This window comes from Lytechinus pictus, chromosome 3 (assembly GCF_037042905.1).
Source record: "Lytechinus pictus isolate F3 Inbred chromosome 3, Lp3.0, whole genome shotgun sequence".
Lineage (NCBI taxonomy): Eukaryota > Metazoa > Echinodermata > Echinoidea > Temnopleuroida > Toxopneustidae > Lytechinus > Lytechinus pictus.
This window is the reverse complement of record NC_087247.1, coordinates 37,146,537-37,218,625: the sequence shown is the minus strand read 5'-3', so window position 1 is coordinate 37,218,625 and position 72,089 is coordinate 37,146,537. Positions and strand designations below refer to the sequence as shown.

The 72,089-nt window shown below is 36.0% G+C and overlaps 1 protein-coding gene across 1 annotated transcript; it reads left to right on the top strand.

Moving 5' to 3' along the window:
• Positions 1-37,405: 37,405 nt before the first annotated feature.
• Positions 37,406-63,033, top strand: LOC129257322 (A disintegrin and metalloproteinase with thrombospondin motifs 1-like). Its single transcript, XM_054895621.2, has 5 exons — positions 37,406-37,415; positions 39,038-39,128; positions 52,538-52,715; positions 56,812-56,895; positions 58,497-63,033. Exons 1-5 carry the CDS (start codon positions 37,406-37,408, stop codon positions 58,656-58,658), a joined length of 525 nt encoding a protein of 174 aa, XP_054751596.2. The 3' UTR covers positions 58,659-63,033.
• The last annotated feature ends 9,056 nt before the right edge of the window (positions 63,034-72,089 follow it).

The following is a 72,089-nucleotide window of genomic DNA, read 5'->3' as shown; positions in this document are numbered from 1 at the left end:
TACCAATCTTTGGTTGATATGGCATGCTGATGTGAAGACAAATCTAGATAGAGAAGCACACGCACCTATGATCAGGCTAATTCTTTATTTGCTCTTCAAATGTTGACAAGGAAGGAGACATTTAAAGCCTTCCTGGTTAAGAATTAAAGCTCTCTCCTATCTACAAGGTATATATTACTCTTAAATCTTGTAAATGGACTTTTGGTATATATTTTTTCCCCTGCTGAATATAGGGCCTATCCTTTCGGACATATGGTTATTTAAGAGAATTAAAAAAAACTCAGTCCCAGCATTTCTATATTTGATGTTCATTGATATTGACAATATATGTCAAAATTAAAATTATTTGGCATTTCATATTCAAATATTTTGAATATATCATCCATAGATTAAATTTCACATAAATATGGACTACTTCGTAATAAATTATATTTTTTAGAATTGTGGATGATATGCCCCAAATTGAATGTAATGAATATTTTTTTTATTCTTCATCAGCTGAATACTATTTGAATTTACATTGACAAGTATTACCTTTTACAGTTTATTTAGTTTATGAGCATAACATGTGAATAAAGAGCTGCTTTGGTATGTTTTACCATTTTTTACTGGGATATTTTATGGTGTTTTTCTCTGAAAAGGGCATAATACCCCAATTATTCAACTGCAAACAATACATTTGGAATTAGCATGTGGTATCTATCATTTGTGATAGTCCTTTCAAATTATTCTTTCAGGCTGATTTGGTCATTTTCTGATATTTCCCTCCATAAAACATGCAATTGGGGACCTGTGACATAAAAGCTACAATTATGGGGGGGGGGGGGGTGGGGGCAATCAACCATAATGTTGTACACATGCAACCAGAAAAAAGTACAAAAACATGTTTAAAAAAATAAATATATATCAAGGGTGGCAAATCTCCCATGGAACATGGTTTGTTTGTAGAGTAAACTTGGTAAGGGGCATACAGTATATCTAACCTAGAGGGGGGGGGGGGTTAAACTATACATATAAACCATTTGAAATATGTGAATGCAGCATGATATAACAAATAAAGAATACATTTTTACATTAGGTGAGTTTTAGAGAACCTGTGGTAAATAATTAGAAACATGAATACAGTCAATGGGTACCATTCTAAAACCGCTGTTACATGTATGTTGAGTCTTGACATTTTAGGACAAGGTCTTTTCACAAAAAATGTCTTGGTACCAATTCATGTACAAAATTTACAATTAATTGTAAATATTATCATTGAGTATGTACGTCTAGGCCTTAATTACTCTTTATCTTCCAGGGCCCAGTACTGTATAGCATGTGTTCATATTTCAGATTAACTAGCCACAAACGCTTTTTTTTGGGGGGGGAGGGGTGTGTGTATTTTTTGAGTTTTGTCAGACGTGTATCAATCAGATATGATTATTTACGTCTGGGACCGACCTTTAACGTCACCATCCGAAAGACGTGACCAGGGCTCGAACCACGAACCTCTGCATCAATTTGTAACTTCCCCAAAGCTTGGATTACAGGCGCACGCCACAACGCCCAGGGGGAGGGGTGGTGTAGACACTGAAAATTTGTATGATCTTTAATTTGAGAATTTTTGCCTGGCATACCTACCTTCCCCTTTTCTGCTCTTATTTGATTTTCTACACCAGAGTTTGTTACTTGTATTTACATAGAGCATGAAGAACTGTTTACCTCATGTATACACACATTCTTCAAGACTAAAGAATATATAGGTTAAGCAAAATCCAAACTGGTTGGGCATTCTGAAACAGTGTCAAAAGTTCACAAGTTCTTCGGAATACTACATGCATGTTTGAAGACTTTGGTCAAGAATGTGAAATTCTCTGAGCCTTTATGGTTAAATAAACATTATAGCTGACTATTTCTCAGAAGGCGCATTGATATTTGAAAAATGTTTATTCATCCAAATTCTGTATTTTCTGTTACATTGAAAAATAAGGCATTTTTAGTATTTATTTAGATTTACATTATAGGTACATATCATTTTCCTACCATGATCCCTCAAAGTCCTTCAACCTTTACTATCTATTTACTATCTATTTTATGGTGATATTTATAACTGTAAATAGAACTTCCATGCACCAGAGTACTATTGCTAGTACTAGTTCTGTGAATTGTCTTTAGAAAAAGGAATTCTTCATGGAGCATGATCCAGTTGAAGCCCCTTGAGATGATGTTTCTCCCATTACAAATGCACTTTTGGGTGTGTAATTGGTTGGGATGGCATAAGGACTGGGAGTCGAAATCTCTGATAAAATGTTATTATCTTGATGGCGTAACCTGGTCATGCAGGTTCTCAAAAAGGTCAGCCAAACAGAGACCCATCTGTGAAAGTAAAGTAGAAGAAGCGTCATACTTAAGTGATTATCAGCGTCCAAGCAAATACCATCGACTTGATAACATTCTCCCCATTACATGCTGTGATATCGTCATCAAGCCTCGTCTGCTTCAAACCGTTCATTCGGATCACAAAAATAGCCGTGTAGTCACTTGCTCCGCCTTTTCACAGTCTGGAGTGAGTGATCTCATTTTTTAAGCATTATTTCACTTACGAAATGAATACTAAATGAAAGTTTTACTTTTTTTACCATCTTTACAGTACATTCATATTACTATTTTAGCAACTACAAAGAGCTCATAGTCACCATGCATTGTATGTTGGTCAATCATCAGTTGCCTCAAGTTTTATTCAAAAGGAGTTTCTTGTAACAAACATTATATTATACACAAGATTGTTGTTTGAACACTTTATTGTAGAATAATTGAGTAACTGTTATTTTTACTTATTTTTTATATACATGAAAGTTCATCGTAGGCTGAACAATTTATCAGTCTGCTTGAGCCCACTCCCTTGTATTTGATAAGCATCAGGTTTATCTACTGCAGACCTGGGAGCTTGCAGGACGTGCGATATAGTACGTTCATAACGAAACAGAGAGCAGCAGTTACAGTTCTACGCTAGCTCAGTAAAACATTTTTTCCTAATTTATAAAGTTTATGAGATTCTGCAATCCCGTTTGAGTCTTTTTATTATGGACTCACTTATTTTACAACATTATTGAAAATAAAGAGGATTTTCAAATTATTGGTCATTATCTTGTGTGCTAATTATATGATGATGTATACAAAAGTGATGTATTCAGTGAAACTTTAAGGAGTAAAAGAATCCAGAATCTAGAAGCAGTAGGCCTATGAACATATTAATTCTGAAATTGAGCTGTATTCCTACAGGTGTAATTGATTGCAGAAATTGAGCCATGACCATTTGACCTGAACCATATACAGACATACATGTGTTTTATTTAGTTTATCACAACTTGTGATTTCCTATCAAGGAATTGATGGAAGTCCATGAAAATAAGAAGAACTAAGTTTCCTTTGTCTATTTTAGAGTTTTCTTCAAAGATAAAAACCCTGTAACAGAGTGTTTTACGTTTGTGGGGCATTCCCAGAAAGGTGGCGGGGGGGGGGGGGGGGAGAGAAGTTTAAAGGCGGATAACATTGTCTGTAAAAGTGAAAATCTAATTTTTATAGCTTCTATGGTCATCTTGATTGCTAACCTTCAGGTCAGATCATTTTATGGTATACTTTCTATCAAATTATTTGCTATGGAAGTTTACAGTAGGCATAGCTCTCTGTGTGTTGGCTGTTGAATGCCACTGCTACGGCCAAACCACTGGGCTCTCTCAGGCAGATTGTTTGGTGAACATCAATAATTAGTCACTGTTTTAGTTGGTTAATGACTTCAGTTTTGTCTAGACTTTTAGATATTGTACAGGGAAATGATGTACCTCTCAATTTGTCTGAAAACAATAAAAACACCTATGTTAATGTCAATTCGTCCCTATACTAATGAATTGTAGAGGCCTATCACTCAGTTCACATTTCAGCAGTCGTAATGGTCAACTTCCCAAGGACCTGTGCTAATGTTTAAAAATATGCTTTGTATCAAGTTGTAATCAGTTTTTCTGCATTTGCTTTTGATAAAAACAGGAATTTTTATGAGATAATTTCTCCTCACATAGACATGATAGAATACAAACAGAGCTAAAGAATAGGTGTACCTTTTAAAAAACTAGTGGCCCCTGAAATTAGGAATTTCATCCCTGATTTATGTATTTTTGCTTTTTCAAGTTCACCATTCAATATGAATAAAGATATTAAAACCATTGTAGCTGAAAAGCATTTACATAAGAATATATAATAGAGTATATTAGCTGTAGTTATATTGCTTTGCAGTATGACTAGATCAAATTACCAAGAGCCCAGCTAAAACCATTCCTTCTCATGAAACTGAAAGACATAAAATAAAGTTGAAAGACATATTTATTCTTTGACAAACACAGCATAATCTCCCATGATGCACCTGTTTATTCTTTAAGGAAATTTGGTTTAGATGTCAAGTTAATAAATTAGTGAGTACTGACTGGAAGCTCTTTGACAGATTCTAGGAATATACAGGTCTTTAAAATCGGCAGCACAAATTTATGTCCTTTTCTTTTCTATTTGATTTAGATTTTATATTAAAAAGCCTTTTTGGAACTTTCCAAAGCCAAATGACACAGCATCACTTTTTTTTGGTTCACTTGAGTCCAGACATTGGATAAAATACTGCATACAGAGCTTTCTTCAGCTTGTCTGCTGTTGATTGTCACTTAATTCTCAAATTCTTAATTGAATTCCTTTTTTGTAAGCTTATAAGAAATAATTTCAAGACTTGCCTCAGTATCTTGTTATAGACCGCTGTTGATTTTACTTAATCCTCAAATTCTTAATTTAATTCCTTTTTTGTAAGCTTATAAGAAATGATTTCGAGACTTGCCTCAGTATCTTGTTATAGACCACCATGACTCAAGATTTGATAATTTGATTATCACTGAATTCCATCTTGGGAAACCTTATGATTGAGGCAAGAAAGCAACCGTTCTTTATGAAAGTAATGCTGCTCTGCTCTCTAGCCATAGCTGGGAGCCACTTGACTTTCACAAACTAGAGTAGTAACCTCAAAGCTTATACTCGATACTCACAATTGACCAATTCACTTTGAACAACTGGGCTTCCTTCTTGTGCGGTATCTTACATGTAAAAAGATGTTGGACACAACAATAGTTGGAGTAATATATTCTCTATCCAGTACTTTTCTTTTTGTGTTACACTTTTGAAAATCATTTTGTCTTTCAACAGATAGAGAGCAAAGCGAGTTGCTTTTAAAGTAAGGAGATGAAAAGGCTTCCATTCTGTTGGAGTTCTTTCAGAAGTTTGAAGATTTATTGCCCAATTGTTAAGTTTTTAAGGGAAATTCATGGTAAAATAATAAAGAAGCTTTACAATGAGACAAACAGCCATTGCAATGAAATTGAAGAAAATAAATGATAAAAAGGGTTTTATTGATTATTCAATCAAAATTTGCATTATGATGTAATATGTATGCCAGGTCTAATTCAATTTGCCCAGTGAATAAACGTGACCAAATCTTGAGAGAAATGTGTATATATTGGATTTGTTATCCATGCATGGTTTGTAAAGAAATATATGCAAAATATCTGTTGGTAAAAAAGTTTATATAAATAATATGCTCAGGAAGACTTGAACTTATCATTTGTTTGTACAACTAAAAAAAGAAGCTAATTAGAGATGAGTTCCTCACTTCCTTCGTTGCACCAAGGCCAAACAGAATTGGTGTTTTATGATTCATTGAATGCACTGTAAAATATCATAAACACGGTTGCAATAAGAATTAAGCTACATCTTTCACCTTTTCATTCTTCTCATTTATATAGAAACATACTTATTTTCAGCATGGACTTTTCCTTAAGTACTTTTGAAATGGAGTTGATGTACTGGGAGAAAAAGATGTCATTGAGAGCTGGTTGGTTTAAGTACATGAAAGAGAAATAAATGAAATAGATTGAATTGATAGCAGTCTGTTACAGAGTGTGGGTCATACGGAGTCCAAGGAGAATGGAAATATTGCTTCATTGCCATGGGTATTATAAAAAACCTTTCAGCTTGTCAATAAGTCAAACTGAAGATGAACTTCACCAAATGCATTTCATGTTTTAAAATGTAAATATTCACCGGTAACATTGAAAGAAACAATAAAAGTTATTCTGAAGATGTACTCTTCTCCCAGTATTTTATGACCATTGATTTTCAAGATTTACATTGAAATGTTTTCATGATCCTTCACATCTCATTTGATGAATGTAAGATTCAAGTGTCTTCGACATTTAAGGTGATTTGTGATGAAATGAATTAGTTGATTAGTTACTTTCTTAGTATTGTTATTATAGCTTCTTAAGTGAAAGATGCAGTGTCATTTCATTAAATTTTTTCCCACAGTTTGTTTGAATATGGATTTTAGAGGACATCAACATATTCAGGAGAAACAGAATTGGTAGCAAGTGCTAAAATTTTGCCCCTTCCATTATCTGATATATGTCTAGTTTTTAAACCATCAACCATGCCTTCTAGTAGCATGCTTTTTTTAAAGATTAAATTGTCATATTAATTTTCTTTTTTCTTCTTTTCCCTTTTATACCCACTGAAAGGGGCACCTTGGACACATTCCCCTTTGCCCTTTAATGCTCCTGGATGTGGTAAGAGGGGGTGAACTATGAAGGGTAGGAGCTGACTATTAAAAAAAAAAACATAAATTAGAACTTTTTTACAACTTTCTGTACAGTAATGAGAGAAGTTCTCACCTTAATCGCATAAGTGCGTGCCTCCCAATTACGATGTGTACATGTACATGCTGTGACAAACTACCTGTAGTATTATAGACTTGTTGGTTTTTTAAAAGGGGGAAGAAGAATAAAATGTCAGGCAGCCAGGGAGAGAGAATGAGATTAGCTTATTGTGGGAATGAAATCACTGGAAGAATTTACATGAAAGGAGTGACAGGAATAAAGTTCAAAAGTTGAGCTGTTGGAATAAAAGTGCATTTGAAATGCAATTGAATACAGTGTCTCGAGGCTTGGGGATCATCCCATCTCTATTCTCAAATGTCTTTACATGTTAGGTCTTTGCTTTGGGGAGATATATATATTCAAGGAGACAATGGGTTTTAAATGAGCTCACATGTCCATTGCAGACTCGCATGTGTCAAGTCAATCGAGCTTATTTCAACCCCATAAATCATCCATTTGTCCTCCCATTGATTTGTCTTATGTATTAAGATCCTGTTCACAATCAATAATCACCTTCCTGAGCTGGTCCATGCTGGACCAAGCCACTTATCAAGTTCAGAGGTTCACTTCATTTGGTTTATTTTATTAGAGTTTGTAATACTCCAAGAGTTTCCAGGATACCTCGGCTGGTCTAAAAAACATGATTTTGAGATAGTCGTGTTCAAAGTTTGGATGTTTTTCAGGCATTCATAACTTTGCGCTTTGAAAGAAACCAGATGAACTTTCTATTCCTTTACAATATAAAAAAATTTTGTCTGCAATTTGTATTCATTCTTTCAATACTTGAAATGAAGCACATGTATGCATTTTAGAAGCCGCTAAATTTGACAGAAAAATAGGATTTGAGTCAGTTTGTAAAATCAAGCGCACTATGCACACTGTTTTTTAAGTGGTACAAACCACGGTTTGAGCTATTTCGTAAAAAAATCATTTATGCGATGGGCATATTTTATTAGAGGCACAACCCACATATGCGCAGCATCTAGGTCGGGTCTTTGACCTGTGCGTGCCTTTCTCTTTGCACAAAGAATGGTTTGAGCCAGTTCGCAAAATCAATGTAGGGGGTTGAGCCGGTTCGTCAGAAATTTAAATATGCTCTTATTCTTTAAATTGTATGAATTTCCATATGGAATTTTGCAAATCAATAGAGTGAATCACTGGCTTTCAGAATATGCAAAAAAAAAATTCAAAATTTAGGTTTGAGGTGGTTCTTAAAATCACTGACGACAGGTACAATCAATCAATTTAAGACCTGTAAAGAGGATGCCTTATCATAATTTTGTAAATGCTGTTTTTGTCTATATTGTTGAAAACTTGTGTTCAATAAATGTTTTTCTTAAAGTATCCCATTCTCTTTGCATATTGAATTATTAATATTGATATCAACAATTATTGATAGAGACAAAACAGGATGTGAAATCTAACTTTCTATCAGGAGGTTTTTTCAAATGTTAGTTATGATAATGTTATTTGTTGAAATTCTGAAATTTGAACTGTGTGATATTTGTAAACACTCTTTATATTCTTGGTTGGTAAATGCCTAAGAGAACATGTCCTCTCTGCAATGAATATTTTGACGGTATCATTTAGTGATATCTTGGAAAATACTTGAAAGATCTGTATCAAAATAAGAAATCAACAAATAAAAAAGCGGTTTGTTGTCCAGCCATCCAATTGTTGTTTGTCATTGATCCAGTGATATGTCTTGGCTCTTTTCACACCATCTGGAAATTTTAACCTGTTTATTCATTGGTTGTTTCTTTATTCATTTATTTATTTAATTTAATTTAAATTTTTTTTTGGGGGGGTATTAGGCCTGTCGTAGGCTTTCCCCACCAGCCTGAGTTTTTTCCCCCAATCTTGAGATTCAAGAAACCCCATCTCCATCAGAAGAGGTTGTGAGCTTTGTGTTACATGTGTTATGTAGAATATTCACTCAGGCCTACATATTCAAAGTGATTGTTATTTTCTAGACTTAATTTGTCATGCCAAACCAGTGTGTGACTTCACTTGAGAATTAGTTGAATAATTTACCAAATGTCATGTTATTTTGCAAAATAAGTCTGAATTTGTCTGAGGATTTTAATGAAAGTCATGAAATAACCCACTTATTGCATCTTCCTTACGTGTTATCTTTGACTCCAGTTTGTTAGGCAATTTTGCATGATCAGAAAAATAATTTATAACACTTTGGCTGATGGAGACAAACCTAATAAAAGTGGTTCATCCAGATATCAAGTCCCATTTCAATAGCATCTCTGAATGGAATATCTGCTTGTTTGTGAAGTTTCACATTTTATGGAGTAGATAGACCTTGCCTTTTATAGCTGGTTCTTTCTTGTTAATCCCTTTTTAGGCACCAGCACATCTTCAGGGATAGGAAACTGTATGGATATGTGAAGGATGGTTCTAGTATGCCCTATGAAAGGGATGATATGGGACTAAAAGAAAAAAAAAATGTGGTATGTCTTTATGTCTAGACAACATTCACAGATACCCTTTTTACACACGCTAAAATTTCCTTAACCCCGTACTATAGGTGGGGCTAAATTGCCATTTAGCCCCACCTATAGTACGGGGTTAAGCTTAGCCCACTTTCTTTTTACACAGCATTTTTGCAAAGTGGGCTAACCCCACCTTTAGTACGGGATTATTTGGCCCTGCAAAAAAGCAGGGTTATCCCAGCAATTGCGGTGCTAAGAGCGATAGTACGGGGTTAAGATCGCTAGTGTAAAACGAAAGTGGGCTAAGCTTAACCCCGTACTATAGGTGGGGCTAAATGGCAATTTGGCCCCACCTATAGTACGGGGTTAAGGAAATTGTAGCGTGTGTAAAATGGTACGAGTGAAGTACTTGTACTACGAATGATCGACAAAACCCACTAGTCCGGGGTTAGCGAGTTTCGTGTGTAAAAAGCAAGCATTCCTTATCCGGGGTTAGCAATAACAATTTGGCATGTGTAAAAAGGAAAAAAAATAGTACGGGGTTAAGGATAGTACGGGGTTAGCGATAGTCCGGGGTTAAGAAAATCCTGTGTAAAAAGGGTAAGAGTCCCCTATTGTACAGGCAATGTCCAAAACCTCCATAGATAGGTCTCTATCACACTGCCCTTGAGTCATATATGTGAAGCAGACTGATGTGAAGGTCTCAGATACAGAACAAATGTGTGGTGATCTGAATATTTCTTGAGTGAGGACTTGAAAAAGTAAAACATTTTATATCTGTCCATTCTTTGTTCTAAGGTTAAGTCTACATGTGTTCTGGATATTGCTGATTAGCAGGGTATATATTTTCCTCCAGAAATTATAAAATGCTACATTGTAGATATTTGTATTGCAGTAATAACAAAAGTGCAACATAATAATAGTCCATAGAACCTCTGTTTAGCATAGCTGACATTTGGGCACTTTTTGTGCCTTTTCCAAGGAATGGATTTCTGCTCAGTACCTCAACCTCACCTTGGTTAAGTGAGGAGATTATGTTGATATAGTTTGTGAATATGCATACTGGATGCCTGTAAGTTGTAACCAGTTCGAGACTGAGCGTGCATGTGCGGACTGGGGTCTAGATGGAAAGTCTGTCTTACAGCATAATCAGCCAGTCATGAATGGGGAAAAGTGCCTGAATATAAATGGGATGGACTTGTTAATCATGTAACTACCATGTCATAACTGTAACCTCTCTGGAGAGCCGCTTGTTGCACAGAAAGATTCCAAGAACTTCAAGAAATTAGGTACTTGCATGTCCCAGATGCATATATGCACTCCTGGATCAAGAGAGGAAGGTAGTTATAAACACTGTGCCCAAGATAGTGGCATTATCCACTGTGCACAGTGTTGTGTTGAACAGACCTCTGATACATTGATACTGTCTGATCAACACTCAGAAAGGCACTTCAGAAGTAAAGGTCAGCAGTGTCTTTGAGAGGAGCAGTACTCAGTGTATGCTACAGATGGATGACACTCATAGCAATGTTGGTCATTTGGATTAACAAACATGTTTCTTTATCTCATTGGGGTACTGATTTGAGGATTATGTTTCCAACAATGTTTGCAGTCTCCTTCATCTGTTATTTACATAGTTTACTCTGGTTTCTCCACATTCATGTAGATTCAAGTGTCAGAAGATAGGGGTATACCTGATTCAAACAGAACCTCATTCAATCAGAAGCAGTCACTCTCATCTATCCATAATTTCATACTATCACAAATACAGTTATTACTTTCTTGTATGTTAGGTGTATTGCATATGTAACGGAACAGTTAGTGTAAGGTCAAATGTAATGAAGGATTTTTTGTATGCATTTTTCTTTATTATCCCAGCAATTATCCGTGGCTGTACTTATCAGCATAGAAAGAAAGTACCTATCACAAGTGGATATGCTCAATTACATTCTAATCCTACAGCTCATAAAGCCCTAAATCAGTGAGCTGGTACATTGGATGCTCTTGTATTTTTGTGAAGATTTCACCCAGCTTGTGTAAATACTGGCAAAATGGAAGAGACTCATGATACATGTAGATAATGCAAACATGACTGCAAAGATTGATGATCACAGGAAGTTTTTTTTATCCAAAATTCCATTATATAGTGAACCAACCCCATTGTTCAGACAGTAAAAATCAAACTCGAATGGTATGAGTATGTGAATGCTGACTCAAGAAGCATATAAGGAAACTCGGGTCAGAGCGCCATTTTGCTATTGAACCCATAAGCATAACTGATTTAAGTGGGGGTATATTATGAACATTAATGATTGTATATGGCCTATCATGAGCTGTTTATGCCATGGACTAGAGCAAGTGGTGATCATGAACATGTGCTGGAAAACTGGACAACTATTCTCCCCCCTCATATATTTGTGTTGGCTAAGATATTCATCTAAATGGTTTTAAGGTTATATGATAAAATGTTTTATATGTTTTTGTTATTGAGTTTAGGTTCCGTGTCTGAACTTGCTGAATATTTTATTTCATACACCAGATAGCTCAGATTGAATTCTTGAATCAACTTTATAACATTCCTTGAACGATTATGTTTATTCTGCTATTCAGTGTTGAACTGTTCATCTTACCATCAATCTTTCTACCTCAATTGTTCCACCTTTTTATCCACCAATTTTTCAAACTTTTATATCTTTCTCTTTTGTCTCATTAAAAAGGGTTGGGTTGAAAAAGAAATACAAACAAGAAAGGCAGTTTAGCCTGGAGCGATATTGTTATTTGCTTCTCCATGCAACTAATTGTACACTTTATTCACGAAATTGAAGTGTATTCACAGGCAACTGCAAAAAGCATGGCTGAGGACGAGTTCAGTGAATGCAGAGGTACTGAATCACAAGAATTGACAATTGATGTAACATTAGAACAAACATAGAATATCAAGATTATAGCCTACTCATCACCACGATTGGGCAGTAAGGACAACTCTCCTGGTAGGATCCATTAAGACGATAGAATTATTTTTTTTTCTTCAGGGCACAACTAAAGTTGACTAAAACAGATTAAGATGCTTTTGTAAGTTCTCTATTCATGAAGACTATATATAAAGTTCCTTTGGTGATATCAAATATATCTATCAATTCCCAGGTCTCAGTTATGTTCTCCCTAAGGGTTAATCAAAAGAATTGTTTTAAAGCCATGAAGAATTTTGTCAAGCAAGCATTTATTTTGCGATAAAAATATTACCAGAAGTGTGTTGTAATTTGTAAAGTTATGTATGTTGATGTTATAGGATCAGCGTGATCCTCGTCTTGTGCCATTCCTACCTCAGCAGTCCGTCTGAGATGGGTGTGGTTCTTATTGCATCGATCTTCGACCCGCTTTTTTTTCTCTTCAATGATGGTCGTAGTATCCTATTATGAAAGGATACATATATATCTTGTACAATCTAAAGAGATAATGTTAGTGGAAAAGGAGTTTTAAGTACATTTTATCACCGAATTGTTTTAAAAGGAATTGTCAATTTCATATTACCTGATATAGCAACACATCATCTTAAAATATCTCACAAAATATCACCAGCACTTTACAAATGATCAACATCACTTGGAGATAAGATGGTAACCATCTCTGTTACTCGATTGTTCATTTTTTTTAGCAAAGGCAACATGTATAGATTTATGTAGCACAGCATGCCTGCTGATGTTGGTTCATCACCTGCTTGTAACTTGTGAGAATGTTGTATAAGTTACCAGTATAGATAAAAAAGTTATTACACTTTTCTAGAGGCAGTACACAGAAATGAAATTTAATATGACTCTATGACACATGGTCTTTTTGATGGCGAACTTTAGTTAGAGCTTCATATAGAATTCAGTGGTATGATTGAATTAAGTACCTCTATGAGTCTATGGGGTTCTAGACAGAAATAGAAATTCAAATTATCACAGACAAGAAAGATCACACATTAGCAATGTGGGCATTTTGATACTGATGTACCCAATTTTTGAGGAAGAAACAGATTTTAAATGGCTAGAATGAATAGGATAAACTTTTCTTAACTACCTATCGTGTATCAGTATAGGCCTACACTTCACACACACATCATCTGAAAATATTATTGTCATGCCTCAATATAGTTGGGTCTCTAATAATTTGTTTTGAACCCTTGACAGTTTGTGGAACATATTCTCTGCTCATTGTCATCATGCAGAGGAGACACAGTTTGGCTAACCCTATAGGAATAAAGGTCAGGCTTGGTCAATTTGACCACTTTATAGGGTCATCCAATCTCAAGAGGATTTCAATCATTTAGGAATGTCAGGTGAAAGTCATGGCAAAGAGAGATAGTATGATGAGATAACACACTTATGAAGACATTGACTGAGGACTGTTGGTTTTAGTGGAAAATCAGTTGAACAAAACTTTCTTAAAGTTCCATATGACTTCAGGTAGCAGCCAATCAGCGAGTGTATCATTTGCATCAATGAACCCTGTATGACCTCGTACCGCAGAAGTGAACGTTCCTGGTCCTATGACATCATCAACGCCGACGTTGCGGATTGGCGCATTGACATGGTCATAAATAATTCATACATTCATGTCTCCGCCAGGTTTTTAAAAGGCCTTGCGATTATTGTTGCTCGATCTTGCGCTCACTCGGGTCGTGCCAGTTCTCTTCGTCAGCCACTAGCCTTGTCTTAGTCTCTAATTGATGAGAAATATACCCGGGGGGGGGGGGGGGGCCACTTCCATTGACGAGTGGATACCATGCGCGACCATGGGGTCTCGAAAAGCACCCTAAACACGTATTTTCCATATTCTGAAAATGCATCCCTTAACAAGTATTGGCTTCTGAAACCCTACCCTTAACAAGTATTGGAAACAAAACGATACTCTTGGCAAGTATTCCCTGAAATGAACCCCTAAACAAGTACAACGATATTTTATTGATACGTCACGGGTCCGTCGGTCATCGGTTTTACCTTTACACACCATTTGGTTTAGTACGGCCCCACCTTCCACACCTCGCGCAAGTCGGACTCTAAACACGTAGTGTTGGGGCCAAAAGGACATCCTTTATAAAACATTTTAATTTTGTTTGATCATCCCCGCAAATTTGACCCTAAACACGTAGCTTTCTTAGCGAAAATAGATACCCTTTTTTCATTATTTTAGCGTTTTTGACACCCTTTTCACATTACGTACGTAACGTGCCCTATCTTGAAAAAGACATCCTGTTTACGTGTTTTTTGGGTCGCGCATGGTATCCACTCGTCGATGTAAGTGGCCCCCCCGGGGAAATATAGCCAAGTTGCGAGGCTTTGGCAAAAAGGCCATGATATGGGGTGTTCAGAGTGCCTGTGTTCACTAAAGTGGAACTAACTACGTTATTAAGTGTCAAATGAAATACACTCTATCCCCAAACTATAACATCATCCAAGACATCTTTTAGCATTGAAACTTTGTTTTTTTTAATACTAATTAGTCCATATAAACAATGCATCTTTTTAAATGATGTATGATCCATTTTCTTCTCGCTTTCATATGGACCCCATGGAGGAACAGAGTAATTATGTTAATGACTCTGGGCAATCCTTTAGATCATTTTATCTTTTCAACATATTTGCAATTCATTTTGTTTATTTCAAATGATGCCATCTATGTTATGTATTTTAGTTATATATATTTATGTATTGTGTTTTTAATAATCAGAAAATTAATAAACAAACAAACAAACATATACAATTCCAACTCTATGAAATCTACATGTAATCTCAAAATTGAACTAGTTATCCACTGGACACTGTGAATAAAGTAAGTGTGCATTTTCTGTGTTTACATCTAGAGATCACTGTTGACATTTATCCCAGAGTTGCAATCAATCATGCGTTTTTCAAAGTTTGTTTTCATATCTTGACTATTTCTTTTGAAGGGGAGGACCATTGAAATGACCCTGTGTCCTTAACACCCCACCCTCAGACACTCCATTCCCCGCATATCGTACCACTCAAGTGTTTGTAAAGAGGAGGTGATGTGGGTTTGATGATATTCTCCCATATGAATGAAATCATATTGATATTACCTAATGAAGTGGAGCGGTACATTATGAATGGTTGACTGGCCAACGAGAACAGTTGTTTAGACGATGTACTTGTAGATCTGGTGATATGGTTGTAAGATTAGATTGCATTCAGAAGATATGAAAAGACTTCCTGAAGTTATGATTACAATATATAAAGGTACCTTCTCAGTCACATGTAAGGTTTGGTACCTGATAAATATGAATTTCATAATGAAAAAAAAAATCTCAATAAAAAAAATTAAACACTAAAAATTTATTTTAAGCATGTTGTTTATTAAAGCCCATCACTAAGAACGATTGTTTAAACTTTTTAAACAACTGTTTAATCTTTTTAAACAACTGTTTAAACTTTTTAAACAAGTTGTTTAACAAGTTTATACAACTTGTTGTTAGAGTTACAGGCTTATACAATGTGCTATTTTTTTTACCGTGCATGTACTACAAATAATTCAGATTAAAACCAATCATAAGGGCCGTCTGCACCATCCCGAGTTTTCAAATTGGCGCGCTATTTCTGATCCGGCAAATTATCCCGATCTGAACAATCTCGAGATTATTTGCAATGGAGACGCAATTATCGCGCTAGTTTGTAGGATTAATCTCGAGATTGCAATCCCAAGTCAACTTGGGATTATTTGCAAAATAGCACGCTATTTTACGAATTATCACGCTAATTCGTAGGTGCAGACACACTCGGGATTATTCATTCACAGCGTCAGACCATAATTCATCGATGCCTCGCTCGAGCAGGAATCGCTCTTCTTGCGATGGTGGAGACGGGGTTTCTTGAATCTCGAGATTAATCGCGAAGAGGGCCGATCGGGCTAAAATCTCAAGATTTAGCAAACTCGGGATGGTGCAGCACTGCCTACTTTTACTATATGCAGAGCTTCCAATAAGTAGGATTTTAAAATGGAAAGTGACACTATAGGATTCTCCCCTAGAAATAGGGTTTTGAAACTTGTAAGAATATTTTTAGTATGTTTTTCAAAATTTTAAAGAAAAATAGGATTTTAGACTTGAAAACAAGATAAAAAGAAACAGAGAACAGGATTATTTCACAAATTAAGGTTGGCAGCTCTGTACACGTAAGTACTATAGTGGCATGTTGTTGATATATTAAATTGTAATTTTTAATTGAAAAGAATGTAGACTTGTAGTAATATTAGTTTAATTTCATTATGAAAAAGTTTTTGAAAATTACAATTGCTACATGTTTATGATTAAAAAAAAAGATATGTATTTGTTCATTAGTATTGGTATTGGAGCTATCTATCTATCTATCTTTCTATCTATCTATCTATCTATCTATCTATCTATCTATCTATCTAATCTACCCTTCATACCATTTTTTTTTTTGGGGGGGGGCGATTATATTTAAATGTGCTAATGAGTGTGAGCAATGCATATTGTTAAAGGTCAAGTCCACCCCAGAAAATTGTTGATTTGAATCGATAGAGAAAAATCAAACAAACATAATGCTGCAAATTTCATTGAAATCGGATGTTAAATAAGAAAGTTATGGCATTTTAAAGATTCGCTTTTTTTTCAGAAAACAGTTCAATACGCAACTCAGCGATATGCAAATGAGAGAGTCAATGATGTCAATCACTCACTATTTCTTTTGTTTTTTAATTGTTTGAATAATACAATATTTCAATTTTTACAGATTTGACAATGAGGACCAACTTAACTTAACCATAAACTGTTAAAATAATGATAATTGCAAATGTTCAGGGAGAAATAAAACTTTGTTTCACTTGACAAGGAGGAGAAAATTAGAATATTTCATATTTCATATAATAAAATACAAAAGAAATAGTGAGTGGGTGACGTCATCAGTCTGCCAATTTGCACACCGACCAGGATGTGCATATAACTGTTTTGTGAAATTAAGCGAAAATTTAAAATGTCATAACTTTCTTATTTTACATCCGATTTTGATGAAATTTTCAGTGTTTTGCTTGTTGGATTTTTCTCCTTTTTTTCAAATCAACTTTTTGTTGGTGTGGACTTGTCCTTTAATAAATGGGTGAAAATACTGTATACTAACGGAGGAGAGAGGGGTTTGTGAGTTTGTGATAAGTGAATGTGGGTCTCTGGGAGAGAGAGGGTGTATTGAATGGGAAGGAAGAGAGAGAGAGAGAATTCTTACATGCATGAAGCGATGATAAGTGTGCATTGTTATGGGTTAGGTCAAGTTTGAGGTAATGGCTTGTCCCCTGTCAACATTAATAATTTGATTTATTCCACCTGCACACACAATGGCCTAACTACGATCTTCATTCAATTGTTACAGGAACACAAACTTTTTTTTTTTGACTGATCAACATTCGTAAGAAATAATGTGATATTTGTACTTGTAACTTTTTAGCTTGTTTGATTTTTATTTTCTACTGATCAACTTTTATTGAAACGTTATGTTTTCGTTCTTTTAAATATTTTGCTTGTTTGATTTTACTTTTCACTGTTTTTTATAACAAAACTAGGACTTTGCATTCATTTTTATCAGTGGGATCAAATTGAAATTGTGAGTTTTAATTTCATGGGGGAACCTGAGTCTGATATTAAGACCATGTCTCTATAAAGAATCTCATTTAAAATAAATTTCAATTTTTTTTCCACAAAATATTTTGTTGACTAAATCAGATCCTTAACCTTGGGGACTGCTGCAAGCTAAGGGGATTTGATCTATGAGCCTGCTTGCTACTGTTGAACAAACTCGGAAGTGCTAGAACCAATTGTATTTCTGTGCTGTGAGATTATGTAGGGTCTATAATCCTTCATTCAAAAGATGTCCATGCTTCAGGCCAACCAAATTTCTTCTGACTTTGGCTTGCTGTAGACAGTTACATGGGAAGATGAGCTTCAATTCTGATATGAAATGCCTTTGCACTTCAAGAGGGTTGTATAGTAGGTCCATGATCTGATGAAGAGAGGTGTCACCAAGTTGCATTAGTGATGTTCAGATGTGCTCACCCTTCATTTTTGTTTGCTTCATAGGATGTTGTGTGTGTCTGTTTAGAAGGAAATTCTGATGTATATCTATATTCTAAATACCGATATCTTGTTTCTACATCACTTTATTCAGGGTGGCTCAAGACCCTGTAGTCCAAGTTTTTTTTATTTATTTATTTTCTGTTCGATGTCATTGTAATTACTGTCCTTTTGTTGTGTTTTGTTGGAAATGAAAATAGGCTTAAGCAAATTTGAATTTGATGTCATTTTCAAATCCCAGATCTCAATATGAATAAAACTGCTACTATGTCACATTAAATGAAATACTAAATGCATCAGATGCTGTGATCCGGCAATAATGTATTCTTCTATCTCCTTGATTCTTTGAGATTTCAGGACTTTCTGCCTCAGCAGCATTAAGTTGTATCTGTTTATATTTACCTTCATTACAATTCTGGGATGAAATTAATTTGTAAGAGTATAAAGTTTTACATGAATAATTTATTTGTCCAATTATAAACCTATAAACAGGGTCTAAAGTCTTATTTTCACTCATGTAATCTCATACAAAAGCATTTGTTGTGTGTTTGTACGAAATATAAAGATGTGGATGAAAAGGTGTTGACTAAAAGAATGATTTTTCTATGACACAGTTGATCCTAGGTGTACATCATGATCACCCTAACTGTCCTGAGATGAGTCAACCATGATGAATGTCTTTAGAAAAGCTTGACCATTGTCAGCATGCTAAATGGCATCTGATTAGGTGTGAGGGGGATTGGACAGATCCTATAGTTCATCTGGTCAGGGCCTAAATGGACTCAAAGAGGGGGAGAGACTCAATGAATAGCAGGAAGAAAAAGAAAGAACAATGGGTTTTCAATAGGATCAGTGAGGAGCGGCATAGCGGTCCAAAGACATGAGGACCACACGCAAGATAACACCCTGGATGTAGAGAGGTGTAAAGGGGTTCATCGAGGTCCAGTCAGCACCAGGGATCAGTGAGGTACTGGTGGGAGGGCTGCAGGTCAATATGTGTCCAGTAATCTGCTTATGAGACTCTTGAAGTATCTTCACAGAGAGTTCATCTTCAAGGGATAATCCATAAAATAATTGATACAAAACTTGAATGTAGCTATAGCTGTTGCTTTGTCCATTAAGTCTTTCACTGAACTGTCTCTATAGCTCCATACCATGCACCTGACATCTGTCATGTGAAACTAAAGAAACACTGCTCTGTGCTCTGATAGAAATCCATATACAGTGACCATGGTGACTGTAAAAGAAAAAGTTTCAATTTTCTACCTGACATCTGAAGTTTTTAAAATAAAAGTTTGATGAGACATTTCAGAGATGTTTATCGGATAGAGATCATAATGAGGCACACAGAGAGAGAGATTGTGTGGATAGGTAAAGAGATTGGAGATCAAGAGCAATAAAGGAGGATGATGGAGGGTGGAATACCATGTGGTGGAGTAATTTGTAAAGGAGACAAAGATAGATAGATAGATAGATAAAAAGACTAAGAAAGAGAGAGAGATAGAGCATCAGGACTGAACAGCATGAGAGAGCAAGAGAGACGATGGGGAGTTGGAGACTACCAGACTGGAGGACCTGAGGCCAGAGTAAATCTTTAAGAAGCTAAAACTTCATCCTTTCTACAAACATCCACCTCTGGGCTCAGAGAAGTATTATGACATGTTTCTTTTTCAACATTAGTTCAGTTTACACTGCAGACTGTATAAAGTTACTTGTTGGGACTGTGGACGAAAATTAATTTCTGGATTCGCCATTCAAGCCATCTCAAAAAGATTAAGAAAAGTTAATTGTAACCCACTTTAATAGACAAAGGAAATGTGGCATTAGTTTTTAGAATCACCTAAATGATGAGATATCAATTGAAGTCCACTTAGAGTTGCCTGCATCGGCTTGCACATTTCAGCTGTCTTATGGCATATTTTGAATATGCCTTTTTTGTAAATAGACTTTTAAATATTGATTTCTTAAATTTCCTGAAAAGAATTTATGAAAAGTTTATTGTTCTCACCTTTCTCCATATCGTTTGTGTATCTTGGTGTGTAGACTTTAAAAAAAAAATCAAATACCTCACCATTTCAATAGGTTTTCATTATATCCTTGACTTTGTTTCATGGTATTTGGTGAAACATGATCTCCTGTTGAGATTCTACAGAAATTTAAATGGAAATTACTTGATAAAGAACCTTGAGTGATCCATGTATCAACTTGTTATTTTCAGAGATTTACTTAAATCTAACATTCCTGTGTGAATACATCTATGGCTCCACTTTGTTTTCATTTGGTCTTATTGCATATATGCTCACATAAGCTGGAACCAAGTTTATACAAAATGGAAGCAAGCAAATATTCCCTAACATAGTGCACAGCCTGAAGAGGTGTATTGAATTTACTGAAAAAAAGAAGTAGGTTTTAGGATTTAGATCATGTAAATAATTACATGAAGACTGAAACTTGAATTTGGCGAATAATAGCTAGTAGGTTGTCTCCATAAATATTGGAAATTGACGATAAAGTTTCTCTCCCATGTTCCATGTAGAATTGTAAGCCTCAAATGGATCTTGATAAAAAAGATTAGTAGGAAATCTTTTGCATACATTACATGCTACAAAGACATCACTGTTCCCACTAATTTACAGAATCTATTTATGATCTTGCCTGGTATGCAAATTCAGACATATGTAATTCTTGTTTATAGAAACTATTTGCAACTCAGGTTTTGGAATTCTTGCTCCTTGATGTAGAAAGGCAATCCAGTACTACCCAAACATACATATAAGTGTATAATTCAATAGAAAATTCCAGCTATGTATAAAAACCTATAAATCTTTTTTCATATTACCTTATTACCTATTCTCAAGTTGGTGACCGGTGCCAAGCTTATCGACTAATCAACATTGGCAAAGAGCAAATGCCCATTATCAAGGGCATAAACATGTTCGTTAAATGCTTTCTGGCTTGGTCGATAGATAGTACCTAAAACTATAAAACAGGGTTAATGAAATCAGTGGTTAGTTTTGTGGTTTTGAAGTAAATGATCCAGACTTTGAAAAGATATTAAATGTAGGGAATTTATTGAAGTCACTGATTGACCATGTGAATTTCGTTGGTATCGATTGAAGGTACTTACTTCGTCCATGCACTTTTTGAGTAAGTAGCTTGTTGACCAGAAATATTTTAAAAGCTATTGAGCCATGAATTTACCTTTAAAAAACATTTTCATTCTCATGGAGAATCCAGCTTATTTTTTTTAGATACAGTTCAGGGGACTTAAGTATTAAGGAATATTTCTTTTAATTTGTTTATGATATCTTTATAAAATGAAAATAATAGAAATATTTTACCGAATCCTTCATCTTAGTCGTCACTTGGCCATACATGTTAGTCATGTCTGATGTAGACCAATGTGCAATCCAGAAGCAGCACTTGATGAAGTGGTACTGTCCTTAAAATAGGTTGCAAAGGATGACCTGAACTTGTGTGTTTGTATGCTATGCAGTACATACCCTTGATATAGGATTAAAGGCTTTTAATATTGGATTAAGGACATGGTGTCAAATGGACATCCTATATTACATGTACTATTAGTCATCCAGATTAACAGTCTGTTCTTCTCAGTGTTGTAAGATGCTGGTATACCTTTCTAAGGAGCTAGGCTCTTTCATTTCTTGGATGGTTCTCTGTGCCAGTCATTGGCTTGTTTCAGAAACCAGGCCCTCCCACAAACAAACTCTAGCCATACAACCTTTAGAAAAAGATAGGAAGTGACACAAGTGGACAGAGAATACATGCTAATTGGCATAGGGATCTAAATCCTTAATCTTCAATGGATTTTATTTGATGATTGGGGGAAGTTCTCCCCCTGTTTGTGGTCTATTGAATGTAAGAATAGACCATGGCTGATGAGGACAATGGGATAGAAACTAATCAGTACTCTTAATTCCATGGGATGTTGAGGCTGGCTCTTCATGGTGGTAATAAATAGAAGATGCTTTAATAAAGGAAGAAACCAATAAATCAATTAGTGGTCTTTTTATTGGTATGATTAAAGAAATAAAAGAGACTTCGTTGTAAAGATAGTGTTGTGAGTTTGTGACTTTGAGCTTCAGGGGTTGCTCTGGTTGTGATACATGGACAGGGCCCGGGGGGGGGCACTCAGTATATAATGCATACTGGGTATGTGCCGCGGAGGGGACCCCCATTTTTACACTCAAATTTCCGTTCCAAGGCATAGCATTTTTGTCTTTTTGAGAAAAAGAACAAAGAAAGCCGCTCCAAGGCATTGCATTTCCTTCTTATCGAGAAAAAAGAAGAAAGAAATCCGTTCCAAAGCTTTGCATATTTTTCGTTACGCCGTTCCGGTCGCATTGATTTGCTACAAGGAGTTGCAATTTGGTGAAAAGCGGCCGTAGAGCGCTTTTCGACCATCGCCTAAGCGAGAGCGCACCCGGCGGAGGCCGCGCTAGCTGCGTCATGCACGATTGCCCGTTCCATAGGGATGCATACGCACTCACAGAGATACGGAGATCCGTTCCGAGGACCCCCGTTTTCACAAACATTTGTAGTTCCGAAGCCCGTTCCGAGGACCCTCCTTTTTACAATAAGCCCGCTCCAAGGCCCCCGTTTTTTGCCTCGCCCGCGGCACACCCCTACCACTTTTTTGGTCGAGTGCCCCCCCCCGGGGGACAGGGGTTCTTATGTCTGAGTCATGGTAAATACAATGAAAGAGATCAAGAAGAGATGAAACTCAGAAGCCATGGTTTGTGAAATTGCTTGATAAACAGCAGATTTATTTTGGTGTTGTACATGGTGCACATTGCATTGAAATATGATTCATAGAAGGTTTGCCTATGTAGAGTAGAAATAGTTTGCAAAGAAAACCAGGGATTCTTTCAGTCAATTTTGTTATGGCTATGAAAAGTGTCTTTCAAAGCGACAAACATGAAATACATTTTGAAACGCGATTCTGTGAAACCAATGTCTTCAAAATGAACTGAATTCAACTGAGATCTCAATTAGGTCAGACAGAGTGCAGTTAGTCTGCAGGTGCAGACCCTGATCGAAACTTTGATGAACAAGTGGGTCTCCATGCAAAGACTAGGACATACAAAACTTGTTGTTTCAATGGAGGGCCGTAAGTACACAATGCATTAATAGGCTGCACATTCAGACCCTTGACTCCAGAGAAGGGTTTGCACAGCAGACTAGAGTGCAGTGGCCTGCTACCAGTTCAAAAATGCACTAGTTGCACTTCAAGTTGACCAACATTTGTGTACCGTTTCTTTCTAGGTCGCGTTGCATTGTACAATACGCTATGGATAGGCTTGGAAGGTTGGATAGAACAGCTTTGATGAAAATTCATGTTAACAGAATGCATTCAAATAGAAGCAGTGTTTTGTGTGTACTTTTGATTTATAATTCATGTGTAATATTCTAGCTGAATAAAATGAATTAAATTTTAAAGTAACCCTTGATACAGTGCTGTTTTGGCACTTGACCAAAGAGTTGTGTCTTTCATGTAGGAATCTTGCAAGCATTTTGTCATCACGAATCCTCATCTTAGGCATGCACAAACTGATAGGGATTGCTGGAAAACATGCTAATAGTACCTTTGAATCCTGCTATAAGTGTGCTATCGTGGCAACTTCCCTGCATATCTAGCGTGAATGTGAGAATGAGCAATGAAACTGTACTTGCAGGATTTGTGGGTGAAAGATGTGACTCCAGCTTTGTACCGTCTAGGCCTGTAGCTGAACCCCCATTCTGTATCTTCTGTGAATACAGAATGACAACCAGTCTTTAGCTCTGCACAAGATGATCATTTTAAAACTAATGTTATGCAGTCTGCATGGTATCAATATTGTGACTGCCGAACGAATGCAGATAATAGTTGTTTCCAATGATTTCATAACACCTGCTTTTATAAAGGCATGAATGGGAAAATCATACAATCTTTTTGATAAGAAGCATTTGATCTTGTTCACCTTTCAATTAAGTGTTGGCAAACTTACACCTGTATGGTACTTCCATACAGAACCCTGCTGAGAACATATATTCTGTATATTGAAGAGGAGTATTTGGACATATACAATAATGTGGATGATTTAATCCTTTTATGATGAATGAAACAAGTGACCTTTATGGGGATTTGGAATCAAAAGAACCGGAATAAATTTCTCTAGCATCAAGCCTTAGGTTTGTGTAAGCTGAAGCTATGAAGTGTTTCTAAGAGGATTGCGATTAGAATGTCAGAAACAAGAAAGGAGGGAAAATAAAGAGAAGAAGCCTGGGGTTTCTTTAGAAAGGAACCCCTGTAATCACTGGCCAAGGATAGGACATTGAGGGTTTAGTGAGGATTTACGTCGTTACATTTTAAATTTTTTTAAGGAGTTCACCAACCACGGGTTTCGATGTGTTAATTATACCGTAACATTTAACAAAGCATGAAGGTGAGAAAATGGTAAACTGAAATTTCAATTTTCAGTTTCCAGTTTCTGCTATGAATTAGTATCCTACTTTCATATTGATGTACTTTATCAGGGGGCGCAGATCCGGGTGAGGGTGGGCTTCAACCTCCACTTTATTCCAAAACAGTGCACCAAAACATAAATATGACCATCTGATTGTGATTTCTTGCATGGTCAGCCCCCCTCAACTTTCAAAACTATTCTATGGCCTCCGTTTATGTAATGTAAATTTACTCTGAAGTGATCTAAAGTTGATTAGTAATAGTTAGGCTATATAATGTATTGTGATCATTTGCAAATTCACAAATAGGAGCATGGCTCTAACCTTGGCTGAAAGTCTTAAGAACAGGCCCTTTTGGGTTATAATCAAAGGAAGTCTCATTACATGAATATCATTCTTCACTTCAGTTTTACCTTTTGCCTTTTGATTATACTTAAAGGGATGGTCCGGGCTGAAAATATTTATAGCTTAATAAATAGAGTAGAACTCACTGAGCAAAATACAGAAAATTTCATCAAAATCGGATAACAAGTAACAAAGTTATTGAATTCTAAAGTTTAGCAATATTTTGTGAAAACAGTCCTGAATATTCATTAGGTGGGCTGATGATGTCACATCTCCACTTGTTCTTTTGTATTTTATTATATGAAATTAGGTTTATTCAAATTTTTTCCTCCAAGAACTAGAAAAATTGGATTGACAACTGACTTAGTGCATTAGATATTTATACCTGCAACTTATTTCATTACAAGGGAGACATATAATTCACACAAGTATGAAATAATGAAAAAAATATGATTTTATGTAATAACATAAGAAAACGGAAAGTGGGGATGTGACATCATCAGCCCACCTAATGAATATTCATGATGACTGTTTTCACAAAATATTGCTAAACTTTAAACTTCAATAACTTTATTATTTGTTATCCGATTTTGATGAAATTTTCGGCATTTTGCTCTATGTGAACTCTACTCTATGTATTAAGATATAAATATTTTCAGCTCGGACCATCCCTTTAATTTTATGCTTGTCATTTTACTTTCGTAGAACTGTATTTGTCATTGTAGCGTCCTTACTATCATGTCACCATCGTCGTCTATCATTATTCATCTTTTCTTCTGTATACATTCACTGTCTTTCTAAAGACTTTCTCTACCAATATCAGAATCCCATCCTTCATTCCATCCTCCAGCAGCCATCCTCTTGCCAAGCCCCTTTGTGTCCCACATCTGTCTGGGAGTTGATCCCGAAGCTCACCTCCCTGTGACCCACCGATCAGCTCGCCAGGTCAAGAGGTTTTTGGCGTCTTGCCATCTCGCTCATGTTTCCCACCTAACTTACACAGGGTAAGGTTACACCTCACATTTTTCACATTTGCAAGGTAATTTTCCTCCAATATTATACCAGTAGAAAAACGATCAAATGTTCAATTGGTATGTGATGCCGGCAAATGTAGGGCATCATCGATATCCCTCCATGCAGCACACTGTCCGGCAGATCAGAGTTTGAGTCCTGGGAACGTTGCTTTCTTATGCCCCTCCTCATCGAAGCAGCACCTTCTTCAGCGATGTGGGTCTGAAACCACAGCAGACAGTTGAGTTCTAGTAGGTCCATGATGGTATGAATCAGATGGGTGTGAGAAGTTTACTTTATAAAACTATTTCCAACCTCTAATTCACTAAATGGGGCTCATTTACATGTAACTATCCACAATTTGACTTGTTAAATGCATGGCAACCACAATGGTTGAAAGAAACTTATGACAGAATGCAGAGCTAGGTGCCGATGCTGAGGAAGTGGGATGTCTGGTCTACCTGGCTGGTGTATCCTCATTCGCTTCACCAATGATCTCCAGGTCTCTGATGTTGATGATGACTGGCATGTGTTTAGATATTCTAATGGGTGGTATGCACATGAATGCATTAGCACATGTGTGGCTTGATTGTAACTCAACATCTAATGCTGAAAGCAGCGGCATGGAGCGTGGGGTCGTGACTTTGGCATAGTCACAAAATGTTATCCGTGGCATGGATTACTCTTGGGATAAATAGACCTTTCTTTTTATAGCGGATGTTATTCTGTTAGATTTGTTATTGAGTAGAATTGAATTGGTGATTCCCACAGGTAAAATCAGTAGAACATAGGATAGTAACTTTTATAGAATGGAATGTTTTGGTATCAAGTAAATACTACTAGAAGAAAAATGACAGGGATTGAGGGGAGGGGGGGGGGGGGCTAGAATTTAAGATTGAATAGGAAAGGAAGGGTGGAAGAAAATAAGTGAGGGAAGGGAATGTTACAAGAGAGATAAGAAGATTTGCAGTGCAGAAGAAGACAGAAAAATGACAGCTAAAAATAACAAGTGAAAAGAGGAAGGTGAAAAATTGTATGCAAATCCATGACATAAAAAAGAACAAGAAAGAAATAGAATATATCGTCATAGAAAGGGGATACAAAAAATTGCTGGCCCAACATGTCAGAAGTTCATGAGTATGTCTGCCTATTACCAGAGGACAATCCATCTCTTTCATCAGTATGGAGGTGAATGCCCAAACCAACTGGCAGCGTGTCACTACCTGGTCTTTCGCTCATCAAATAACATGTTTGACTGTGGCTTTTCTCTTGAAAACCCTTCCTCTTTTTCTTCCCATCTCCACCCATGTCCTGGTCCATAAAAAGAGGTTGGGGTCGGGAAGAGACAAAGTGATGCAGTGTAATGTATCATCATCTTGTTGGTCTTTGCACTTGGTGTTCGTGCTTGAGGTGGAATGAGGATGACATGCACTTGGCAGGATGTTTTTGTATACCCAGTTTATGGTTTGGGCATGCTATTCTTGCACTTGGCCCAAAATACGGTTACTTTTCCAAGGAATAGAACACTTCAATTTTGTAGGTGATGAATGTTTGGTTATGTAGGTCAACAATGGTAGTTTGTGAGGAAGTATTGAATGTTGTCTGTGCGTGAACATATCAGTTGAATTACTTCAGTCTACATGAATGTTTATATTACTGTTTACATTACTGTGAAAGTTAAACAAAAACTACATTTTAAGAGGAATGAATGAAGTCTGAGCTTGAAGGCTAGTATTTCAAAGTATAAGAATTGTCTCCTTATTCATGTTGTCGTTTGGAATTCTGTTGTTCATAAAATATTATATTGAAATAACAAAAATGAGAAAAATATAAAACATTGGTAGCAACATTTTTTCAGTCCATTTGACGCTATCATTTTTTAGTTGAAAGGGGGGGGGGGGGAATCCAAAGTGGAATCGAAAAGTCTTTTGAGGTTTGTATGTTTATTTTAAATGCAGAAGTTGAATAACGCTAATGAGATATTTGTCATAGGTTTTAGAGGTTATGATGAGGACACACAGTTAGGATGTTTCGTTGTTGAATTGTTTTCTGAAGTGTTTTGGTGATAGGGTATATGCAGTTTGTATTTGCAAATACAAGAGGCTGATGAAATTCAACCTAGAGGCATACCTCATTTTGCTCAAAGCAAAGATGGATATGGATTCATCCTTTGTTCTCCTTGTGAAGTATTACATTTACAAATTGACTTTAGTGCTGGAGGATTAGGTCTGTCACTCATGTGATTTGGAAATAATGCTTGGATTACTGTTTAACAATTAAGAAAGTTAATTTCAAGCTTATTTATGAGAGAGTGTTCCTTCAAATTGGTAAAAATCCATTGCTTTAGTCAACTGCTGCTGCTTATGACTTCTGGCTAGCTTTTAAAAATATACGACTTGGATAATCTCCATTCCTCAAGAAGGATGAAAAAATACTTCTACTTGTAGTGAACAATTTGTTTCAGTGATGCAAAGTAGTGTTTAGTATATTTATTTGTTAATAAGTAAGTTGTTAATGAGTAGACCTATAGCTATATTGTATATGAATGGTTTGAACCAGAAGGATGTTGTGACTTACCGTACTGCTTTTTGCTATCAAGAGCTAATGCAATTAATTTATGGTTTCTGTCTTTTCAGTGGCTATGGAATAAAAATTGATTTTTTGATGTTGTTGAAATATCACTGTTATAAATTCACTTTCAGGCAAGTAGACCAGACACATAAGCCTACTTATTTGCTGTGTCTATTCATAGGTTTTTGCAGATATTTTTAAAGATTTGTTCAGAGGCATACAATTCTATTACCAACAAATAAACTGTGTATGCAATCTAATACAACATCAATGGAAAGTAAGGAATCAGTAGCAAGAAATGCTACTAACATGAATCTCTTTATTAGTCGTAGTGTAGATAATGTAGAGTTTGGTTTCTCCTCCCTGTTTGGGATAATTCCACAAGTGACGGACTTCAATCAAGCCAGATGATGTATCTGGTATTAATAACTCCTTACCCCTCCCCAATCTCTCCCAGTCTGTCTTTAAGTAAGCACCTTAAGTGGATTATTCTACACTTTATCCCACCTTTATGTTTGTTAGATTTGGGGGAAAGGGATGGGGTGTGATCTGGCATGCTTGGTGAGTTTCATTCAATTGATGTTTGATGGAAGCATGACCTGTCAAGGAGTTGGATCTATATGCCGCTTTCCTTCAAAGGAAGGTTTCTTGAAGTATGACATCTTTATGACCCCAACTGATCTCATCAACAAGTAGAAACTGACTTATCCGGCATATCCACCATTTATATTGTGGGTTACTTTTTATTTATTATAATACCAATCATTAAGCCAAAATAGTTTGTATTAGTTTCAGACAAGCCTTTGAGTTTGTATTATTGCTCAAGGATGTAAAAAAAATGCTTTAGAATGTTTCATTTTCAGCAGTATAAAGACCAATATAACAGCCATACCTATTTATAAGACAGTGTTATAGGGTAAGGAGGATGGTCACATATGTACATGTATAATACAAAAATAGAGGAAAACAGAGGTTGGTCTTCGATGGGGGGAATATCCTGGTTAAAATCTTTTGATTACATGGTTTGTCATTTGTATCCCTTCTAATGGCAAACCAGAAACCGACCAGTGATTGTAAAGTTTAGGGTGGTCAACCTGAGAAAATATTTGCATCCCTGCATCTCTCTAATGGCTTATAAACTTTGTCTTCTTTGTAAGCAAAGTTTACCCATAAATCCAGAGGGATGGGTCTGGAATGGAACCATAATCACTTTGTTGAAAGGATCACACTTTTCAGCTGCAAGTTCACCACTATGCATTTTGAGTAGCAACTCATGATGATGATGATGATGATGATGATGATGATGATGATGATGAAGCCCTTACAAAGCGCAGTCCTTGTGGAATGACCTCCCAAAATGGAACAGAAGTTCCTGGGTTCAGAAAATGGATTCCACATTGCAACACTTACTGACCCCTATATGTGATCATGCTTCAGAGCTTAAGAAAAATTGATAATTATGTTCGGGCATTTTAGGATGTTCAATAGTTGTTTTTTCCCTGACCCAAGTTACTTTGTCGTTTTTGTGATAAACTTGCATAAAAGAAATACCATTTATTTGGCTTCACAAGATATGCTCATTAACATATTTACCTGTCATGTTACATTATTTAGTCAGAAAATAACAGACTGTTGTTCCTTCAGGTGACTTTTGTTAGATGAAATATCAATTTGGTATGATAGGGATTCAGCAAACGGCAAACAAAGAAGTGTAAAATAGATTGATTATATATATTTTTTTAAATCTCAGCATGTATGCAAACCCAGTGCACCTGTATTCTGTCAATATAGTGATATTACTTGGAAGGGACAAAAATAAAGGCATAATCCTGTGAATGGGGTCAAAATCTTCAATCCACAAGTCAATTTTTCAAAGGTGTTGACAGTTTGATTGAAATAGGAAAGGGACAAGTAGCTGTGATAGAGAAAAGGAAGGTGTCTTGAAAAGTGAATGTCCTTTCTACACTTGTTCATTCACTGCAAAGTTTGATACCCCTTTTATAATGAGTCCTTCCCCAATGAACTTTGGCGGGGAAAGGCTGTAGTAGATGGTGAAAGGCAAAGTATTACAGGCAAAGTTGAACACAGAGAAACAGTTTTCCTTCTTGAACTTCGCAGCATGAAAAGGATACTTAGAGATTCATTACAGAATGATATCAGAGATAAAATCAACCATGTGCTGCCTTTAAAGGGGAGGTTCACTCTGAATTTTATTTCAGACAAATCATTTCACATCCACTCCTGAAAGAAAACATTTTTTAGTCATCACAAATCACAAAAAAACTTCTAATAACTTTCTCAATCTTAAAAAGGTTTTTGTTAAACCTTCACCAATATATTTTATTATTTTGTTGTTGTATTTTCACATTGAACTTTTCATCAGTGTGAACTTGGCCTTTTATGATCCCAGCTTGCTGTACTTCTGGCAGAGCTCAAATGCACACCTTGTATTTACCAGCAAAGAAAAGGTAGTCTGAAAGGGTATGCTTTTAGTTTTACTTCACTCGTGATGTGAGGACCTCAGTGGCCAATATGGAAAAGCCCACTTTGGAAGGTGTATGAGAGGGGAAGGGAGTGGAGTGAAAGAGAGAGGGGGTTGATAGGGAGGAATTTTGAATGCTTGCTTGGTCAAAAAAACAGAAAGAAAGATATGATCCCCTTCTCTAGTAAAGGTACAGTTTGAAGCCATTAATACTAATAGTTGAGTACCCCCTCCCCTGAGTTTGAGATGCTCTTTTACAGGTTGAAGAGTAGGTTATGTCAAAAGTGTTTGTGGGGGACAATTGAACAAGTAGCCCCAAGTGGCTAGTTCAGTGTGAAGTATTTTGTGGACTCTTTTAGTCGTTGATCTCCAAAAAATTTGTTCAATAATGTCAATCACTGAATAAATCCCTGGTTCAAACACCATAGTCCCCTGGCAAATGACCAGGCTCAGGGCCAGTTCTGTTCCAGGTCCTTGGGTGTCTGCCCTCCACTGACTGAAACCATGTCGGGGCATGTGTGAATATGAGTGGGGCTATGTCATCTGAAAATGAAATTAATCTGAAATATTGGCCTATTCATATTTGATTTAAATGGAACTGAGAGAAATATGAAGTAAAGGGTAAATAAAATAGAGATGAAGTGAAACTGTACCTGAAGGAAGAAAGAAAGTACCGCAGAGGGAATGAGAGCACCATAGTTCAAACAAAAGTTTTAACGGGAAAGAGGTGAACAGAACAAGCTCTTTAGCTGTGAAAAGACAACAGGGGCTGGGGCAGTGGCGTCTGAGGCTAGTTTACTCTTCTCATGTTAACACTACTGGCAAACATTTGATCGATTGTGTAAAGTTTACTCAGACAAAATGTGACAATTGAAGATTGGTCTGCAAAGGATTAGTATGTCAGGGTTGTTGCCTTCAAGATGGTTCAAGTCAGGTGCAAGGCAAAGGGCAGGTCTTGCAGTGAGTAGAGAGCCAAAGGGAGGCTGGCTGGGATTTTGGAGAGGTGTCAAAAGTCTCATCCAGACAAAAAGACGTGTGTTCTTATAAAAAGGGAAGATGGCTCCAACAGAGATATGATATTTCTTTGTACACTCTCTACAGAAGTACGTCAAATATTGATTGAACTATGATGAGTGAACTGTGAAATCTGATCTGATTGCTTAAATGCAAAATGTAATCTCAAGGGGAGGAACATGCTCTTCTTGTAACTCATAAGACTTTTTTACACCGACCAAATGAGAAAAAATGACTACGTAGAAATAATTATTCTCTCCTTAAATTAATTGTCAATATTTATTTCCACCGACCAAATGAGAAAAAATAACTACGTAGAAATAATTATTCTCTCCTTAAATTAATTGTCAATATTTATTTCCTACATTGATGCATTTACACATCCCTATAAAACATCAATAAGACTTTTTATGTTATGAGCAAGTGGGCATGAAAGCACCTTATTTTATCGGTCTATCAATAGTATGCCTTTGTCCACTCTTGCCAGGTGAATTTGCAATAACCAGATATTATTAATTTTAGACTCTTAAATAAAGAAATTGAATGGAGATGGTTCATCCAGGATATTACCTTGTTCCCACTTGATAGTGCTTGATTGCAATGACGCCAAAGGACATATTAATTATCTGACTACGCACTTTCATAAATACATTGGTATCCCCGCAACACCTGTCTGGATAGGTTTTCCTATTTTTAAAAGAATTTGAGCTCTTGTTCCAAAAATGTGTTGAAAGGTACAACGGGCATGTGGGCTCAAAATTATTTCCATCCTGATCTACTTTTGCTATAATTGGATAATAATAAATTGTCAAATAAAAAAAAAGAATGATTTTTTTTCAAATTCAAAAGTATAATTTCTTAAACTGGTGAATTTGCTGAAGTTTTGTTACTCTTCATGTATATGAAAAGTGGAAAATTAGATGGTTTTATTTTTGGGGGGGTTTTATTATGTTTTGTGTTGTGCAGAATCAGATAAAATGACAATGGTATTTTAATAACTAAAACCTTAAAAATGGTTGATCTTATTCGAATTCATTATTAGTATTATATCATTTTTAGTGCATACTATCAGCACCTTTGAGCTGATCGAAGATCATGAATGTAGACTGTTGGAATGAAGAGACACCTTGGGGGTCAAGCCAAGTCTGATTCAGGATTATGTTAAGGTATTCAGGTAGAGCCCTCCAACCTTGTCCTCTACCACCTGAGTATTTGGCTTGCCAAGTTCACCTGTTCCTGTGTTAAGGGGAGATGAACATCCAAGGCAACAACCATTTCATTAATAGAACAACAGGCTTGATAACCTCTCTTCTTCTTTTAATAATATGTGATTTGGTATCTACAGGTGTACCGATTCATTCGGGATTTCATAAAAATGGCTTAGACATTGTTCACAGTAATTTCTCTGGACTGATGTGGTCCAAAAGCTGCTATAAAGGTGTAAGCCTACTGTGCTTTCGTTCATAGTCGCATTGTCAGCATACTGGAATACTCTAGACTAGTTGCTATGAGAAGATTTTGATTGTTGGGCAGTGGGGTCAAATATTTTGCACATTTTGACACTGTACTTACTTATGTCACCCTTCAATACCTTTGAAATTTCCAGCAAAGTACACAACACCTTCAGGTGAAAATCCGCAAGCCCAAACCGTTCTATGAAATCTTCTAGATCATTTCAGAGGTTTGCTTCCTGGATTAACTTTGCATGTTCATAGACATAGTTGCCTTGGACTGGTCCTCCTAGATGGTCCAGTGAAAGTGACTCCAAACTGCCCTTCAATATGGAAGGTCAATACAAGGTGCCCTTTTTTAAAACAAAGTTCTAATTTGGCACAATGGCAGGTGAAAAATCTGATGTAATCATTGTCATTGATACCGAACATACCAAGGAGTTACTCCTTGAACATACCTTGAGCCATGTGTCCTCCAGCATTACTGTACTCCAATGAAATGCCTTGTCAATATTTAGGGTGCAATGTTCTCTCTCTCTTTACTCCATTCATGGCTGCTGGAGGATATAAAGAAGATTGTTTCAATCATTATAGTATACTCCTGTAACTGAGCCATGACTGCTTGATAAAAGTACATCTGTAATCAGACACTCCCAGCAAAGCAGACACCCCAAATTCCCGAATTGTCATCAAAGAGAAGGAAAGGAGAATGTACGTGAGGAAAGAATGAAATAATAGGGCAAAAGGCAGAGAGGTGTCAGACTTAGTTTGGCCAAATTTCTTTTGACTGTATTACAACACCATGCAAATCCTCTTGGGTGATGCGGGTTGAACGTGATGCACACAGAGCAAAAGCTATGGAAACTTGATGAAAAGTAGAGCAAAAGAACACAGTAATGTCATTAGAGGATTAGATGGGTCTGCACAGACTGGACTTGACATTGAAGAATGGGTCCAAGTGCATGGTCAGAATGTGACTAAGAACAAGAGGTTTATCGTGAATGAGTTTGAAAACTTTAAAAGTGGCCAGCATATTCACTTTCTTTCTTCTCCCCCCTCCATAAAAAGAGGGGAGGATTTGAATCCACACTGCACCAAACTTTTAGAACCTTATTGGTTACTTTGAAAATTGTGAAAGTGCATTTCCATTATTTCATCAAGATGAAACATTATTTGAAACAACCCTGTCCATGATGCTCTCCACTTTCAAAGCATGTCCTTAACCAAATCATTAAAAAAATTAAATAATATTTTTTTCCTAATTGATTTTATTTTATATGGAAGAAAATAGCTTTCGTGAGAGAAGTGAGTCGTTAGTAATGATTTGTGTTATTACACATCTAAATGGTTACATTTTTATGGAACTGAGCCTGCCTGTCTGAACTTTTTACGATGCAGAAGTAGTATGCCTAATTGCAGTAGGAAGGGGGTAGTCTTCTTTTGATTGACATTTCCTGACATTTGCACAACAGAATCACAACATACACCTGATGTGACATTACAGTGGTTAAAAAATCTTTATACTTCTGAGGATGTTGACCAATTGACTTAGAATGAACCCTCTATATTATGTTTGCATGCTTAGGGTACTAGTGATTCTGTGTAAACTACTGATGATGTATGCATGTAGCACTCCGGTTTGTGATGACGGACAAGATTTTTACCCTTATTTCACACCATTATAACCCTAACCCCCCCTTCTTATCCAGTAGAGACCTATTTGTAAAAAGGAGAATGAAACTCTTGGAGCAAGTTAGCTTTTGTGAAAGCAGAAAAATCAAAGAATAAGATCAACAAAAGTTTGAGTAAAATAGGACTAGCAATAGAAGAGTTATGAGCATTTGAATGTTGAGATCACTAATGCTATGGAGATCCTCCCATTGGCAATGCGACCAAGATCTATGATGTCACAGATGAACAACTCTCCCCTTTTGGACACTGAAAATGTACCCTGAAACATCTCTTTTTGCTCATTCTAATCATATGACAAACAATTCATCAATGATATAATGTTGTGAAACCTCTGTACTTGTCCTCTCATAAAGAGAACACCTCACCTTGTGATAGACTCTGTAAAAGTGAGAATATAAGTGAAATAAGTACTAAAGTAATGAGGGAGTTGTACGTGTGTGACATCACAGATCTTGGTCGCATTGCCAATGGAGGATCTACATGGCATTAGTAATCTCAATATTCAAATGCTCATAACTTTCTTATTATTCATTCAATCTTCCTCAAACTTTCAACAATATGTTTCTTTGATTTTTCTGTTTGATATGGATTCAGCTGGTTTCAAGGGTTTCATTCTCCTTTAGGGTTTTGAATACAATTTAACCTTTCTCAAACGACTAGTTGTGCAATATTGCTTAATGCTTGCTTCACAATGTTCTATATAGAATTCCATCCTGTCATGCATTTTGATCAGAACCTTGTAAACCTGTACCACCTGAGTGACCTTGTTATCAAGAATATGCAGGGATGGTTGTTAGACTAGACAGGTGAATGGATCTAGAAACTAATCCCCATGCCACCCTGAGGATTCCCCTCTCTACAGGTGTCCATTCCCACTTACACTGCTACGTGGGGACACCAGCATCAAAGACCTGATGAAAAATGAGGTTGACAAGTAACCAAAGTATGAATCATCCACCCTATCAAGTTCAGTAGGACTGCTGTCCGTTAAAGCCTGTTTAAAATTTGGTAAAGGTTTATCAGGGAATTATTTTTTTAGTGTGGTTCTATTTTCCCTTTTTCTGCCATTCCACTCCTACAGAAGTGTGATGTCCATTATATCACCTTTCATTGACAGATTCATTAAAAAGAATTGTATTTTCCTGTATGCCTACTTTCCTGTTGAAGGAATTTATTTAGAAAATATTTTTTTCAAATTCCATGTTGCAGACATGGATATAGAACTTAAAATTCCTTCATTGAGAAGTGTTTTTACCCCCCCTCTAAAAAAGAATTATAATAAGATATCCTTTTTTTTCTGGGACCTGATGTTTGAAATAAATTGACATTTTAATCATTAATTTCATTGACAAATATTGTAATTCAAATCACATCTTGTATTTTATGGCATAATTACTTTCTCTTTTTGTCTGACTGTGAGTTCAAACTTTTAAAAATGAATAATCTTTAATGTGGCAGATGTGCCACTTGTCTAGGAATGGAGAGTTCATGCAGTTTAGAATCATGATCTTTCTTCAGTTGGTTCCTACATTCAGGAAAATCCCTCACGGAAGTTGGAAAGAAATTCACAGTTACATCAAGGCTTACTGAATTTATGATGTGGCATTATTATCAATCGGTAGATTTTATATGGTACTTGGTAATGGCAGCTATATAGATTGGGGTCAGTGCATTTGAAAATGATCAATTGAAAAAAAAACTTATGATAAAAGTGGTCTGACTGAATGAAGGATTACCAATATAACATCAAAACTTTTTGTTCGAATATTTTTTTAAAATTTGTGTACATCATTGAAGGTCATTTATTATAAAAATAATGCTTTATTCATATTTAGATCCTTTTTACAAATTTGAGTTACAATGAAGTGGTAAGAGATAAGAATTGGCACATCATTCATAGAAGGTCACCTTGTCAAGCGACACCAAGTACTGACAAAAAAGGGAAAGCATTTATCTGGTCTGTGGTCATTGCACTCAAGTTATCTAATGAACATAATGGTTTCAAATATTGCACTTATATTAACAGCTTATTAAACCTACTGTGTAACTAAACACCTTTATTTTAAAACACTATGAAAATTTAAACATCATGCCAAGGAACAATACACTTCAAAGTTAATCAAATCACCATGATTCAAGGTGAGACCATTCATGTTTTGGTGCCAGCCACTCCTGGGGAAAAGTAACATATACCCAAGTTCCTCATAAAAAATCACCTTTTTGATTGCCAGCAGAAGATGAGTAAGGGGGTCCCTTCCTCTGATCAAGTTTCGTATCCATGGTAACCATATGATTCTTCTCTGTTCTCCCTCCTCAGGAGCAACAGTGCATATAAGAATGTTGACAGAAAGTGTTATAGATTTATATTGAATTTGAGTGTTGGTCAGGCCGAATATTTTTATTTACGAATATATTTATTTTTGTACTAATAATGAAAGATGATATGATATTTGTTGTGTGAGTTTATGTGTTTTAAGATGTTTTGAGTGTTTAGTATTTGAAATGTAAGATTTTATTTGTTTTGTGGAAAATATTTACTCCTGGTAACACTACATAGCGCGAGGGTCTCTTTTATGAAAATGGACCAAATTTGAGTTAGTACATATATCTTTTCGAATATGAAAATAATGTTAGCAAAAGATGCTGTGTATGATATATTTTGAGCTGTAGATTGACCATAACCACTTCACAGGTGTACCCTAAAAAGAAGGTATGAGAAAGTTATGAATTCTGGTAAATTTTAGAGAAAAACTTGAAATCCACAGTCTCAACTTTCATTGGACCATAAATTTTCAATTTCATTGGCGCCTATATAGGACGTACAAATCACAAACCTGTTGTTGATGTTATGTACAGTCATTGTAAGTCCATGAAGCGAAGGTTATATAAGAATGATTCAGTCTTATTTTCCCTAGGGTACATTGAGTATGATGTCTGCATAGATAAGAGCAATTATGAGGTGTTGACATTTAGAGGATAAAGGATTAATTAGATCTGTCAAGAGCTAATTGTCAAAATAAACAGATGAAGAAATAAAGAATAGTAGGACAAATCTGAAGAGGTTTCAATGTGATTAGCTAATTTGAATAATAGGAATTCAAAATATCCAGATCGCCTATTATTTTTAACTCTAGATTTATTTTCAATCCTAAAGATATGACTCAAAATTTTGAATGATTTAGATTCAAATCTTCAAATTATTAAGGATTTCATTGATATGATATCCATGTTCAGCCGGTCTCTAACTACAGCTTATTTCAATTTATTTTGAATATAAATGGATGAAATTTATAATAAGGGCCAATTAGACTTTGGAAATTTGATAGCTAGCAAAACAGTGAAGTGACAGTGACGCAATAGCCCATAATAAGATAATTACATTGACAAAATTGTCTGAAATATCTTCATTTCAGATTTTCTTGGATATTCTTTTATTCAGTTTAGGTTCATATATTTTGTCAAACACCAAGTTGCAGGGAGATGAAAAAAAAAGAAATAAAATGAAATGATACCCTACATAATTTTTTGTGACTTAAAAACCATTCATTTTTGGTGTGGAGAGATCACAAGAGGGATGAAGAATAATTATACCATATTTCTGGTATTTACACAAAGATAAAGAAGAGAGGAAATTGGGGATTTACCGGTTTTAACTACAAGTATGAATATTAAGTTTGACATTATTTGCAAAAGGTTCCAGGTTTACAATTCCATTCTTATACCTGATCAAATTCTATATGTTATTTTATTTTTCTTTTCAGATGATGAGCCTGTGAAAGCTCCAACTTCTTCATCTACACCTGATGGTCTCGCTGGCCAGGTCTATGGACTTCTTCAAAGCATACAAAACAGGTAGATTACAGATTCAATCCAAGATTATTCCCCTAATTCAAACTAATTTATTGTTGTCAGCATTTTAAAGTGTCAACCTTATGTCATTCATATGCCAGAGCTTTGCTGGTTTCCTTTTGGTATTACAGTTTTTGTGGAATATATTGATATTTAATCATGGAGTTATAAACATTCAATTCCAGATAGCGGAAATAATTATAGAAGTGTAAAATGCAAATTCCCCTTGATTGTTTGCTTCTGATTAGAGTCACCTTCCCATAATTCAAGGACAGGTTTGTTGATTGTCCGTTGTGCTCTAACAAAAGCAGTGTGATATTGAAACTTCATGCAGAAAGAATGCATTCATTTTGAAATATTTTCATGTTTTATTTGTCCATGTAAATCCATGATTATCACTTATCATGTTCATTATAGTGTTCAAATCTAGAACTTAATTCATTGTGCCTTTAATTGGTTTGCACTCCAAATGTGCTTTGCAAGGTCTGAAGCTATTTGTAAATGTATACCTTTTTTGTTCTACAAGGTGTTGAAACTATTTAAAAACATGCAATTTTGTTTGCTAATGGGTAAATGCCTCTTGATCATGAAAGTTGATAGTATGCTTCTCCTTGTATCATCCAGACTAATGAAAAATAAGCTGGAATGCAGGACAAACATAATTTGTGTGAGGAAATCAAAAGGCAATAACCTACTGTGATAAATCAACACTTGACTCCTGTGTGTTATGTGAACTTTGTTTGTATTGTGCAGGGTCCTGATGTCACAATGCAGACTTATAATTAATGTTGGTTGAATTTGAAACTGAAAAAAATTAAACAAAAACAAAAAATGCACATATCCTTCAACTACTACATGTAGCCTATGCCTTATAGAAGTAGGCCTATAGTTTTATGATATTCACCACTATAAATTAATTGATTGGTAGTAATTGATTGGATATTGATATACTGCTTTATATTATATTTCATATTCAGATATAGGCCTATATCCCATTTTCTCAATTTTGGGGTGCGCAGTGTGTAACTCCTAAAACATGGAATTATATGAAGCTTGTTCGAGCCAAATCCAGGGACCCCACTGCAGTTGATTACATGTAAATGCATCTTGCATCAAGCCAACAACAGACATATTTTTTCATGTCATAATAAAGTACATGTAAAGTGCAGCTTTGAAAGGAGTCTTTCTGCATGGTATGATTATGTGCTCTGCTGATTTCAATTCAATCATTCGAGATTTAAAGCTAGTATGATCCCATAGTTTTTCTAGTCACTATACTTATAGTCAGTCTGAATTTATTTTAAATTTTTTTTTATTTAGAGTTATATATATATATATATATATATATATATATATATATATATAGAGGCCTATATCCCTTTCTATATTTTTTTAAAACTTTAATAACTTCTTAGGCTTACTTGAAGATATTTACTTCAAAAAAGTATTTATTGCGCTTGTAATGATGTTGAGCCATGCAAGGGCTATATGCTCCCCTGCTATTGTGAATAGAAAACAAGTTTGAAGTTACATTTTGCTACCGTATTGTTTTCATGGCCACCTTTTTTTTGGAACTCTTGTCAAAGAATTTTTACTGACATTAATGTATACCCATTAGAGGTGGACTGTTTGTAGGATTGATATAAATATCTGGTATTTCAAGTGTAAGGTGAAGGAAAAGTCAAGTCATTGTCAGACTCAGGAGGAGGTCTTTCCCATCAGCAACGCTTCACTTCCTGACAATTTCAAAGTTAAATTCTCATCTTTGTCATTTTTAATCTTTTAGACTTTGCCAACCCCTCCTAACACTCAAAATATAATTGGGCTGTGATTAAGCCACTGTATTTCTCCCACCTCGAGACCACTCACTTGCTGGTTGACATTCCCCGTTGTTCCTGCATTTGTTGCTTTCTTCACTGAAACGCTCATTCAGTAGGGTCATTCTCATCTGCAAATATTGCTCAATTTTTCAAATTTTGAAAATTTCTTGAAGTCAGCGTTCACATTCACTTAATACCAGTATAAATCAGCTTGCCAGGAAACTTTTGATCTTTCGTGCATGTGCTTCATGCGCTGAACTGTACCAACTTATGAAAGACAAGATCTTGTGTTGGATGTCATAATAAATATTCAAGCAGTTAAAAATTACTGAATTTACCAATAAAAATAATGCTAGAGGACTTGTAAGTTAAGTCCTGCTTCCCTTGCTTTATTTAATACGCTTTTTATGTCTCTATTGGAAGAAAATAGATATATCCTCTTTACAGCAATATTTCACTGTCAGTGAGAATGGTCCCTAGTGGGGTGTCAACAAAAATGTTGAATTATGGCATTGCAATAACAAAACATTTTTTTGTATGAAATATCAATATTTGGCTTTAGCACCTCAGAACCAATGCCAGGATAGGTCTATGTATGTTATTTAAACATTTGTCTCTCTTTGAACAGAAATCACAATGAATAAATTGAATAGATTTTGGCTTGTTTGTGTGCATTTTCTGAAGTCACAAGCTACCAGTGTATGTTCTCAAGTTCAGCCATGCTATAAATTTTAGTACACCACTAATAATTTTGACACATTTTCAACACACCATTTAGATTAATTGGATAGCCATTTTAGATGTTATTTTGTTTTAAATACTAGAATTATTTAACTTAATGTAACCTCTAAATTGTAGTAACATAAACAATATGAATATTAAGTGATTTAATATCTGAAAAAAAAAGAAACTGTTTCAACACAATAAGCAAGTTTTTGGTAATTGATTACCAAACCTCTGCTCCTGAATACAGTCCATGACCATCAAAACTCCACAAGTGTTCACTGAGTACCACAGTAAGCAGTTCATGCTCGTGTAAAATTAATCATGCATGGTGTTATTTGTTATTTAAGCACTATTTGGTGTTGTATACAAACCCCATCATATATTTTGTACACCTGAGGTTGTAGTACTCTCAGCACATTGACTGGTGTCGTTCTTAACACTGTAGCTTTTAAAGTGTAGTGTTATTGTCAGGGTTATGGTTAGGGTATAGCTTGTGATTGTATTTTGGTTAATCAGAATGTGATTGGTTAGTATCGGGTATGAGGTCAGTATCTATGTTTGGTTTGATGCATAGAATTTCTTTCATAGCAATTGTCACTGTATCAATTATCATAGAATCCATTAATCATAAATTTAAAGGGATTGTTTCACTTTGCGAGCAATTTAAAAAATTATCATATTGCTTTTTGAAAATGGTATGAACATTTGACTAACAGCTCAAAAATACCCATGTGAAAGTTTGGGATCATAACATGTTCGGGAAGTGTTTTTAAAAACTGAAAATCTGAGGCAATGTTTGAAGAGAAAAATGCACTTCTCGACGGTTGATTCATGATTCTGTTTCAAATTTAAATCGATATTATATAGCGCCACCTTGTGATGTATGCAAGAAAGTAGGCGGAGCTTACCACGGGGAATTTCGCTTCTTGCGTGATCTGTGGGCGAAGTTAGTTTGTTTTGGGTTTTTTCTGTGTCTCCGCTCGGTGTGTGCGATAAGCGATCGATGCATGTGCGTTGCTTATTGCCTGTACTGTGTGAAAGGGTGTTTAGCTAGCTGTGTGTGTCGCTTGTGCATAACATTGGGGGAATATCATAGGTCCATGATCATACTGTCAAACTGTGTCGAACTCGTGAATGTCCATTCCGTCTGTGGTCTGTACCCCGTCTGTACATTTGAATATGCTACATGTATGCCTCATAATGAACTTTGTAGACTTACAGACCATGGGATTTTGATGAATTTATATTTTGGCGACGTAAATTAGTAGCAAATAAAACGACAACAACAGAAAAGAACGCGACAAACCGGGGCTACAAATACAATCTCGGATCTACAGTGTAGAGTAATAGTAGTTTTTTTTGTGGATCATGGGGGCCGGGGATGGAGCGTGATTTTCCAGAAGCTATATTGTGCCCCCCCCAAAAAAAAAAATCCCCTCTGTTCTTTTCTTTAGTTTACCTTTGCATGCACTACAAGATATATCCTTGTGGTTGTTGATAATTCTCTTTTACCTGGTCACGATATAGCAAACGTCCGTCGACTGATTCGAGAAGAGAATGCAATATAGCTCCATGTAATGCACTATCATGGAGCTGTAATATGTATCCGAACTCCACTCTGGTCATGTTACGTCCACGTAGTCACAGGCCTTCGTGTGTCATGTGCATGTTTACATGCACGGGGCATAGCTGGGTAGGAACTCGGAATAAAGGCAGTGACCTCTCCTTCCCCCCCCCCCCCCTGGCATGGAAACATCCACCATCGTGGTTTTTTTTTGTGTGTGTGTGTGTGTGTTTTTACGTTCTCCACGAGCTCCCCCAACAAAGATATTCCCATCCCGGATTTCCCATCCCATCAAAATCTTCGGTAGGCCTATCTCACGTAAGATGCTTATGAGAAACTCCCGGGGAGAAACTATATGATCAACATGATCAACGTATTGCCCCCCCCCCCTCCGATCGATCGGGGCCTATCCGTTTTGGACTTTATTTTGGAACGTGGTAGATAGGGTTGTTGCAAACCCAAAACATCTCAACTCCTAGACCCCGGACTATAATGACTATTAGACCTACAAATTATTATCCATAAACTTTGTTGGTTTTTTATTTTTTTTATTTGAATGGTTTTTTTGTAAGGGGTAGGAATCGTATTTAATTTTATCCATGATTGGGGTCAATAATTCTTTCAGTTTCTCCGCCATATAATCCGCTCATGACATCTTTCAAATCATATCACTTTTCTTTTACATTTTCCATTTCTTTCGGCCGCTCTTTTCTTTTCTTCTGCTTCCCCTCTCTCGATCCTCCTTCCGTAAATTCTTTACAGTAAAAAAGAAGTCTGATTTTTTTTACACATCCCTGATTACTATATGAACCTTACGTGAAAATAGTGTTTTGTGTTCTTTTCTAGCTCGTTTACCTGAAAACCTGTAAATTGGTTATTGATTTTCTTCATACAATTTATATGAAACCTCAGCGTATATGAAGCATCCTTTACCTTCGATCTGGTATTGTTTATATTGGTTGGTTATATTCACGATTAAAAAAATGCATAAATATAAACAAAATAACATTACATAATCAAATAATAAAAAAAAAACAATATAACAAATTAACAATATAACAGTAATGAAGCTTACAATGCATGTAATACATAATCGTAGGGATAGACCCGTTTCAGATTGGCTATTGATAGCCAACCTGTTCTTCCCCGGGGTCCCTAAAAATTAATTAATTAAATTAGCATTACAATATGAAAATTTCTAATAAATACGAGTATAACAAATCAATATAAAACAAATGTAAAATAATATATCCTCATGATATCATTCATTTGGGGAAAATAATGAAAAATGAAATAGTGTAATTAGTCACACGTTATCAATCACGAAAGTTCCCTTTTCTGCTCGATCCAATCACTGAAACATTCAAATTCCATGGAACAATTAGTCATACATCATCACCACAACTATCACATAACAATACACTTAAATTCGTGTATAATTGTATTTCCGTCGATATTAAAAGGCCGTCTCTAACAGGGTATGACCCCCCCCCTTCCCATGTCGGGGTAAGGGGGAGAGGGGGAAAATAGAAGTGAGAATGGAAAAAGTGAGAAAGAAGAAAAGTGGAAGAAGGAAAGAAAAAAAATGAAAAGAAAAGAGGCTGTCGGACTGACGCCTACCGGAAAAATGATATAACTGTTGGGTCACGAAGGAATGTTCCATTACTCCGTGTATATATATGCTATACCGACAGTGATTAGAATATACTGTCACACAGGGCGGTTCTAATTAATTGCTTCATGTTCCGAGAGAGATTTGAATGTATATAGGTTTTAGGTCTAAATCGCCTTACAATCAAGCCCATTCTTTTTTACGTACAGTGATTAAAATTGCCCGGCCATATGTCCCAGTCGCCAAAATTGTTAGCTCGCGCTTCGCGCTCGCATCATTCAGACTGTTCCATTATCATCTTCACAAGTTTCTTACGTGTTGGGCAGCGCTTTTAAGATATTCACTTTTATGTCAGTAAATTTAGTTCGCGCTACAAACAGCTTGTTCTTTATTGTTTTACAACGTCCAGTCATGATCAATTACATATTTAAAAAAAATATATTGTTGAGCATGATATACCCTTCGTATTCATTATTACAAGAAGTGCAAAAGGAATGTCTAGTTTTTATGTCTACATGTAAAAAATAGCTTATTGTGCTTCACGCTTGCAATTATTGTTTGATGAGGTACATATACTTTGATATTTACATTAAAAAAACCTGCTTAGAATGTCCAGTTGTCGGGCCATAATAATATTCAGCTCGCGCTATTCGCTCGCATTGTTTAATTTAATGTCCATCATGTCCACAGTGGCGTATCTAGAACAAACGAGGCCCGGGCAAGTGCTAAAATCGCACCCCTTTCAAAATATAGGTCTTTTGTGTATATACTCTGCACTCGACCAGTCAAAATAAAACATAATATTCTAGTCCGGGTTTTTTTATCATGAAAATGATGCGTATCTAACGAAAACAACGTATGCGAGCGCTAAGCACGTGCCTATTATTTTCAGTATTAAGATCTTAAAAAGGAATATTCTAAGCACTTTTTGTAATAATTAACATGATGCATATCCAGACAATGAACGCATTCGCGAAGCGCGAGCCGAAAATTATTGATATTGAGACCTACAATCGGGACATATCGATGCTTGTCTAATTAAGCATTTCATGCAAGCACGAGGGGCGAGCTGAAAAATTAATATTGAGGGGAAATCTTAATAATAATGATGATAATGATAATAATTATAATAATAATAATAACAATAATTGGTGGCTTCTTATATAGCGCACGCGTCCACCTTTCGGTGCTCATGGCGCTTGTAGAAAAATAAACACAACACCCAACAACAATAGAAAACGAAAAAGAATAGAATTTGAATTCTCCTGAATGTTTCACTGGGACTTGAATGTTTCTGTTGATGAAAATATGGCGTAATTGGATAGGCAATCGATTCCATAGCTTAATTTGGTCCTATAACAGAGAATGCATCCCCCCATTTGTGTCGGGTTCTGGGTGTCTGGAGCAATAGAGCATCAGAATGATGAGCGGAGACTGCGTGAAGGCTGATATTTTGAGATAGAGCTGCGGAGATATTTTGGGGAAGAGAGAATAAATTGAATAATAGTAAAATAATTTTGAAGGAGATTCTTTTATCAACAGGCAGCCAATGTAAGGACTGGAGGATTGGCGAGATGGAGTCATACTTTTTAGTGTATGTTAGGAGACGGGCAGCAGAGTTTTGTAGACGTTGAAGTTTTGTCCAATCTTTTTGCGGGAGGTTAATTTGAAAAATCTAAACGGGAGGAAATCAAAGCATGGATAATTTTAGGGGTTTTTTGTAGGAATTCATGAAAAGGATACGTATCTCATCGGGGTAGGCCCTAATGTGAGCGCGAAGCGCGAGATGATATTTTGTATATCCTCACCTAAAAATGTATAATGGAGAGTTTTTATCTCCCTCATCAAAATCAGAGCGTGGTGAGAAGCCTTTACAAACCAGAAAATTATATTTCTGAACTGTTTGCAAGAATTAATGAAAAGAAAGGTATAAAAATAATGCAAACTCGTAGCTATAGATGAAAAGTTATGACATTTAAGTTTGAAAAACTATTTTTTTTTTATAAGGAGTGTTTGTTGGAATTCATGGAGAGAATATAAGTATATCACTAATTAAAAGTTGCACGAATATTCATCCCTGGGTAAAGACATGCAAGATTATTTTTTTACGTTGAAAAGTGCATTAATGGTACAGAGAACGGGGGTATTACCGTCAGCGGTATTCCTTTTTTCAGCGTCTTAATTCCTTTGCTTTTTCTATTCATTTTTTCCCTTTCTTTCTTTGCATCTATCTCCCGTTTTTGCACCACTGAAAGTAGCACCCGGGGCACGTGCCTCCATTGCCGCCCCGGCTAGATACGCCATGTAATAAAGTCCACTTTTCATGTCGGAAGAAATATCAGCTTGCGCTCCGCGCTCTAATCGATTGTTGAGTTATATATATATATATATATATATATATATGTATAACATGTACATGTATATATGTATAACATGTACATGTATAACTTCACATATATATATATATATATATATATATGTGAAGGAGAGTTTTTATATATAGCCATTCTGTTCATGGTTCCATTGCTTTTTATGTCTTGTTTTAGGTCTAAATCTAGGGGGAAAATCACCTCGCGTCTAATTCTCTAATATGACGTTTCTTCTTTAAATAAAAAACGGACTTGAACTTTCCAGTTTTTAGATCTGAATTAAAAAAATAATAATCAGCTCGCGCTTCGCGCTCGCATTAATTGTTTGATTACATACTCATCCTGGTTATGATTTCAAAACGTGGTTAACATGTTCAGTTCTCAATAATACTCATATTGTACATGACAGAAAAAGTGCTTAGATTGTCCGAGTTTCGGGCGGAAAATTAGAATTTCTGTTCGCGCTTCATGCACGCTCGCATCATAAAGTTATGCTTATATATCCATCCAATTTATGGTTGAAAATGTGATTCGAATATACATTTTTTAGTCCCAGATATTGAAAATGTACAACTCGCTCTCGCATTTTATTGATTGGTGAGATTTGTATTACATGTACATTCATGAGTCACTGCAAAACGAATACTTTTGTAGGTGAGTATATTAAAAATTACTTCTGTGTTTCGCGCTCGCACGAATCTTTTCGTTAGATACGCATCTTCTTCATGATTACAATAACTGCCCAGAATATTCAATTCTCAGTTCTAAATAAAAATATACAATAAATTTAGCTTGCATGTGATATATTTAGACCTCATGAGATAAGGTAAGATAAGACTGTATTAGAACTTCGATCTTTAGTTAGGTCAAGCCCTCTAATATAAAATGAATAAATAAATAAATAATAACGTGAATAATGCCCCCCCCCCAAAAAAAAAAAAACTGCCCTGGGTATGGTGGAAGAAAATGTGACTGAGGAGAGTGTTGAACACTTCCAAGACTCATGACGTCGGTACACGTTACCGATATACATTTGTAGAATCAAGGGCTATACCGACAAACATTTTGAACATTTACGATGGAGTGTAGCTCGTGAGCAAAAAATAAAATAATATAATCACTTTTGAAAATGAACACCACTTCTCCCCCCCCCCCTCTCCCTTGCATGGTTGTGGAAGTTCGTAGTGTTTTTCGTTTGCGCGGGGGAGGGGCTCAAATAAAGGATTATAGGTATGTTCGTTTTGATCACACGAATCAAGCAGTGATAATAATACATGGGCACCTTGAGCACCTAACAAGATGGACACGTGTGCTATATATATATTATATTATTTTATTACTATTATTATCATTACTTAGAACTTATACGCTACTCGCCCCTCCCACTTCCCTCGTCTCCATTTTTTTTAGGGGGCCGCAGGTATAGGCATAATCTATAGCGTTCCCGCTCCCCCTTTCAATAATTTTAATTTTTTTTCATCGTCCATTCTGGAGATATATGATTTCATCTCTCCGATCCGCCTCGTCAGTGTGTAAATGCGCTAGCGTGAAGGGAGGGGGTCGCTAGCAACCAACCTCCAACCTTGGACAACACAAGAAATAGGAGAAAAAATAAAGGACATTTTAATATTAGAAACGAAAATGTCTGCTATGTTCTTGTTTGTCTTTTCCCCTGTTTATATTCCATAATGATGTAATGATTTTCATTTCAAGATTTCAAAAATCACATGTTCAGACCCCCCATTCCTCCATGTCCAGGGTTGCACTTTGTGAATAAGAGAATTTAACCTGGTCACACGTCGTTTTATTTTCGTTTTCAGATCCTTTCATTTTACTTCTCTCTCCCAATTTTCTTTCTTTAGTCATGTTCGTTGTGTTGTAGAACAATAGAGTGGACTCTTTGACGTCGAAATAAGGTTACCAGACTAACGAAGGGAATGGGAAAGGTAGCGATAAATGGAAGCGAGGGGAAGGGGCACGCCCTCCTAAATTTTAGATAAGTGGGGTAGTTACCCCCTTAAAAAGGAAGAGGGAAAGAAAGAAAGAAAAAAGAAAAGAAAGGAAAAATGTGAAAATAAAAATAAGAAAAAGATGAATATCACATGTTTACTAAAACCAATAATACCAAAATAGCAGTTTTGACAAAGGAAAATACTTAAAATTTAAAGCAAAATAATCATACAATCAAAAATAAAGTTTGTTTTCCGCACCAAAATGAAGGTGTTTGGATCAAACCTGTACATCACCCCCATATAAATCTTGGAGGTGATTTAGCACCCCCGCTTACAAAGGCCATGTGCATCGGTGTTTCCACAGATCCAAAACAAACTTCTCGAATTTATAGACATTTCCTATAATTTTTAGTTTGATTTTAACAAAAATTGTACAAAAATGTAGCCAGCCGAAACTTTCAGCAAACAATTTTAAAAATATAACATGAATGTTGACAGTTGCTATGTTTAATTATTGTTTACTTGTAATCTTTGGATTTCCCGAAATTTCCTGCATGGATTTGTTTCATTCGGAACCTTTCCTGGAAAAGGTAAAATTTCCCGAAATTTCGGGAGGAGTGGAAACACTGATGTGCATCACGGGAATATCTATATATAACCCTTCATAATGCAATGTTATAAGGGGTTATAAGTAATATCACGAACATGCTATTGAAATAAAAATGTAGGATTTTAATATAAAATCGAAAAACTTTTCAAATTCAACTCTTTGCGTTTACTCGCATTTCTCTATTTTATTACTAAACTTTATATGCCCTGTCGCCGAACCCTGCATGTGTCTTTCCACATTTTTTAAAATCGGATTAAAGTGACATTTTTAGATTGGTGACTTCATTTTTTTGTACAAAATACCATCTGGACGTCTCAGGATTCTGGAGTTTCTTGGGGCTTTGCTATCTATGCCTAGAGAAAGGGGAAATAGAGAGGAACGATAAGAAAGGATATAAGAAGAAGAAAAGTGAATGAAATAAGAAAAGAGGAACGATTTGAAAACAGAAAAAGTAGAAATCATTATACAAAAAAAATCAATCGCGAATATACTTTTTTAAAAATCAGCTTGCGTTTTACATGCGCTCTTATCATTATTCAGGAAAATATGCAGCAATATTCCAAAACAGTTTATACAATGTTTCGTATTAAGATCTTAATTTCAACAAATATCAGCTCGCTTGGCGTATAAACTTTATACTTACCATAAGACCGTATTTGATTAGAATGACCCGATTCAGCTCTTCATGTCAAAATATTAATAATTTTCAACTCGTTCTTCGTGCTCCGCGCACGCACCATTCTGTTGTATAATCAATGCAATTTAATAAGTTTGAATCTCGGGTTTTCAGTTATTTTTTTCCAAGCAATGTGCTTATAATGACAATCCTCGATCCTGCTAATTGTTAATATCATAATATGTTGGGTGTGGATCATTTGGTGTGTGTGGGTTGAATCATATTTTTAATAAGTACACTCTATTATTCATGCCAAAATTTTAAACGATATTATGTTTCTTTTGTTATGAAAATGCTAATACGCATTTACGAGAACAATAAATCAAATCGAATTGTTTAAGATGAACATACCCTGCGTGATTACCAAAAGTGAGTAGAATGACCCGTTTAAGATGTTCATGTTCATAAAAAAGTTCGCGCTCCTATATTTATTTTCAAGGCGAAATATAAAAATAAACTTTACCTTGCGCGCTTCGCGCTCGCATCATTAAAGAATAAAGCTACGATGTACTTAAAATTTCAGACTTTAGTTGCATGGGACACCCCCCCCTAAATGATAATAATTAAGCATTTATCAGCCGATGTGGAAGAAATGTGGATGGAAATATTTCTTACCCCCCCCCCCCCCGAAGTACGTAAAATTATACATTCTGGCACTGGCGGCGGAAGATCATGCTTCAACACCGCCGGAACACCGCCAATCCAGAATCTAATATTTTTATGCTTTCGCCGCCGGCCACAGAATAATGCAATTATTTTCATGTCCTTTTTATCCCCAGCATATACCTTTATATTTTATATATTTTATGCTGCACCAAATCTTTTTATATAATTATTATAAAAATTTTCGTTATACATTGGTTGTTGGGCTGTGCAGTTATGTGTTGGAGGGGGGGGGGGGAACAGCTTTACGTTGTGCAGGGGTGGATCCAGGTTTTTCTAAAGGGAGGAGGCACAATTCATGAGAAAATTTTGAAAAGAAAAAAAAAAAGAAAAAAAAGAAGGTTTTCATCTAAAAATTTACAATCTAAAGGTATTTCGCCAAAAATTTGTCAAGCAAAAGAAGAAGAAGAAAGGACCTCGCGTTCAAAGGAAGGGAGTGCATACGTGAGTAAAATACGGCAGATTTACTACACAAGTTTTGACTACTGCTCTCAAAAAGGTGCTCGGCCCATTAGAGAAACAGTCTTGAATAAATGAAATGTTATAATCATGTGACTGCACAATTAAAAATGAATGTCCTGTATTATGTTCATTTTTCGAGCGATATGGGAAGAGTCTTACGTAATACCAAGTAATTTGCATACCCACATAAACAACGAAACGTTCACGCATGGGATAAAGCCATCCTTCCCTCAGCTAGCTAGCCATGCCCATGGTCCATGCCTCAGCTCACGACACACGCAGAGCTCGAGAGACCACATGTTCTTATTCTATTCTCAAGTACATGTATGATGTTCTGGATCGCACATATTTTATTCTGGTGCTACACTTTCGCTTTATCTTCATGTAATATTAAAGTACATCGCCCCAAATTTGCCACGTTACTACCATCCCGGCGAGGAGTCAGTAAGTCTGCATTTTTCTTATCTTAGATGGTCTGTACATATCTTTCGTTGCGCTATCAGAATCTGTTTTTCTTCTTTCATACTACTTTCTCTGCTTCGACTAGAACCGTCAAGGCACTATAGAAAAGAGCCAGCAGAGAACATGCGCTGCATGTAATGTTTACAATTCTCAGTGCATGCCGGCCGGAGCGGCCTTGCCCCCATTCACTATTGGTTGATTGACAGTTCTCGCTTGCGTGTCCGTTACGATCTCAACGCAGAGGGAGGCATACAATTTTATTTTCAAATCGGGATGTCACAGTAATTTGGGAAATCGTCTAGTAGACGAGTTCTAATATAATCACATTTTCCTACCTACTAAAAACTTTTCATTCAAAATAAAGATGATTTCTAGGGTTTCTTAGAACAAGTACATAAACTCTTAAACATAATTCATCTTAATTTGAGAATTTTTTAAATCAGCTTCTCACAATGTTAAACGATCCCTTTAAACCTCTTTCTTCATTCATTTTTAGCCTCAAATGGAAAGAAAGAGATGCAGAGGATGCTACAGATTCCAGCCGACCGCATCATCGAGGTAAACGTTTCATCTCTTATGAGAGATACCTGGAGATGATGGTGGTTGCCGATCATAAGATGGTGGAACATCATGGAAGAGGAGTTCAACTCTATGTCTTGACGTTGGTTGCAGTGGTATGTTCCACTTTTGTAGACAATACCCTTCTTGCATGATAGCACTTTATGTGCTCTTATACATTTGAAAATTTATTGAAAACTTTTTGTACTTCTACAATTATTTCATGCTGTCATGGACAACATAAAGATGATATTGCAGTGTGACTTTGATCACATGAATTCCTTAAAATTATTACAAGTGCTAAATTGATCACTCTACAGCTTGTCAGTTTCAGTTTGTCACTTGTCAGTTTTGTTGGAGACTTAAGAATATCTCTTGTAGGATTGTGGAAATGTCACAAGAAAGATTTGAATAATGACAGAATCATTAAACTGAAACTTTGTAATTCTCGTTAATCAACTGCTAAGGTTAATGTTAAAAAATATGAATTTTTAGGAGTCATTTTAGAGTAATCAAGTATCAATGATAGCACCCAGCACAGGTGAATTGCAAAGAAACCATTAGTCTTTAAAATATTGTTTTATTTTATGTCACAAATCGATAAATTTGTGAATTATTCACACATTGAGTTGATTAATACATTCCCTTACACAGAAGGGTAATTGTGTTGGTTGGTTCAAGTGTTACCATCTCCAAAGAGCGTGTCAACCAACCGTGAATGAAACATTCCTCAATTGACCTCTGTCAAGTCATTAAGCTATAAATTCTCACATTCTCATGTGAAATGCCTTCAATTATTTTCAATATTTTGAATGGCATATCACGCATGATATTTTACCTTCCTAAGGTAAGAACCACTTCACAAAAACACTTGACCCCCTACCTTGCATCTTGAGGCTTTCCCCATCTTCCCTTGGTCTGGGACTGCATCTCTCGGGTCATCCAAGGCAAAGTTCATCCAATGGGATGTCTTGTATACCTGGGCGATATTTTTGTTATTTTCCACCCCAAACCTGGCTTTAATTTTTGACACCATTCTTTTCCGTTTTTCCCCTTCAAAGCTCATGTCTGATGTGGCGAAAGGAATGTGGAGTGAGTTTAGAAAGAGATCAAACTTCATAATTTGTCTAACGATGTGTCAAGTGGGGTCATCGGTCTTGATTGAGATTGGTTTGGGTAGTGTTTTAGGGGAAGATGAGAGGTACCAAGCAGTCCTACATGTGGGAAATCAGATACCTGCTCTCTGAAGACACGCTAAGTAGGACATCCCTCAAGCTTCTACATGTAGTCTCTTCTTTGGTACTTGGTCTTTTCCACTGTCTTTCACACTTGTGCAGCTCATAAGCAATTCGAGATGGCATAGTCTTGATGAAAGGCTTTTGAAAACTAGTTGAAGGGAGTAATAACTATTACAAATAAATATTTGCACCAGAAAGGAAATAAACCTCCCCAAAACAGTGGTATTCCATAAGGTGACAAGGTTCTCACATTAACCCAAATTCAGAGCAATGAGTGTGTAAAATATGACAATTATTTTTTTGTTCTTCTACCCAAGAAGAGAAAACCCCCCAAAGCCTGTTTTCCAGTCATTTTTTGTAGTTTGTTGTGATCCGCCACACATGTTGAATTGATGACCCAGAAATGAAAATCATTTTTAAGTGGTTCCATTCCCATGTACTCTGATTACAAACAAGTTTGCCTATTGAGGGTGTTCTCTGGTTCACCCACGGTGTCAGTAGACACTGTTTGGCCATGCAGCGTAAAATCAAAACAAAAAACTTGGAAGTGTTGCAATATTGTACCTCACAGTATTTGGACAGTGACAAAGTCATTTATCATATATTAACAAAGGTGAATAAATGAGTGTAGACAATTTGAAAAAATGAAGTCTGGTGGGTAGATCCCAAATATGAAATCTGTAATTGCTGTTCCAGAGATTTCCTAAGTGACTTGCCCTGTCACTATACTCAGTCTGAAACACTTAAGTGGGTTGAAACTTCTTTTTAACTTTTTTTTCAAAGCGTAATGTTGCAGCAATGTTTAATTTGAACCAGGATTTTGTTCATTTACTAGGAAATGGAATGTACCATATATATATATATATAGTTTTAGTAGGATAGGATCCTTTGTTTTTACAAATTATATTTTGAAAATTCCATTTTGAACATATATTTAAGCCAACAATTGGCATGTTTCTACAGAGAATGGTTAAACGGTAATATCCGCGTAATTATCCAGAATTCCGGAAAACTTCCCTGTAGAAACGGACGCAAAGCGGTTTATTGATAAACCGCATCACGCAAAATACAGTTTCTCATAACCACCTCTGGGAGGTGGTTATTGCCTTGTTAATCCGTTTATTTACGATGCGGAATGTGAGTTAATCGGATTATTCGCTCTGTAGAAACAGGTTGGTTTAAGGGCGATACGGTTTTCGATTCGATTTGTAACGATTCTCTGCAGAAACACACCGAATGACTACACCATCATCTTTCTCATTAAGGTACATCCTGTAAGTTACACATCTATGTCAAAATAAGGACCTTTATGGTGAAATCTTATGTCAAACAATATCCCAAGAGGATACTCTCCTGTATGACTTTTAGTCTGCAATGCATATCTATAGGACTTTACATAAGTTAAAGGAGAATGAAACCCTTGAAACCAGCTGAATCCATATCAAAGAGAAAAATCAAAGAACATATTGTTGAAAGTTTGAGGAAGATTGAATGAATAATAAGAAAGTTATGAGCATTTAAATATTGAGATCACTAGTGCCATGTAGATCCTCCCATCGGCAATGCGACCAAGATCTGTGATATCACACACGTACAACTCCCTCATTACTCTAGTACTTATTTCACTTATATTCTCACTTTTATAGAGTCTATCACAAGGTGAGGTGTTCTCTTTATGAGATGACAAGTACAGAGTTTTCACAACATTATACCATTGATGAATCGTTTGTCATATGATTAGAATAAGCAAAAAGAGATGTTTTGGGGTATATTTTCAGTGTCCAAATGGGAGAGTTGTACGTGTGTGACATCACAGATCTTGGTCGCATTGCCAATGGGAGGATCTCCATAGCATTAGTGATCTCGACATTCAAATGCTCATAACTCTTTTATTGCTAGTCCTATTTTACTCAAAGTTTTGTTGATCTTATTCTTTGATTTTTCTGCTTTCACAAAAGCTAACTTGCTCCAAGAGTTTCATTCTCCTTTAAGGTCTTAGCTGGTTTGATGAGGATGGACGTCTTGCAGAGTACGTTTCCTCGACTCGCACCATGTGGCTCCGTCATGCTATACCACCTGTTCCAGACCCACATGGTCAAAGCTAACACAGATCTTGACCTCTAGGATTAACCCCTGACCAGCAGGGTGACCCCCAATCCTTTGACTCACTCTATTGTGTGTTCAGTAATGACGAATGATCGCAGCAAGAGAGAAGGGAAGAGGGGGAGAGTAAAAGAGAGAAGTGTTGGCCTAACGATAAGGATTAATGAGCTAAAGTGACCACAAGTTAACCAGACCAATTTAATCCTAATTTAGGTCTATTCACGAAAATGCCTTTGCAGTGGGCAAGGGTAGTTTTTTCTGTACTCGAAAATTCCATATATCTGTCAAGACAGGGAAGTGTTATAACACTTCCCTGGTCAAGAAATATACATTTATCATTGAAAGAGTATATGGTTTTCATTCATGTGTTTTATTAATAATTCCAACTCCTGGTAATTATTGGTGAAGTCCCTGGGATACTCCAAATACTTATAGACATTTTTTTTATTTTGTCAATATTATTTTGCATTAGGCCTATATCATGAAAGGCCCTATAAATTACCATGATAGCAAAGTTTGGTACCTCTTTGTAAAGGAATTAATCGAGATTAGTTTGGCAGATATAGGTTAGGTATATTGGAATGGCTATTCACATTTTTGTTACAATGCATAATTTATTTTTGAATAAGTATTAACTTTTTAAATATACATATATATGTATATACACACTGCTTTTTTTTATACTTTATTTTTTTTTTAGATGGAGATATATATCTTTAAAAACCCAATAGCAACAGCTTTTTGGCAGTTCACATTCATTATTCCATTTCAAAAGGAATTATATTGACTGATTTGTATTTATTATTATTATAACAATTATTTTGAAGGTAATATTATCTAATCTCTGTTTAATGGATTTTTCTTATGACAGGTCAGCAAGATATTTCGTGATCCCAGTATAGGCAATGCCATCAATGTTACATTAGTGGAGCTCAGAATACTACAAAGTGTGAATGTAAGTTACCATGGTGACCATTAAAATGGATGATGGAAGCATTGTGTATATAATCCTCAATAATATGATGTAGATATAAATCCGTCCAATTACAGTTTGATTGCAAGCTTAACAATGAAATTCAATTTGAGTTAGATTAATTTTCATTCACAAATGACATAACAAAATGATATAGAAAACAGAGTGGTGAATGACTTTTGCCTGGGTGGTAAATGAAAGTTAATCTTTCATGGTTTTAATCCTACGGAGGCTTTTGTGTAAGAGACTGGCGGAGGATTTATATCATGATTACTTTTTTTATCATGTTTTAATGCTACTCATTAGTTATCATAGATTGGAAAAACATGACTCACCTGCCTTCTTTTCTGCTTTTCAGAGAGAATTTGCGCAAGGTGCTCTAGATGAAATAATTACATTAAATCTTTTAGAATAAGATGTGCCATTGTCCTGAATAATGCAAGTTTTATAAGTTGAGATTTATTTTAATTGCTACTTTAGGATCCTGTTTTTTTTAGATGAGCCTTGATGCTCTAAGGTATAATGCCGCAGACATCAAATTGTAAAATGTAACAAAATTCAGATCGCATGATTTAATCATAGTGCTAATAGCTCTATGATTTAATTAGTGGATCCGCCTCTGCATGTCTCTCAAATTTAGTAACCCACATATCCCATTGGCAGTCCAAATAAAGTTCAACACTTTGATGAAAGAGATAAAATTATGTTGTGGTGAGCTGATGGTTTCAGCTTGGGCATGAATGAGATTATGGACTTATGGGATGCAGCGATATATCTGTCGCTTGAGTCATGATATTTCTTTAAAAATGTGAAGATGTATTTACAACACCTCATCCCGTTCCCACCTTGCTGGTCGGAAATGGAGAGGCATCCATTGATTGTGCAGGAAACTGATGTGGTATTTGGGCCATCACTCAGAGAGGAAGGTATTAATAACTTGAGGAAAGACAGCAAATTTGAGAAGAAAAAACGATGAGTGTATCAGTGAAGTTCATGAACAGCCACATCATTGAACATACTGATTGAAAGGAAAGAACAAAGAGATGATTGCATCCTCCTTGCAAGACTTTCAGGGATCACAACTAGTACTTACAGTATCTTTTCATTGAGTAAGAATTTGGGAACTTTGATAAGAAAGGTTGGGAATTAGTTATTCCTAATAAGTTTGATTGAATTCAATTGATCTTTCAAATCACATTTAGTCATCCTAGGTTATATCTTTCTGCCATTCAAACATCGGTGAGGAAATATTAATCCATTCAAATATGTAAGATGGTTACTTCATTTAGCAATATGATATTGAGGAAAGACTGAAGATATATCATATTATGAGATAGAAAGAAATATTAATTCATCTTTGTGAATCTGATGTAAATGGCAGTCATTTTTTTATATTATGAGATAGAAGTGAAGGTAGAGGGGTTAACTAGACAGTATACTTTTTCTGAACAATATCTACTTGAAAAAGAAAACCTAAAGAAAAGAAAGAAAAAAAGAACCATCTGCTCATCAAAAGTTCCTATTTGCAAGATTGTTCCCATCTTTAGGATTATCATTCTTTCTATCTGATGATCCTTCTGCAGGATGGACCTCACATTTCCTCCAATGCTCCTGCGACCCTCAAGAACTTCTGCACCTGGCAACAGCAGCAGAACCAGGCGGAGGACAGTCATCCTCATCACTACGACACTGCCATCCTCCTCACCAGGTATGTTATACATTGTAATAGAACAACTACCCTGTGAAGACAAAGTTCTTCTGGATAGGATTCTTGTCTGAAAACAATCTTCTGGAGCACATCTCAACCAGAGGAGAGCCTCCTGAAAAATTGTTTGAGGAAAATTGGCCAGTCCCTGGATTTCTTGTCTCAATAGGGGAGTTGTCCTCAAAACAGATACAGATCTTTATTAAGGCTTTGTTTTCATGAGAAATATAACCATCAGTGAATTATAGATAGAAGACATTGGATACTGAAATTGACTCCTTTGAGACTGAATCTTTCATAAGATTATGGTTTCTGTTGGTGTCTTAGAGTTCAATGCCTTGATGAATTCATCTGTTGTCACATGATTCTGTGATGTCTTTGTGATGTGGAGCAAATCATGAAAGCTATTTGCATTAAATGTATTAATGACATGTTGTGCATCGTATAGGGATGATTGTAAGTATTTATATATATGTTTGGTTATGAAGTCATGAAATCAATGTTTACTTTAGTGTTAACCCATTGCCAACTCAATCAGAGTGGTCCCTGTATTAAGCCTATACAGATGACAGACTTTTGATAAAGTTCTGCATGTGTTCAAGAGTCCTGTAAGGATACCAATAGCTGGAAAGTCAAGAAGATAATTAGGACACTTGTGGAGTGGGCAGTCATAAAACACTTGAAGACACCAGATAGGAATGTGTGAATGATGACACTTTGAAATGAATGAAGGTGAAGGGTCAGGGCTATTGCTGCAGACACTGAAGAGCGATGAGTTATTTTGAATTGACTGTCGGTGAAAATTGATACAAGTTGTAAGTAAGAAGTCTAGGTGAGACTTGAAATAGGGAATGTTTCATCTATTGTGTGATGCTTGCCTATGTAAAATACATTAGAACCCATAATATAATCATGAGAGAGTCAGAAATGAAAAAAATAGAGTTTCAAATTGCACAATTATATTGTTATTCCTGAGAACTTTGTTTTATTTGACTGGAATTAAAAGGTAAAAGTTAACACAAAGCAGGACATAATACAATCCTAGAAAATTATCAAAATCAAATCTCGGTCAAAAGAGCATAACATTAGATTTTCAAAATGGTATTAATGTAGAGAATCTCCTTCTTGCCAGAATGTAAAGTGTTTTTTCAGTTCAAGATTTTTGAATGTTCAGAGGTCTGTAACATACCATAGGATACATGCAATTTTCTTCTAAGCTCTTCGCGTCATACCTTCTCCTATAATGTCTTTGTGGATTGATACCTGTTTAATCTTTGTCAAATACCGTGGCACCAAGGCATCATGGATGCCAGACAGTATCCGTGATAGAGAGAACCGGTGCCGTGGCACAAAGTACTAATTGCATTATAACGTGCATATGTTATTCACCTGAAGATGAACTTGAAGATGAACGAGTCTGATTGAATTTCCCTGTGGCACCGACAAGACATTAGCGCGCCTGTCATCAGGGCTTACTCATGCATGCAGCGATCGTCTGCCTTAGTGTGTGACTAGCCAGGAATGTGACAAAGGTGTTGCCGCCACCGTCGCGTCTTGGCCAGACCATCAGGTTGAGAAATGAGAATGAATATTACTTGGAAGAGCTGTTTGACTTTTCCCTTCTTACATCTAATGATGGACTATTGAAACTGAACTTGATTATGTCTGCACATTAATCTTCAAGTGACATCAGTCTTGCTGTCAGTGGGCTGGTGATCATTGAATTTTGTTTTAGGTCTTTGCTTCATCTGAACTTGCCTCAGAGAACATTAAACGTATCTTCCAGTACTGGAAATGATCGTAAAATGAATTAGAGTGTACTTCCAGTAAAATGACCATGAAGTCTTTGAATTTATGAATAATATGTTACCAAACTATTCTAGTAGAAGATGAGCACATTAGTTGTGAGAAATAAGCAAAATAAGCTTTTCAATTTAATATCAGATTTACATTCAAGCAATGTAAATACAGTGCTTATTGCTTTATACCTGTATTGTTGATTTCCTGTGTACGCTGTTTTAATTAAGCTTATAACCATTTCACAGCTTTGAATGACTTGTAAATATCTTCCTACTGGTATTGATTCATCATTTACATGTTATCAAAAGTCAGAAGAAATGCTAGTTTTATTGAAAATAATCAAGCTGCATTACTATTGTAAAGATTCCATAATTTTTTTACTGTGATTGATAGTCATGCAGGAGATTTGGTAGCGTTTTCAACGGTTGCTGTTTTACCCTCTTTGTACTGCATTTAACAAAATGTAGCAGGTGTATTTGTCCAATTGTCTTGTGGTTTCTTAGTATTTAATGCCGTTTTTTGTCACAAAGAAGCTGCTGACCTGTTACAGGTTAACCAGATAGGTGATAACTGATTGATTAATTTGTAGGAGTAAATAGGTAATTAGCACCCACCATCAAGATTAATGAACTAGGTACACAGTATAAGTATGGATAATGCGGCAACGGAAGGTGTGAATGATGACTCTGGTTTTGAATTCCAGGATATCATTACCTTCTTATTAAATCCATTGCTCATTGTTGAGGTGACTCACTCTATGATCCCTGGACCACAAATATTTGTTTATTTGAATCTTGAAGTAACAAAAATGCAGCTGGGAATATAGAGATGTTGATTTAAGAAAAGGAAATTTAGATTGGTGATTGGATTAATTAACTTTAATTTCATTCTTTAAATCTATTTCACTGATTTCGCTATAAAGTGCAAAATGTAAATGTATGAAATATTAGTTTTGATCTTTAGAATGCGTGGGGATTCTTTTCTCAATTTCATTTTGATATTTTTCTTGAAGGCATCTTTCTGCAATAGTGTATTTTTATACCTTCAAACCCTCTGGTCCTTTGCGTTCTGTTGACCTTTGACCTTTATTCCATCCTACATTTGTCAACACAATGGAGATAAAATCTGTAAGCTCATTTTGGAAAGGGGAAACTATTGAGTTTATTTTCTAACGTGGATGAATTTCTGTAATTGTTCAAAGTTTTGGAAACAACATACCTGGAATTTAATCCAAACCATATTTTTTTTAATGAACCCCATTGCTCTTTCTTACTCATGCCTGGGAGATATATTGGTTCTGTTTTTGCTACAGAGATTGTTTATGTCCAATACATGTTGGCCTGCTGATGTTCTTGAGTAACCCTTTCCTTTGGCTTTACTTGTAACCATGGTAACTGCACATCTTCATACCACCAGTGAACCGATAAACAGGTTCATTTGGTGCCCTGACCGCTGTCCTACTTTTGATTTCTACACATCGTCTTGGTGGTGAGGGCCTTTGAGCTGACGTTCGTTTTGTCCATCCCTCTGCCCTGTCACGGTGATGTAGGACGGTGATGTAGGACGAGGCACTGCCTCGGAGGGAACATTCCTTCACATTAGGGCTCTAGGTAATATTGAACAATCCAATAGGGAAAATTCAAAAGGAATTTTTCTCTATTCAGTCCAATGCAAACAGGAAACTTATCCCAGTACAGCTCTTAATCGCCTCCAATGAATAAAGCCAAGATTGTATTGTGCCTACTAAAGGGTGTGATTCAATACATCATTATCCCTAGCAAAGTACACAATCTTGTGATTGATAATTTTACTTGATTTTTCTGATAATCATTTTAAAAAAGACCAATGTATGCCCATCCGTCAATTATGTATCCCTCTGATACCTCTGAGTCTTTGGATAATTTCATTGTTGCAGTTCTAAAGATAATATTTATATCAATATAGAAAAGAACTGTCAGAATATTTTTTGAAGATTTATTGTGCTATTTGAAGAGCATCGTGAATGAATGTGCCAATCTGTCTTGAGTGATTTTATTGGAATCCAGCTTATTACATCAAGTTGATATTGATATCCTGGATAATTGTTTTGAGTTACCAGATATGTATCATTAACCAAGCGAAGAGATAGAGTAGTAGTAGAAAAGTGTGAGATATGTAGGCCTATGTATTTGTAGACTGATCGATTCATCTTTCTGTCTAGTTTCTATCTATCTATTTATCTATCCATCTATCTATCTATCTATCTATCTATCTATCTATCTATCTATCTATCTATCTATCTATCTATCTATCTATCTATCTATCTATCTATCTATCTATCTATCTATCTATCTATCTATCTATCTATCTATCTATCTATCTATCTATCTATCTATCTATCTATCTATCTATCTATCTATCTATCTATCTATCTATCTATCTATCTATCTATCTATCTATCTATCTATCTATCTATCTGTATTGATAGATAGACTGGAGAGATTGATGAGAAAGAGAGACATATAGACAGAGAAATGAAAGAAATAATTATATTTGTGTTCAATGTATGAATATTTCTTTAAAAATAGTGTGGGAAGAGCCCACCCAAGCCATGAGGCAGGCTCATTCAGCTTTTTAAGAAAAAAAAGAAAATGATTTGTGAGTGAACAATTGTGTAACATGATTTTCAAGGTCAGCTTGCTTCAATGCAGTTGTAATTAATAAAAATCTGATGTAAATTAGATAGATTAGGGACTGCCTAGATTTGAAAAGGCCATTGCAAATGTGTGTGTGATCATTTCTGTGCTGCTTGTTTGCCTTTTGTTTTGAAAATGTGTATTCATTTTTATACAACAAAGCAGTATAGGGTCCTTTTCTCTCACTCTTTGAACTATTCTGTCTCCTTCCTACACCCCTAATTACGAAACAAAAAGTGATTGAAAATGATGAGTGAGCTGAAGTATTGAAGTTTATGGGTAGGAGTTAAGTTTTTGAATCCTTTGTTTTGGTAAAAACAGAATGGAGAAATCTCATGATATACATGTAGGTAGATGTTGGTTTACAAACTGTAATATGGACATATTAACCAAAATATTAATATTGATATATGATAGGCCTACATGTAAATGGATAAGATTGTATATCATGTATTTTATTTAAAAAATTGATGCTTGTGTGTATATATAGGCCTACATATATTGTAAGGGTGGAGAATGTGTACTTGTGTGTGGTCTCATCAATTGTCTATTATTTTGACTGTTGATTGGTCAATTCAATGATTGAAAGAAAGGGTGTTAAAGAATATTAAGTTGATGTCCATGAGTAGTGTTTGTCATGACCCTGAAACTTGTTTCAATTGTCTCAGCTCCCCCTTAGGATGTTTTTACCTCTTATACACTACCAAACATCTTGCTCCAATCAAAAGAAACTATTTTACAAACCTAATATAGCACAGATTTCAAAGTGTCTGTGTTTACCTATTTGATGTAAACACCCAGCTATCAAAATTACCACTTTGGGCATGTTACAGATTGTTTTTTCAAATATGGAGGAGAGTCGAATATATTTGGAATGAAAACAGAACTTCAAACACATTCCTGCTTGTAATTGACAGAGGAATGGGAAAGAAGTCAGATATGATTGTTTTCTTTTGTTCTGCTTTGTGTGAATTTGATTTGTATGTATGTTGATGTCTGGGTGAGCATGTGTTCAGGAAATATTTACATCGGACCAGTGACAGACGGGCAATCTCGGCTTTGTTTGAATTTCACACTAGGGTTTATTGCTGCCTATTACCTATTGCTTAAACGTAGGTTATGCAGGGATATCCAAGAGAACGCATTAAAACATGCTAAATCTAAAAACATGAAGGCGCAAGGCCTAAGTGTTATATCATTCAGGCCTGTGCTAATCAATGCTTGATAGTTTTAAAATTGTGAAAATTGTCTTTATAAAGAATGAAGAATTATTGCTTTTTTTTCTGGAGCTCATGTTATTATTTTGTGTTTGCTTGCACATTACTCGCAAGTGAGAGGATTGTTGCTGTCCGCCGCATTGCAAGTCCAGCTCATGTGTTCACTAGTACCCTTTTTACACACGCTAAAATTTCCTTAACCCCGTACTATAGGTGGGGCTAAATTGCCATTTAGCCCCACCTATAGTACGGGGTTAAGCTTAGCCCACTTTCTTTTTACACAGCATTTTTGCAAAGTGGGCTAACCCCACCTTTAGTACGGGATTATTTGGCCCTGCAAAAAAGCAGGGTTATCCCAGCAATTGCGGTGCTAAGAGCGATAGTACGGGGTTAAAATCGCTAGTGTAAAACGAAAGTGGGCTAAGCTTAACCCCGTACTATAGGTGGGGCTAAATGGCAATTTGGCCCCACCTATAGTACGGGGTTAAGGAAATTGTAGCGTGTGTAAAAAGGTACGAGTGAAGTACTTGTACTACGAATGATCGACAAAAACCACTAGTCCGGGGTTAGCGAGTTTCGTGTGTGAAAAGCAAGCATTCCTTATCCGGGGTTAGCAATAACAATTTGGCATGTGTAAAAAGGAAAAAAAATAGTACGGGGTTAAGGATAGTACGGGGTTAGCGATAGTCCGGGGCTAAGAAAATCCTGTGTAAAAAGGGTATTTATGTATGAGCTAGATCCATGATATCTAGACTGCTGCCCTCAAATTAAGCTGCACAAACTGAGTTCGGCTCCATACAATTAACTTAAAGCACAGCGATACTGAGCTGTATGACCATGGTATTAGTTAAATAAGAGTTTTTCTTGTGACCAGAACTCTATCCACCTTTCGGGCTCAACTGAATATATACTTTTTTTTTAGATTGCTTTTTTCTAGTGGTAATATTATTTTTCTCAATTTGAATCACAAATAGATTTTTTTTTTCCAGTCAAGTCAGTGCCTTTGATTAAGCAACTAGATTTTGGTGCTGTAGATATTCCTAGATTATATTGAATAATCTGAGGTACTATAAAATGCAAAGAAAATCTTACCCCTCAATCGTGTTTATTTCAGAGAAATAGTATGAGTTTTGGGCTGTGTAAATAAGCCTAGTTATTCATTCAACAATTATTTTGCTAAGTTTGCTCTTTTCAGTCCATCTGAAACAGCATGCTGTATAGTACCCATTTTTCAATGGTACTATTGACCTCTTATCAATCTGCGATTCAAACATTATGTTTCCTATTGTTGTCAGAAGAACATAATTCTAGTTAATGTACCTTGAGCGAATTTCCTGTAGTGTACCTGTTGCATTGAACCACAAATGTGTGTCTTTCTGTTGAGACACTCCTATGACTATATATTGCTGTCAGATAAAGAATAGGAGTGTGTGTCCTAAGATAAGAATGCAGCGGGATGCTCTTTTGCATATTTAGTCCATTAAAATCAAGGAACTCGAGATTTATCTAGTTCCTAAAGCAATTGAAACTACATGAGTAAATGTAGACCAAGGAGCTACCTTGTAGCGCCAAGCATTGCAACCAGCTGGCGAGATAATATCCCAGCTTGGTGTCATTACATTCTAATTGTATCTGATCCACTATATTAAGTTGGCAACGGTAGCTAAAATTGAAATGGAGAGTGGGTTTGTCTACTTTTCTCATTAGTGCTAATGCTGGCATAATTACAAAAAGTTGAGGGGTGACTAGAGGGAATGATCATCGAAACGTCTTGTTTGAAATACCTCAATCTGTTCTGTAAGTGCATTGATTCCAGTAGGTATTTCAGATCCTTGTAATACTATCTGCTGTACTACCCTGGTACCCATGGGTAATGATATTAGGGTAATACTCCGTAGTAGTTATACCTCCTTGGTTAGACACAGATAATCTTCCTCTCCTGATTTCTGATAAAATAATAGATTTTGATGCTACCAACCAATTTTTTTGGATCATTGCTTATATGCTATTAGCCCATGTCATTATGCTTGCTTGTCTTATCTAGTCTTGACATGATTACTTGCATCAGAATGAGATTACATCTTATTAAGGGAATCCTATAGATCATTCCACTTGATCAATTTTCATTGTAATGACAGTTGTGCCTTCAAATTGTATGAAGCTCAATCTATATTAAGCAGGCATATATGTTGGATGATCGCTAAATGCAGGCCTATATTTTTTTAACCATTTCTTATATTTAGTTGTGACTTTAATCCTGCCATGTCAGGCAACTGAATTGCCATTGGTCTCCTTTGCCGGCTAAGCTGTGTTTATATTTTGTTGTTCTCCCATGGGATATTTATTTAGCCATTTATCATAGGTCTTTGTATTTTACCAACTTCCATTGACCCGCTCCTTACCTACTACCTGAGACTACTATAAACAGTAGAGACCTATGTTCTAGAGAGCTCCATCCAATGGTCTTGCTTGACCAGGTTCAAATCATGAGGATGACAATGAAAGCAGTGGAGCTTGTTTCCTGTTAACTAGACTAGGCTAGAAAACACAATTCATTGACATGGAAAGCTCCATCTTGATATTTTTCCATGATAAACTGGTAAATAACATGGAAAATAAGGAGCAGCTTTAAAACGATATAAAATAGAAATAGGAGATACATGAAGAGGGTCTGCTGCTGCATGAGAGATATTGTAAATAATTTTTCTCGTAGTGCAGAGAATTTTGTTCAATAGTCACTTTCCCATGCCCTGTTCTTCTGTACATCAATACACAGACAGAGATTTATGGGGGTTAAGTCTGAGGCTTTAGTAGGGCAGTAATCCTCTTTTAGGTTTTAAACCTAAGAAATGATAGGTGGGTTTTGTTGGTTTGACTGCAGCCAGAGAAGCCTCCTTCCATCTGGGAGAATGAGAGCATTGGGGTATAGAGGTTAAAGACGAAGTATACTTTTGGTAGGCCCTCCCAAAATGGATGATGATGATATCATACTCACTTATCAGTAGCAATACAATTTAGTAAGACTATTGATGCTGTGAAAATATCCCTCTCGGGTTGAATGTTAGGGGGAAAAAGAGAGATAGGCAAAAGGTGTGTTGGGCTAAGATCTCAGTCTCTTCAGACTTCAGAGAATGTTGTAGTCATTACAATGCTTGAGGTGGTGGCGTGATGGTAGTTGCAATGCAGACCATATGGATATGTAGGCCTATAGTTGGATTTGACTGAATTATTGATTACAGTTCCAATCAGAGCCTGGGCCTGCAGACTAGCATGCCCAGGCGCAAATTTGGGCCAGAAAGACTGAAATTCACCTGAATTTATGTAAGAAGCTATTACACATTCATGAATCTTCTTGCATTACAGACAATTTGGACTGCTGTCAAAGTTGCTAATCTTTTTCTTTTTGCTCGTACCAAAATAGAATATCAGCTTTAATACTTGACTGAGAGAGATCCTAAGAATAGCGAAAAGGAAGAGAGAAGCATAGAAATGATGGATAGGGATAGAAAATCACCATTAAAGGACTCAAGATAGTCTTTTGTATTCATCATTAATTTTTTTGTTCCTTTATGTACACATCATTAGCCTACTACAAGAAGGCCATCAGAACGATATATCTTGTGGATGGAAGAAAGGCTTTCTTGAGAAGCCATTCATATATCTTTATGCATGAAGTATGTTTTTGTTTAGAAAGATAGTGTGCTCTTCTTGTTAGAGCTATAAGGTCATAGCATCAGTGATAGATTTTGTGGCATTCTGATTTCAGACAGTATGAGACATACAGAAAGGCCCTTTGACCATACACATCAAGTACTAAATGTTCTGTATTAAAATAGATTGAATTATTGCATTGATCAAAAGGAGCTTGATCATGTGTTATTCCTTTCACCTCCTTTTCTGTTCATAGCACCCAGCTACTGACTGAAATAGTTTGAGTCATATACCCCTAGAGCTAGGCCTGCAGGTGTCAAAGCTGTTTCAATAATGTACCATGTGTCGCTTCCTGTAACGTTGATCCATCCCAAGCATACTTTGGCAGGGACCAACAGAAAAAAAGGGAAAACAAGAATAAAAGCATGTATACCTGGTCCAGAAATACTGTAACCAATGCCGATTCTGGGTCAGAGCAACACACGATCAAATCCTAATAATATTTTGACAAATGCTTGCGTCTGAGCCCAACCTTCCCTGTTCGGGTATCGGCTTACCTGCTGGCACCTGTACCTGCAAGGGAATGGCATGATATTCAGGTGCGCAGGGGCAACATTGCAGGCTTGCTGGAGGTCTATTTTAGGTGTAGTGAAAGGGGATCGCAGTGTGGGGGAAGGGGGCTAGAGTATATAGGGTTCGGGTTTAGGGTGGTGCATGATTTAGTGCATTGTGTATAATGGATTGGTTGGGGTGGGGTTAAACCTGAGAAGGTATGATGTTATGGAAAAGGAGGAACATGTGATCAGATGGAGACAGAGGCCATGCAGGTACACATCTTCTTGATATTCAAAATATCACCAGTTGAACTCTATCTCCCATCAATGACTATTCAGTTTGATTAAAACAAATTTCCCCCATTACTGAGTATACAGCAAGTTTTCAATGAATCAGTACTAATGGTCCGTATCAACCTATAGGCCTATTCTCCTCCTGTCAAATTGACGATTTTATGACAGTTCTATAACACTCATCTTTCACCTGATTGATTTATGTTGTTTATCTTTATGTATTTTGTTCAGTGCATATCAGTCTCTATCTGTGTAGGGCCTACTTCTTTATCCTCCTCCAAGGTTGACGACAATCCTACAATAACTTTATTTACTCCTGCCTGATCGATAATATAGGCCTACCTCTTGATTACAAGAACTTTATTACAAGAACTCCTTGTAACAGGAGGGACAACGTATATGCCATTTTCAGAATCATTTTCAGAGAAGAAAGAACATGAATTTTATCTAGAATCAGAGATTGTATCCAGGCAATTTATGTAAATTTAATGCTTTGTTTGGAGCATATAAGATGTAGGTATACATTTTTGTGAGTTGTGTGGTGGGTAAGAGGGGTGGGGGGGGGGGGGGGTATTACCTTGCACCATCCAGGTTGGTATTACAATTGCTCTTATTCCATTGATTACAGAAAGTAGGTTATGAACCTGAGGCACTCCTGGATGTCCTAAATGAAAACTAGACAGAAATATGTCATCCTGATAAATGGGTTTTCAGTCCAATAACCATACCCAATGACTTGCACTTCAAGATGAACCAATGTAGTTTACCTTTTTATTTCATCTTTCATATTGGCTTTAATGTCATTCTGAATAATTTGAATCAGTTTCCAGTGATGTTTCTTGCAACGTCATGATGGGAAGAGCACTCTGAAACAGACAACCTGCAAATTGTGAAAATGAAGATTTTCCTCCCATTGAAGACTGGTTCCTGGATTGAAAATATTGCAACACTACCCTGGAAACTAACCAAATCATTGATATTCTGAGGCAGGGAAAACTGAAATATGAAATAAATTGGTATATGATCCTTTTTTTCAAAACTCATAACATCCAAAATGTAAATACATGTATCAGTTCATCAAATGAGGTTCACTCGTCTTCTCAATCACTCTCTCTGTCTCCATTTATTTATGCCTCTTTATCTCTTTCTCTCTGCTCCCATTCTCAACCATTATAATTATCTTTTTACAATTTCCTCTCCATTTCATTACCACACACTCCTCCCCCCTTTTTTTTTTTGAAATAAAGTTCCTCTTTAGCTTTGAATCATATTTTAATATTCACTACACCCTTGCAATTTTTGTATAGGATTGTAACATGGCACTGCTATTTTTCTATATAATTGCAAAAATAAGGTTGCAGTGCATAAGCTCCAAATCTATCAATGTGATGTCTGAAATTAAAAATGACTTTGCAAAGAGGGTAATGCATGCAGCTGCAATATCCCATGTATCATACTTGCTATAAATCAGGGTTAGTATTAAACCCCATGAATGGGTTATTCATCAGTCAGTTTGTATTAATTGTGATAGTGTGGGATATTGTCTCTTCTTTGAGTTTCTAAGAAAACTGTAAAGGAAGTTTGGTCCAAACAAAACTTGTTTCTTTGAGTCGTGTGAACACAACAATTGGCAGAAATAAATGGATTTGTGTCAGACCATGGGCAATAAAATATCTGTCAAAGGTGACCCTGGTCATAAACTACTCCCCATTACTCCCATCTAAATACTAACAATTTATCCAAGCAAGAAATGGAATAATGCTTCTTTTATTATTGGCAGAGTTTAAAAGGTTCACCGCCAAGTTCGCAGCTCTTGACAGAGATGTGGTTTGGCCAAATCAGACATTTATTTTTCCTCTTTCATTCTGATGTGTTAGAGCTGAAGGGAAGTTTCTGGACTTGAAGATTGAGCCCTTGATAATCATGTAGACCTTCTTGTGTATAGGCCTTCTTTACTCAAGAGTAGGATGATAGAGTTTAACCTTCAGTAACCCTGAACTTAGCCTTGGGTATGAACTATTAATAATCTAGTGTAGAGTGGATAGAATTTGTATGAGCTTTGCTCTATAATGTATTATGATTATCACTTTTGTGATACCTGGATAGAATTAGTGATTATGATCATGTTGTATTAGTTATTAGTATTGGAAGAAGTAGGCATATTAGTTTGATTAGTGGTAGTAGTAGTAGTAGTAGCAGCAGCAGTAGTAGTAGTAGTAGTGATCACATATTCCTAACAAGAAAACGATAAAATTATGAATTATTTTAATCACAAAATGGATAAAAAGCCTACATTATGAGGACAGTGGTTTGTGATTGAGTATAACTTCATGCAAACAGTGGTATAGGCTTTTATTGTTTGGTCTGCAACAAAATTAGTATTTTGAACTTCTGCTATTCTACAAATAGCTACGTATCAAGACTTGCATATTGCATGTGCAGTCCAACCTGCATAGTCCATCGTGTATGGGACATCTGGTCAAGGTATCACCATTAATACCTGTCACTCTCTCAATTCCATTTCGGAAACAGTATTCTGTAAAATAATTGATGAAATGATTGGCAGGACATGGATGGAAGTCCAATGCTAAAGTGACCTCCATGAATGCTTCAGCTCAATATTCCCACCTCCACCAGCCCAAGTTTTCGCATATCCCGGCCATTTACTGATCAGGCAAACTGTTGCAATGAGGATGAAAATGCAAAAAGTGATGCCATTATTTAGCTCATCTTGATATAAAAAACAGATTTTTTAATAGTTACACATTAATTGGTGACAATTTTAACAAATTTGCATGTGAAGATAGTTATTCTCATCTCTACTATCACACACTACTAAAAAACGGGAACCCATACATATGTGCGGATTCTGTCGTTAGGATTGATTAGGATGAGGAATTCTTGAAGAGGGCTTGCCAGGCTAGAATCTTGAGATTGAGCAAAGTCAGGGCTGATGGAGAACCAGCTTCACATTGGCCAGACTGTTCATTTCACGGTCATCTATGGGTCAAGACCAGGTCAATCCTTTGCTACATGATCTTTACATATGGGTTACCTGGCTAATAGACTGGGGGCCCCCTGTTGCCAAAATCAAGTACTTCCTTCAAACTTAGTGCCAAAGATAAAAGTTGAATGTCAAAGTCTCTGGACACATTGGCTCATTTCTAAAATATTGCATTCTGTAACCACACAGGTATAAAATACATGGAAATGAGGTGATAGTATTTGTGATATGAATAAATTTAAACTAATATGAGATTTTCATTGTATTTATGTACCT

Bases quoted from the DNA above. Each gene is read 5' to 3' on its own strand.
- LOC129257322 (XM_054895621.2), top strand. The intron at 39,129-52,537 runs GTAGATTACAGA...ATTCATTTTTAG, and splicing joins CTTCAAAGCATACAAAACAG to CCTCAAATGGAAAGAAAGAG. The intron at 52,716-56,811 runs GTATGTTCCACT...TTCTTATGACAG, and splicing joins TCTTGACGTTGGTTGCAGTG to GTCAGCAAGATATTTCGTGA.